This window comes from Pristiophorus japonicus, chromosome 1 (assembly GCF_044704955.1).
Source record: "Pristiophorus japonicus isolate sPriJap1 chromosome 1, sPriJap1.hap1, whole genome shotgun sequence".
Taxonomy (NCBI): domain Eukaryota; kingdom Metazoa; phylum Chordata; class Chondrichthyes; family Pristiophoridae; genus Pristiophorus; species Pristiophorus japonicus.
Window position 1 is genome coordinate 537,345,553 of NC_091977.1, and position 72,089 is coordinate 537,417,641.

Consider the following 72,089-nt stretch of genomic DNA (forward strand, 5'->3'; position numbering starts at 1 on the left):
TGACCTCAACTCCACTTTCCCTGCCGGATCCCCATATCCCTTGATTCCCCCCTAGAGTCCAAAAAATTGTCTCAGCCTTGAATATACTCAATGACTCAGCCTCCACAGCCCTCTGGGGCAGAGAATTCCAAAGATTCACCACCCTCCGAGTGAAGAAATTCCTTCTCATCTCAGCCCTAAATGGCCGACCCCTTAAAATAATGGCACAACTCCTTAACCGATAAGGGATTAAGGGGTTATGGGGAGCGGGCAGGGAAGTGGAGCTGAGTCCATGATCGTATTAAATGGCGGAGCAGGCTCGAGGGGCCGAATGGCCTACTCCTGCTCCTATTTCTTATGTTCTTATGTTCTCCTCACTTTTGTGTATCTCAGCGAGTTAATGCAGAAGTGTTCGGGTCCAGTCTGGAAAATATGTTATTTTGATGTCGGAGTGTGTGAATAATGCAAGAGTGTGGAAGTGATTGAAATCACAACTGATGTAGCAGACACTCTCTGCGAGGAACACTTGCACTGAAGTCATGTAAATTATTAAACCTTTCTGTGGTTCTGATGATTTTTTGTCGTGGTGCTGGCTTCTGCCTCTGCTATTTTTCTCTACTGTGGGCTCTGCTGTTGTTATTGGCACATGTCTCGCACAGTTCCACTACCCAGTGGTAATCTCTCCAGCAGTGATGTACTAGGCCTTTCCATGCCTCATCGGCGACCTGTGCAATATCTTCTCTCACACATCACCAAAGCACACACACTTCAGCCGCACTGGAGGCAGTTCAGAGAAGGCTCACCGGGCTGATCCCTGAGATGAAGGGGTTGTCTTATGAAGAAAGGTCGAGCAGATTGTTTGGCGGGATTGTCCCAGAGTTTCTCGAAGGCCGTCTGATTAATCAGCGATTGGCTCGCCCCTGTGTCGACCTCCATCGAGACTGGAACACCGTTGATTTCTACTTCCATTTTCCACGGAGAACTCTCAAATGGAGCAGGTACACTCTCCGTACACCTCTTCCTGGGGCTGAGCTGCCTCCTGGACTCTCTCTTCATCTTCATCAGCGCTGGAGCCCGGGTGATCGGCCAACTCTTCAGCGACTCGGTGAGTAAAATTTCTTCTACACATTCGCTGGAGATAACCTTTAGTGTGGCAGCCTTTGCAACTATAGTCTTTGTATCGGCACTGGAGGGCCCTGTGATTTCCTCCACAGTACCAGCATGGGGCTGGCCGGTTGGCCCCATGTGGCGGACTCAGGGTTGCGGGACTCGGGGCAGCAGCCTTGCCTCTGAAAGCCGCCATTCGGTTCACGGTGTTCGTCGGGTTAGAGTCCTGGGGGGTGAGTCGTCGTCCTTCTGGAATCGCAGGCCGAGGCCACGAACGCCTGGCTCACTTTAATTGCCTTCTGCAGGGTGACCGTGGTGTCTGCAGAGAGCAGTTTGTGGAGGAGGCCCTCATGGCCGATCCCAATAACAAAGATGTCCCTTAGTGCTTTGGTGAGGTGGTCGCCAAAATCACACGGTGCAGCCAATCGCCTCAGGTCTGCAGCGTATTTAGCAATTTCTTGGCCTTTCGGCCACCGGCGGGTGTAGAACCGGTGTGCAGCTGTGAGGATACTCTCTTTAGGTTTGAGCTGTTCCTGTATTATTGTTCCGAGCTCCGCGTACATTTTGGTTGTCGTCTTCGCTGGGGCTAGCAGGTTCCTGACGAGGCCATGGACGTTGGCCCTATGACCCCTGAGCAGGATAGCCCTGCGCTTTTCAGCCAGTGAGGTCGGGTCGTCTCCTGCTAGGTCATTTGCAATGAAGAAGTATTCGAGCTTTTCCACAAAGGCATCTCAATCTTCCCCATCAACGAATTGTTGAAAGTTGCTTAGGTTAGACATGTTGTGTGTGGAAATTCGGAACCTCGTCGTCAGTTGTAGTATATGCAAGCACTCTAATAACGACGCCACGAGGTAAGGGTATTGTACTTGAACTGTAGTGACCTTAGTCCGTTTATTGCAGCTCCTTGAGTGCGGACACAATGAGGTGAGCTCCCTTTTATACTTGGTTACCTGCAGTGTGCAGGTGACCCCTAGGTCTCCACCAGTAGCACCCTCTGGTGGTACAGGTATGGTGTATACAGTGTGAAGATACATTCAGTGGTCTAGTGTAACAGTACATGCATTATACATACATAACAGTACTCACTGGAGTTTAGAAGAATGAGAGGGGATCTGATTGAAATGTACAAGATACTGAGGGGGCTTGACAGGGTAGATGCAGAGAGGATGTTTCCACTCGTGGGGGAATCTAGAACGAGGGGGCACAGTTTCAGAATAAGGGGTCACCCATTTAGAACTTAGATGAGGAGGAATTTCTTTCAGAGGGTCATAAATCTTTGGAATTATCCGGATAGACAACTGTACAGGGTATTGGTGAGGCCACACCTGGAGTACTGTGTACAGTTTTGGTCTCCGTATTTAAGGAAGGATATATTTGCATTGGAGGCTGTTCAGAGAAGGTTCACTAGGTTGATTTATGAAGATAGGTTGAGTAGGTTGGGCCTATACTCAATGGAATTCAGAAGAAAGAGAGGTGATCTTATTGAAACTTATAACATAATGAGGGGACTCGACAAGGTGGATGCAGAGAGGATATTTCCACTCATAGAAGAAACTAAAACTAGGGGACATAATCTCAGAATTAAGGGCCGCCCATTTAAAACTGAGATAAGGAGGAATTTCTTCTCTCAAAGGGTCGTGACTCTTTAGAATTCTCTGCCCCAGAGAGCTGTGGAGGCTGGGTCATTGAATATATTTAAGGTGGAGATAGACAGATTTTTGAAAGATAAGGGAGTCAAGGGTTATGGGGAGCAGGCAGGGAAGTGGAGCTGAGTCCATGATCAGATCAGCCATGATCTTATTGAATGGCGGAGCAGGCTCGAGGGGCCAAATGGCCGACTTCTGCTCCTATTTCTTATGTCCTTATGTAAGATGGCTTCAAATTGGAATGTCCTTTTATTGTATAAACATCAGAGGTTGCATTACCATAGTGGTCCACGAGGGGGAACTCTATATAACACCCTGTACATTCGCAATTAGAGTCTGCATTTTCCCATCGGTATTGACGGTCAGGGAGCAGAAAGAGAATGTAATTTTCTGCTGGGTGAGGGCTGGTAAAAGCAGCCTGCCTCCAAGTCTCTGCTTTTCCTCTATCACTGACCTTCACTGGAAGGTCATCAATAGTTCAGTCTGGGTCCTCTGAACCATCTGGATTTATTATTTAGTCCTTATCCGGCTACTTAATGGAAGCCTTTTTGTGAATTCAAATTAAGAACATAAGAAATAGGAGCAGGAGTAGGCCATTCTGCCCCTCAAGCCTGCTCCACCATTCAATACGATCATGGCTGATCCGATCATGGACTCAGGTCCACTTCCCTGCCTGCTCCCCATAATCCCTTATTCCCTTTACGTTTAAGAAACTGTCTATCTCGGTCTTAAATTTATTCAATGAACCAGCTTCCACAGCTCTCTGAGGCAGCGAATTCCACAGAATTACAACCCTCTGGGAGAAGAAATTCCTCCTCATCTCAGTTTTAAATGGGTGGCCTCTTATTCAAAGATTATGCCCCCTAGTTCTAGTCTCCCCTATCAGTGGAAACATCCTCTCTGCATCCACCTTGTCAAGCCACCTCATAATCTTATACGTTTCGATAAGATCACCTCTCATTTCTCTGAATTCCAATGAGTAGAGGCCCAACCTCCTCAACCTCTCCTCATAAGTCAAGCCCCTCATCTCCGGAATCAACCTAGTGAACCTTCTCTGAACTGCCTCCAAAGCAAGTATATCCTTTCGTAAATATGGAAACCAAAACTGCACGCAGTATAACTATAGCAAGACTTTTATACTCCAACCCCTTTGCAATAAAGGCCAAGATTCCATTGGCCTTCCTGATCACTTGCTGTACCTGCATACTATCCTTTTGTGTTTCATGCACAAGTGCCCCCAGGTCCTGCTGTACTGCGGCATTTTGCAATCTTTCTCCATTTAAATAATAACTTGCTCTTTGATTTTTTTTCTGCCAAAGTGCATGACCTCACACTTTCCAACATTGTACTCCATCTGCCAAATTTTTGCCCACTCACTTTAGCCTGTCTATGTCCTTTTGCAGATTGTTTGTGTCCTCCTCACACATTGCTTTTCCTCCCTTCAGAAGCCCAGTGGCTCAAAGGTTAATTTCCCTCTCGCTGGAGTTGAACTAAACTGCTTCCCTTTTTTGCTTTTTTTCTTGTCGAAGGGAAACTTGGCCCAAAATGGCATTGTTGGTCCTTAATTGAGGTCATGCAGAAGTAGAATCAGGTTGTAGCTTCTCCCCGATACTATCTACATCACTATATCTATTCTTAAAAAAAAAAGGGAAATTCATAAATAACTTGTGATCTTGCAGAAGTCTCTGAACCCTGGTGATCAAGCACGAGGGTACGACTTAAAGCAAAATTAAGGCACCCGGCTTCAAGTGCTCTGCGAATCAGCCTATGTTAGGCCCAATTAGGTCGTAGGTCAGGTATCAAATAGCATTCGGCCCATCGCTCCTGTGCCGCCTCTTTAAAAGGCGATCCAATTAGTCCCACTCCCCCCGCTCTTTCCCCACAGCCCTGCAATTTTTTTCAATTTCGAGTATTCAGCCAATTCCCCCTTTGAAAGTTACTATTGAATCTGGTCCCACCGCCCTTTCAGGCAGCGCGTTCCCGATCACAACAACTCGCTGCGTAAAAACACATTCTCCTCATCTCCCCCTTTTTTTTGCCAATGACCTTCAATCTGTGCCCTCTGGTTACTGACGCTCTCGCCAGTGGAAACAGTTTCCCCCCTGACCCCTGTGCTCTCTGACCTACAGTGGCTCCTAATTACCTCGATTTCAAAATTCTCATTCATGTTTACAAAATCCCTCCATGGCCCTCGCCCCCTCCGTATCTCTGTAATCTCCCCCAGCCCCACAACCCCCCGAGATGTCTGCGCTCCTCTAATTCTGCCCTCTTGGGTGTTATGTATGCAATAAAGGTTCAAACTGACTACTGTTTAACTAAGCAAGGTACAACCTTGGCACTGATTTATTTAGATCCAAAGTGCCTGACTCTCAAAATGGCTGGCCTTTTATATCTGAGCAGCACCACGTGCTTGCTGCTTAGTGGGCTCTAACAATGATGCCATCTGGTGGCTACAAATAGAATGTACATACATGACATTGAGCATCCCTGATTATAATCGCTCAACCATTGGCGGCCGTGCCTTCAGCTGCCTGGGTCCCAAGCTCTGGAACTCCCTCCCTAAACCTCTCTACCTCTCTTTCCTCCTTTAAGACACTCCTTAAAATCTACCTCTTTGATCACCTGCCCTAATTTCTTCTTATGCGGCTCGGTGTCAAATTCATCTGTTTTATCTTGTAACACTTTTGTGAAGCGCCTTGGGATGTTTTACTACGTTAAAAGCGCTATAAAAATAAAAGTTGTTGTTGTTATCGACTCTATCTAAACCCCTCACGAATTTTGAGCGCCTCTATCAAATCGCCTCTTCACCTTCTTTGGGCGAACCATTTGGAGCTTTATGCCACCTGTCACCGGCAGAAAATGCCGGAAATGCGTCAGCCGGCGCTCTTTCACCGTCCCGGTCATCATCATCACCATAGGCAGTCCCTCGGAATCGAGGAAGACTTGCTTCCACTCTAAGAATGAATCCTTAGGTGACTGTACAGTCCAATACGAGAGCCACAGTCTCTGTCACAGGTGGGACAGACAGTGGTTGAGGGAAAGGGTGGGTGGGGAGCCTGGTTTGCCGCACGCTCCTTCCGCTGCCTGCGCTTGCTTTCTGCATGCTCTCGGCGACGAGACTCGAGGTGCTCAGCGCCCTCCCGGATGCTCTTCCTCCACTTAGGGCGGTCTTTGGGCCAGGGACTCCCAGGTGTCGGTGGGGATGTTGCAGTTTATCAGGGAGGCTTTGAGGGTGTCCCTTGTAACGTTTCCTCTGCCCACCTGGGGCTCGCTTGCCGTGAAGGAGTTCCGAGTCGAGCGCTTGCTTTGCGAGTCTTGTGTCGGGCATGCGAACAATGTGGCCCTGCCCAGCGGAGCTGGTCGAGTGTGGTCAGTGCTCCGATGCTGGGGATGTTGGCCTGGTCGAGGACGCTAACGTTGGTGTGTCTGTCATCCATGGGGATTTGCAGGATCTTGCAGAGACATCGTTGGTGATCCCAGTAGCGCTGCGTGTAAAAACAAAATGGTGGATTGTCAACGTGCAACGGGGATTTAATGTCCTCACGGCCAACTTCGGCACTAGTCCTGAGTTCAGTGTCGGGTCATAAGCAAGCCGGGGAATCCCAGCATGCAAAGAGACTGATGGAGGTGCTGCTAGCACCTCTTAAAGGGACACACACATCTTTCAGGTAAGTTTGCATTTCAAGTTTTGGACTGGGTTTTTTGTTGAGTTTATTGGCTTGCTGAAATTGATATTAAAAGTTTTGGGTTTTTTTGGAGGCAGTTCAGAGAAGGTTCACTGGATTGATTCCAGAGATGAAGGGGTTGACTTATGAGGAAAGGTTGAGTAGGTTGGGCCTCTACTTATTGGAATTCAGAAGAATGAGAGGTGATCTTATCAAAACGTATAAGATTATGATGAGGGGGCTTGACAAGGTGGATGCAGAGAGGATGTTTCCACTGATGGAGGAGACTAGAACTAGGGGGCATGATCTTAGAATAAGGGGCTGCCCATTTAAAACTGAGATGAAGAGGAATTTCTTCTCTCAGAGGGTTGTAAATTTGTGGAATTCGCTGCCCCAGAGAGCTGTGGAAGCCGGGACATTGAATAAATTTAAGACAGAGATCGACAGTTTCTTAACCCTAAGTGAATAAAGGGTTATGGGGAGCGGGCGGGGAAGTGGAGCTGAGTCCATGATCAGATCAGCCATGATCGTATTGAATGGCGGAACAAGCTCGAGGGGCCGCATGGCCGACTCCTGCTCCTATTTCTAATGTTCTTATGTAGTTAAGTGTGTAGCGAGTGCTGCTGGTCGCTTGCAAGGCCCCGGATGGTAAACGATGGCCGCTGAGGAAACAGAAAATGCTCAACAGTTCAGGCAACACCCGTGGAGAGCGAGACAGAGTTCACTTCTTGGGTCAAGATGCTGCCTGACCTCCTGAGTACTTGCAGCATTTTATTGCTGACGTTTCTGATTTACAGCATCTGCTCATAGAGGGAAGAGGAAGAAACAGAGAAGGGGGAAGCCGAATGAAGGATGCAGCCCAGACAGCCGCTTTCTGGCTGGGATAGCTAGATTGGATTTATCTGCCTGCGGTCCCAGTGACCACAACCCCAAGTCCTCTTTCATCATTAGTCCCACACCTTCCCTTCCCTCTGTTACTGACCATCGCAGCGTCCTCTTGGCCACAATGCTCAAATAAAAGCCACCACAAAGCAAACTTTCCCATCCAGCTTTAAACATCTATCCATCCAGTGTGAAATCAAATAATCACCCTTCTGCATTCTCTCAGTGACGGTCTTGTGTGTGCCTTTGTCCGATGTCACACAGTCATCGTCATCATCATCATCATCATAGGCAGTCCCTCGGAATCGAGGAAGACTTGCTTCCACTCTTAAAAATGAGTTCTTGGGTGACTGAACAGTCCAATACGAGAGCCACAGTCCCTGTCACAGGTGGGACAGACAGTGGTTGAGGGAAAGGGTGGGTGGGGAGTCTGGTTTGCCGCACGCTCCTTCCGCTGCCTGCGTCAAGACTCGAGGTGCTCAGCGCCCTCCCGGATGCACTTCCTCCACTTAGGGCGGTCTTTGGCCAGGGACTCCCAGGTGACGGTGGGGATGTTGTACTTTATCAGGGAGGCTTTGAGGGTGTCCTTGTAACGTTTCCTCTGTCCACCTTTGCCTTGTTTGCCGTGAGGGAGCTCTGAGTAGAGCGCTTGCTTTGGGAGTCTCGTGTCTGGCATGCGAACAATGTGGCCCTGCCCAGCAGAGCTGATCGAGTGTGGTCAGTGCTTCAATGCTGGGGATGTTGGCCTGGTCGAGGACGCTAACGTTGATGCGTCTGTCCTCCCAGGGGATTTGCAGGATCTTGCGGAGACATCATTGGTGATATTTCTCCAGCGACTTGAGGTGTCTACTGTACCTCAGTGGCTGCAGTATGGCTGGTGGAAGGTGTTTTATAGTGACTCAAAAGACTTGTTGCTGTAAACTCACTCAGGTATAAACCTGGTCCACTTTGTTCGCACCCAAAGTGACTACAAGACATGGCACCAGCACACACCAGGACCAGGACTCCCCACCCTCCCTTTCCTTCAACCACTGTCTGTCCCACCTATGACAGGGACTGTGGCTCTCGTATTGGACTGTTCAGCCACCGAAGAACTCATTTTTAAGAGTGGAAGCAAGTCTTCCTCGATTCCGAGGGGCTGCCTATGATGATGATGATGATGACGACTGTGTGTACCAGGACCCGCGCACACGTGCGTACAGCCCAATGACCTCCGACAGTGGCGCCCCCTGGTGTCTAGTGACCCCAAGCATCACTATATGACAGAAGGCTGCTGACTTTCAGTGGGGGGACTCAGCAAATGGCCTTGCTGGTCAACCTTGAGCAGCTGGGAATGTCAAATCAATTGTCGTCTTCTTCGCCCTCCTCTCCCTCTTCTTGGTCACCCATTGGCTGGGCAGGCTGCATTTCTTGGGTGTGTGAAATGCAGAAGGCACAAGGGTGGTGTTGTGATGAGTGGAGCGTGGGAAAGCAAGCGGTGCATGTGAGAAGGAGGATAATGTATGAGGATACCAGCATCTTGTATCTCCTCAGCCCCACCGCTGGCCAAGGGCCCAGCCATGCCCCTGCCCAGAACGGCCTGTACCGTCTCCTCTAAGGGGGTGAGGGGAGGCTAGGAATGGGAGCTGGGCCTCCTGATTGGTGTGGATTGTTGGTAGGTGAGTGATTGTTGGGGCTGTAGTCGCGAATTGAGAAGTGTGTGAGGCTAGTGAGTCAAGATCCTGCAAATCCCCTGGGAGGACAGACGCGCCAACGTTAGCGTCCTCGACCAGGCCCACATTCCCAGCATTGAAGCGCTGACCACACTCGATCAGCTCCGCTGGGCAGGGCCACATTGTCCGTATGCCAGACATGAGACTCTCAAAGAAAGCGCTCTACTCGGTTCCTTCTCGGCAAGCGAGCCAAAAGTGGGCAGAGGAAACATTACAAGGACACCCTCAAAGCCTCCCTTGATAAAGTGCAATATCCCCACCGACACCTGGGAGTCCCTGGCCAAAGACCTCCCTAAGTGGAGGAAGTGCATCCGGGAGGGCGCTGAGCACCTCGAGTCTCGTCGCCGAGAGCATGCAGAAATCAAGTGCAGGCAGCAGAAGGAGCGTGCGGCAAACCAGACTCCCCACCCACCCTTTCCCTCAACAACTATCTGTCCTACCTGTGATAGGGACTGTGGCACTCGTATTGGACTGTTCAGCCACCTAAGGACTCATTTTTAGAGTGGAAGCAAGTCTTCCTCTATTCCGAGAGACTGCCTGTAATGATTGGTCGGAGACAGCATTTGAAGATGCATTCGCTGACCTTGACCAGTGGTCGGAGGTCCTGAATTATCTTTGGGCACTGGAGGCTGGGAGGGGGTGGGGAGGGGAGTGCACACTACTGGCAGTGACCACCTTGGTGAGGTGGTCCCACATCCTATCTTCTGGAGGGCCCCTGTGGGCAGAGGACCTCTCTTGCAGTGTTGGCCCCCTGCACAAAGCTGGAGTGCTGTGTGCGAGACCCTGGATGCCCCTTCCCTGGCTGGCTGAGCCATTTGTGATAGTGCCGAGGCATTTATTGAGGCTCGGAAGGGAATTCATCTTTAAGTACTGAAGAATCCCATTTGGGACTTCTTTTCAAATGGAATTTTTCTTTATTGATAGGCACTGGCGGCTGTAAGCTACATTTTTTCACTGCCTCATAGAATCATAGAAATTTACGGCACAGAAGGAGGCCATTCAGCCCATTGTGTCCGCGCCGACCGACCAAGAGACTATCCAGCCTAATCCCACTTTCCAGTTCTTGGTCCGTAGCCCTGGCGGTTACGGCACTTCAGGTGCACATCCAAGTACTTTTTAAAGGCGATGAGGGTTTCTGCCTCTACCACCCTTTCAGGCAGTGAGTTCCAGACCCCCAACACCCTTTGGGTGAAGACATTTCCCCTCAAATCCCCTCCTACCAATTACTTCAAATCTAAATCTGCATTGTACATAAGAAATAGGAGCAGCAGTAGGCCATAGGGCCTCTCGAGCCTGCTCCGCCATTTAATACGATCGTAGCTGATCCGATCATGGACTCAGCTCCACTTCCCCGTCCGCTCCACATAATCCCTTATTCCCTTATCGGCTGTTAACTTGAGTTGCCGGTGACCATATACAGTGGACACCTCAAGTCGCTGGAGAAATACCACCAACGATGTCTCCGCAAGATCCTGCAAATCCCCTGGGAGGACAGACGCACCAACGTCAGTGTCCTCGATCAGGCTAACATCCCCAGCATCGAAGCACTGACCACACTCGACCAGCTCCGTTGGGCGGGCCACATTGTTCGCAAGCCAGATACAAGACTCCCAAAGCAAGCGCTCTACTCGGAACTCCTACACGGCAAGCGAGCCCCAGGTGGGTAGAGGAAACGTTTCAAGGACACCCTCAAAGCCTCCCTGATAAAGTGCAACATCCCCACCGACACCTGGGAGTCCCTGGCCAAAGACCACCCTAAGTGGAGGAAGAGCATCCGGGAGGGCGCTGAGCACCTCGAGTCTCGTCGCTGTGAGCATGCAGAAACCAAGTGCAGGCAGCGGAAGGAGCGTGCGGCAAACCAGACTCCCCACCCACCCTTTCCTCCAACCACTGTCTGTCCCACCTGTGACAGAGACTGTAATTCCCATATTGGACTGTTCAGTCACCTGAGAACTCACTTTTAGAGTGGAAGCAAGTCTTCCTCGATTTCGAGGGACTGCCTATGATGATGGTGGCATGTGAATGTCCCTACTATCTCTAAGGAGAACAACCCCAACTTCTCCAGTCTCTCCACGTAAATGAAGTCCCTCATTGCCCTGGTACAGGTTTGAACCTCCCTTATCCGGAACCCTCGGGACCTGGCCTGTTCCGGATAAGGGATTTTTCCAGACGAGGGGTGGTCACGTTAAATTAATGGTACAGGTACTGAGCAAGGGGATAGCGGGGCTGGCTGGCTTGGGGCTGGGTGTGCGGCAGACAGAACATGGGGTGGGGGGTGGGGCGGTGGATTGTGGGGTCAGGTCAGCCATTGCGGGAGTCGGCAGCAAGGAAGGACTTCAATTTGTTCATGTCGGAGTTCTGCGCATGCGCCACCTGGTGGCCGGGAGTAGTTCTGGATGAGGGGTGTTTCTGGATAAGGGAGTTCTGGATTAGGGAGGTTCAACCTGTACCATTCTAGTTAAACTCCTCTGCACCCTCTCCAAGGTCTTGTCATCCTTCCTAAAGTGTGTTGCCCAGAATTGACACCCTGACTATTTCAGTCAGCATGGTGTTTGGAATGGTATGGACTTCACTTGTGGTGTCCTGTCTGTATTATGGGTTCTTCAACAACAATGACTTAGACTTATATAGCACCTTTAACGCAGCAAAATGTCCCAAGGCGCTTCATGGGAGTGTTATCAAACACAATTTGAAACTGAGCCACCTAAGAGGATTTTAGGACAGGTTTGATAGGTTTTAAGGAGTGTCTTAATGGATGAGAGAGAGGTAGAGAGGCGGAGAGGTTTAGGGAGGGAGTTCCAGAGCTTGGGGCCCAGGCAGCTGAAGGCACGGCCACCGATGGTGGAGCGATTATAATCAGGGATGCTCAAGAGGACAGAATTAGAGGAGCGCAGACATCTCGGGGGGTTGTGAGGCTGGAGGAGATTACAGAGATAGGGAGGGATGAAGCCATGGAGGGATTTGGAAACAAGTATGAGAATTTTGAAATCGAGGCGTTGCTTAACCAGGAGCCAATGTCGGTCAGCGAGCACAGGGGGGTGATAGGTGATCGTGACTTGGTGCGAGTTAGGTCATGGGCTGCCGAGTTTTGGATCACCTCAAGTTTACGTAGTGTAGAATGTGGGAGGCCAGCCAGGAGTTCATTAGAATAGTCAAGTCTAGAGGTAACAAAGGCATGGATGAGGGTTTCAGCAGCAGAAGAGCTGAGGCAGGGACGGAGACGGGCGATGTTATGGAGGTGGAAAAAAGTGAAAAAAATATCTTCTTCGAAATAGTGACTGTGGGGTTACTTTACATCCAGCTGGGAGAGAGCAGGCGGGGCCTTGGGTTTAACGCCTCATCTGAAAGACGGCACCACAGACAGTCTCGACGTTCGATAAGTATAATTGAGTATAATGTTGGAAAGTGTGAGGTTATGCACTTTGGCAGAAAAAAATCAAAGAGCAAGTTATTATTTAAATGGAGAAAGATTGCAAAGTGCCGCAGTACAGCGGGACCTGGGGGTCCTGGTGCATGAAACACAAAAGGTTAGTATGCAGGTACAGCAGGTGATCAGGAAGGCCAATGGAATCTTGGCCTTTATTGCAAAGGGGATGGAGTATAAAAGCAGGGAAGTCTTGCTACAGTTATACAGGGTATTGGTGAGGCCACACCTGGAATACTGCGTGCAGTTTTGGTTTCCATATTTACGAAAGGATATACTTGCTTTGGAGGCAGTTCAGAGAAGGTGCACTCGGTTGATGCCAGGGATGAAGGGGTTGACTTATGAGGAAAGGTTGAGTAGGTTGAACCTCTACTCAATGGAATTCAGAAGAATGAGAGGTGATCTTATCGAAATGTATAAGATTATGAGGGGGCTGGGCAAGGTGGATGCAGAGAGGATGTTTCCACTGATGGGGGGAGACTAGAACTAGGGGGCATGATCTTAGAATAAGGCGCCGTCCATTTAAAACTGAGATGAGGAGAAATTTCTTCTCTCAGAGGGTTGTAAATCTGTGGATTTCGCTGCTTCAGAGAGCTGTGGAAGCCGGGACATTGAATATATTTAAGACAGAGATAGACAGTTTCTTAACCGATAAGGGAATAAAGGGTTATGGGGAGCGGGCAGGGAAGTGGAGCTGAGTCCATGATCGGATCAGCCATGATCGTATTGAATGGCGGAGCAGGCTCGAGGGGCCATATGGCCTACTCCTGCTCCTATTTCTTATGTTCTTATGTTCTTATAATGCAAACGCTGGAGCTGTTATCCATCCGCAGAGACAAACGTTTCTGGCCCGACTACTGTTGCTACAGCTGATGATGAATAATTCAGGCGAGCTTTTGGAGATATCTTTTAAAGAACTGATGGAGGCGCAATAAATCATGCTGCTACCTGGACAGCTATGCCATCCTTTAAGGATGCAAATGACAGTGGTGATCACAGCAGCTTATGCTCAGCGGAGCTTTAACTGAGAGGATGTTTCCCCTCGTGGGGGAATCTAGAACCAGGGGGCATAGTTTCAGAATAAGGATTCGCCAATTTAAGACGGAGATGAGGAGGAATTTCTTCTCTGAGTGTGGTGAATCTGTGGAATTCTCTGCCCCGGAGAGCTGTGGAGGCTGGGACATTGAGTATATTTAAGGCCATTGGGTCATTGAGTATATTAAGGGCGCTACCCAGCTCCGAGCCTGTGGCCAACAGCTCGCCGTAGGCAACTAGGCCCAAACAGCAGTGCCTGGTCTCCAGTCGTCTTGGACCCCCCTTGCCACTGGATCAAGACCTCGCTCAGCTCAGCCTGTGTGGTAGGCGGTGTGCAACAGCCACCCCGCGTTAAAATAACTCACGCACAGGCCTCTTCCACTCCTCTAACATGAAGTTCGGGACCTGGAACATCAGGACCCTCATGGACAACCCCAACAGCGACAGGCCGCACCGCCATTGTTATCCGGGAAATTGGACGCTAAAAAAAAATATTCAAGACAGATAGACAGATTCTTGAACTAAAGGGGAGTCAAGGGTTATGGGGAGCGGGCAGGGAAGTGGAGTTGAGGCCTAGATCAGATCAGCCATGATCTTATTAAATGGCGGAGCAGGCTCAAGGGGCCGAATGGCCGACTCCTGCTCCTATTTCTTATCTTCTTATGTTCTAGCTCTTCGATTGTTGTTGATTCTAATCCTCTGAGGACCAAGAGCTCTACTTGCCAAAACAAACAGACATGGCCGACTGAAGTGGCAAGGGTAAGCATAAAACTTACAAGACAAACCATACAAAAATGCAAAGAAGTAGCACAAAAACTGGCTAATGGGAAAGATACAAAGAGCAGCAAATGGGAACACCACCACCTCCAAGTTCCCCTCCCAGTCACACACCATCCTGACTTGGAAATATATCGGCCGTTCCTTCATCGTCGCTGGGTCACAATCCTGGAACTCCCTCCCTAACAGCACTGTGGGAGCACCTTCACCACATGGACTGCAGCGGTTCAAGAAGGCGGCTCATCACCACTTTCTCAAGGGGCAATTAGGGATGGGCAATAAATGCCGGCCTTGCCAGCGATGCCCACATCCCATGAATTAATAAAAAACACAGTAAAGGGTCACAAAACAGATAGTAAGAGAGGGAGTATGAACAGAAACTTGCAAGGGATATCAAAATCAATACAATGTTTAAAAAATAATTATATTAGGAGAAAGTGTATGGGCAGTAGCAATGTTGGTCCCTTAGAAACTGAAAGCGGTGATAATAAGGAAATGTCGGACATGTTGAATAATTACTCTGCATCAGTATTTACAGGATAGTATGCCGGAAATCCCAAGAAAACTGAATCAGTGACAGGGTCTCAACAAAAGTAATGTATGTTAGATAACAGTAATGAAGAAAATAATGGCAGTAAAGAGTGACAAATCCCCAGGACAAGATGGTTTCCATCCCAGGGTTTTAAAGGAAGTAGGTGGGAACATCGCAGAGGCCCCAACTACAATCTTCCAAACTTCTCTCGATTCAGGGACCGTTCCTTTAGATTGGAAAATTGCACATGTCAGTCCGCCATTTAAAAATGGTGAGAGGGGGAAAGCAGAGAATTGTAGACCAGTTTAGCCTAACATCAGTTGTCGGAAAATTGCTAGAGTCTATAATTGAGGATAGGGTGACTGAACACCTCGAAAATTTTCAGCTGATCAGAGAGAGCCAGCATGGATTTGTGAGTCGTGTCTGACAAACCTGATTGAATTTTTCGAAGTGGTGACTAAAGTGCTGGACAGGGGAATGTCGATGGATGTTATTTATATGGACTTCCAGAAGGCATTTGATAAAGTCCCTCATAAGAGACTGCTATGTAAGGTAGAAGCCCACGGAACTGAGGGCAAATTATTGACCTGGTTAGGAAATCGGCTGAGTGGCAGGAGACAGACAGTTGGAAAAAGGGGACGAAATATAGAAATTTACAGCGCAGAAGGAGGCCATTCCGGCCCATCGTGTCCGCACCGGCCGACAAAGAGCCGCACGGCCCTCGGTCAGCAGCCCTGAAGGTTACATATAAACCTATGAACAGTGTACAATGGCGGAAAGGCAAAGAGCACCCGGCCCAACCAGTCCGCCCCACACAACTGCGACACCCCTTACACTGAAACATTCTACACTCTGCCCCAACCGGAGTCATGTGATCTCCTGGGAGAGGGAAAAAAACAGATTAAAAACCCAGGCCAATTTAGGGAGAAAAAATCTGGGAAAATTCCTCTCCGACCCATCCAGGTGATCGAAACAAGTCCAGGAGATCACCCGGTATTATGTCTGTAAAGTACTTATGAATGACTCCACGAGGCAATGTGTTGTACACAAACTGTAGTGACCTTGGTCCTTTATTCATAACTCCAGAGTGAGGCACAAGCACGGTGGCTCCCCTTTTATACAGCCCCTGCCACCAGGGCACGAAACCCCAGTCTCCACCAGTTGCACCCTCTAGTGGTGCCAGCATAGTATATACACAATGTAAACCTTATTGATATTACATCAGGTAACAAGTCTCCATCTTATGCAACTATACAGTGACTGCACAGAGAGTATAACTATAGTCGGCATATATAACACCCAGAATGTATTCAAATTGGCAGGATGTGACTAGTGGTGCCCCGCAGGGATCTGTGTCGGGGCCTCAACTTTTAACAGTATTTATTAATGAATTAGATGATGGCATAGAAAGTCATATAATCCAACTTTGCCGATGACACAAAAATAGGCGGCAATGTAGGCAGTGTAGATGAAAGCATAAAATTACATGGATATTGACAGATTAGGTGAATGGGTAAAACTGTGGCAAATGGATTTCAGTGTAGGAAAATGTGAAGTCATCCAATTTACAGGGCCTTGGTGAGGCCTCACCTGGAATATTGTGTGCAGTTTTGGTCTCCTACTCTGAGGACGGACGTTCTTGCTATTGAGGGAGTGCAGCGAAGGTTCACCAGACTGATTCCCGGGATGGCAGGACTGACATATGAGGAGAGACAGGATCGACTGGGCCTGTATTCACTGGAGTTTAGAAGGATGAGAGGGGATCTCATAGAAACATATAAAATTCTAACGGCACTGGACAGGTTAGATGCAGGAAGAATGTTCCCGATGTTGGGGAAGTCCACAACCAGGGGTCACAGTCTAAGGATAAGGAGTAAACCATTTAGGACTGAGATTTGGAGAAACTTCTTCACTCAGAGAGTTGTTAACCTGTGGAATTCCCTGCCGCAGAGAGTTGTTGAGGCCAGTTCATTGGATATATTCAAGAGGGAGTTAGATGTGGCCCTTACGGCTAAAGGGATCAAGGGCTATGGAGAGAAAGCAGGAAAGGGGTACTGAGGTGAATGATCAGCCATGATCATATTGAATGGTGGTGCAGGCTCGAGGGGCCGAATGGCCTACTCCTGCACCTATTTTCTATGTTTCTATGTTTCTAGACCTAAAAGGATAGAACAAGGTGCTGTCTAAATGGTTAAAAGCTAAAAACAGTGGAAGTCCAAAGAGACTGGGGGGTCCAGGAACATAGATCATTAAAATGTCATGAACAGGTACAAGAAATAATCAAAAAGGCTAATGGAATGCAGGCCTTTATATCCAGAGGACTAGAATACTTAAGAACACAAGAACATAAGAATTAGGAACAGGAGTAGGCCATCTAGCCCCTCGAGCCTGCTCCGCCATTCAATACCATCAAGGCTGATCTGGTCGTGGACTCAGCTCCACTTACCCGCCCTCTCTCCGTAACCCTTAATTCCCTTATTGGTTAAAAATCTATCTATCTTTGACTTGAAAACATTCAATGAGCTAGCCTCAACTGCTTCCTTGGGCAGAGAATTCCACAGATTCACAACCCTCTGGGAGAAGAAATTCCTTCTCAACTCGGTTTTAAATTGGCTTCTCCGTATTTTGAGGCTGTGCCCCTAGTTCTAGTCTCCCCGACCAATGGAAACAACCTCTCTGCCTCTATCTTGTCTATCCCTTTCATGATTTTAAATGTTTCTATAAGATCACCCCTCATCCTTCTGAACTCCAACGAGTAAAGACCCAGTCTACTCAATCTATCATCATAAGGTAACCCCTCATTTCTGGAATCAGCCGAGTGAATCGTCTCTGTACCCCTTCCAAAGCTAGTATATCCTTCCTTAAGTAAGGTGACCAAAACTGCACACAGTACTCCAGGTGCAGCCTTACCAATACCTTATACGTTGCAGCAAGAACTCCCTGCTTTTGTACTCCATCCCTCTCGCAATGAAGGCCAACATTCCATTCGCCTTCCTGATTACCTGCTGCACCTGCAAACTAACCTTTTGGGATTCATGCACAAAGACCCCCAGGTCCCTCTGCACCGCAGCATGTTGTAATTTCTCCCCATTCAAATAATATTCCCTTTTACTGTTTTTTTTCCCAAGGTGGATGACCTCACACTTTCCGACATTGTATTCCATCTGCCAAACCTTAGCCCATTCTCTTAACCTATCCAAATCTCCTTGCAGCCTCTCTGAGTCCTCTACACAACCCGCTTTCCCACTAATCTTAGTCTCATCTGCAAATTTTGTTGCACTGCACTCTGTCCCCTCTTCTAGGTCATCCATGTATATTGTAAACAGTTGTGGTCCCAGCACTGATCTCTGTGGCACACCACTAACCACTGATTTCCAACCGGAAAAGGACCCATTTATCCCGACTCTCTGCTTTCTGTTCGCCAGCCAATTCTCTATCCATTTCCTCTGACTCCGCGTACCTTTATCTTCTGCAGTAACCTTTTGTGTGGCACCTTATCGAATGCCTTTTGGAAATCTAAATGCACCACATCCATCAGTACACCTCTATCCACCATGCTCGTTATATCCTCAAAGAATTCCAGTAAGTTAGTTAAACATGATTTCCCTTTCATGAATCCATGCTGCGTCTGCTTGATTTCACTATTCCCATCTAGATGTCCCGCTATTTCTTCCTTAATGATAGTTTCAAGCATTTTCCCCACTACAGATGTTAAACTAACCGGCCTATAGTTACCTGCCTTTTGCCTGCCCCCTTTTTTACGTTACATTAACTGCTTTCCAATCCGCTGGTACCTCCCCAGAGTCCAGAGAATTTTGGTAGATTATAACGAATGCATTTGCTATAACTTCCGCCATCTCTTTTAATACCCTGGGATGCATTTCATCAGGACCAGGGGACTTGTCTACATTCAGTCCCATTAGCCTGTCCAGCACTACCCCCCTAGTGATAGTGATTGTCTCAAGGTCCTCCCTTCCCACATCTTCCCTTTCTTTATTGCTTTTTTTAGTCATTCTTTGCTGTTGCTTAAAATTTTCCCAATCCTCTAGTTTCCCACTAACCTTGGCCACCTTATACGCATTGGTCTTTGATTTGATACTTTCCTTTATTTCCTTGGTTATCCACGGCTGGTTATCCCTTCTCTTACCGCCCTTCTTTTTCACTGGAATATATTTTTGTTGCACACTATGAAAGAGCTCCTTAAAAGTCCTCCACTGTTCCTCAATTGTGCCACCGTTTAGTCCTTGTTTCCAGTCTACTTGAGCCAACTCTGCCCTCATCCCACTGTCGTCCCCTTTGTTTAAGCATAGTACGCTCGTTTCTGACACAACTTCCTCATCCTCAATCTGTATTACAAATTCAACCATATTGTGATCACTCATTCCGAGAGGATCGTTTATTTTTCCTGTCTCATTACACAGGACCAGATCTAAGATGGCTTGCTCCCTTGTAGGCTCTGTTACATACTGTTCTAAGTAACAATCCCGTATGCATTCTATGAATTCCTCCTCCAGGCTACCCCGTGCGATTTGATTTGACCAATCGATATGTAGGTTAAAATCCCCCATGACTACTGCCATTCCTTTTTCACATGCCTCCATTATTCCCTTGATTATTGCCCGCCCCACCGTGAAGTTATTATTTGGGGGCCTATAAACTACGCCGACCAGTGACTTTTTCCCCTTACTATCTCTAATCTCCACCCACAATGATTCAACATTTTGTTCATTGGAGCCAATATCATCCCTCACAACTGCCCTGATATCATCCTTTATTAACAGAGCTACCCCACCTCCTTTCCCTTCTTGTCTATCTTTCTGAATCGTCAGATACCCCTGTATGTTTAATTCCCAGTCTTGGCCACCTTGCAACCATTATTTTATAATGGCCACCAAATCATACCCATTTGTAATAATTTGTGCCGTCAACTCATTTACTTTATTTCGAATGCTGCGTGCATTTAGGTACAGTGTTTTCATCCTAGTTTTTAAACCATGATTTTTAGTTTTGACCCCTCCTGCAGCCCCTTTATATTCAGTGGCCCTTTTTGTTTCTTGCCTTTGGTTTCTCTGCCCTCCACTTTTACTCATCTCTTTTCTGTCTTTTGTTTTTGTCTCCTTTTTGTTTCCCTCTGTCTCCCTGTATTGGTTCCCATCCCCCTGCCATATTAGTTTAACTCCTCCCCAACAGCACTAGCAAACACTTCCCCTAGGACATTGGTTGCGGTCCTGCCCAGGTGCAGACCGTCCAGTTTGTACTGGTCCCACCTCCCCCAGAACCTGTTCCAATGCCCCACAAATTTGAATCCCTCCCTGCTGCACCACTGCTCAAGCCACGTATTCATCTGTGCTATCCTGCGATTCCTACTCTGACTAGCACGTGGCACTGGTAGCAATCCCGAGATTACTACTTTTGAGGTCCTACTTTTTAATTTAGCTCCTAGCTCCTTAAATTCGTCTCGTAGGACCTCATCCCTTTTTTTACCTATGTCGTTGGTACCAATGTGCACCACGACAACTGGCTGTTCTCCCTCCCTTTTTAGAATGTCCTGCACTCGCTTGGAGACATCCTTGACCCTTACACCAGGGAGGCAACATACCATCCTGGAGTCTCGATTGCGGCCGCAGAAACGCCTATCCATTCCCCTTATGATTGAATCCCCTATCACTATCGCTCTCCCATTCTTTTTCATGCCCTCCTGTACAACAGAGCCAAGAGGGTAGAAGTTATACTGCAGCTGTACAAAGCCCTGGTTAGACCACACCTGGGGTACTGTGAGCAGTTCTGGGCACTCACCTTAGGGAGGATATATTGGTCTTGGTGGGAGTGCAGCGTAGGTTTACCAGAATGATACCCACACTCCAAGGGTTAAGTTACGAGGAGAGATTACACAAATTAGGGTTGTATTCCCTGGAATTTAGAAGGTTTCCGGGCGATTTGATCCAAGTTTTCAGGATATTAAGGGGAACGGATAGGGTAGATAGAGAGAGACTACTTTTGCCATGACTCTTGCCTCTGAGTCAGAAGGTTGTGGGATCAAGTCCAAGAGACTTGAGCAGAAAAATCTAGGCTGATGCTCCCAGTGCAACAACAACCACTTGTATTTATATAGCGCCTTTAATGTAGTGAAAAGTCCCAAGGCGCTTCACAGGAGTGTTATAAGACAAAAAATTTGACACCGAGCCGCATAAGTAGAAATTAGCGCAGGTGACCAAAACCTTGGTCAAAGAGGTCGGTTTTAAGGAGCGTCTTGAAGGAGGAAAGAGAGGTAGAGAGGCAGAGAGGTTTAGGCAGGGAGTTCCAGAGCTTGGGGCCCCAGGCAACTGAAGGAGTGCTGCACTGTCAGAATGGCCGTCTTTCGGGTTGGTTGTGGGATAAATATTGGCCAGGACACCGGGAAAAATCTTCTGCGAAATAGCAGCCATGGGATCTTTTACATCCAAATGAGAGCAGACGGGGCCTCGGTTTAACATCACATCCAAAAGACGGCACCTGTGACAGTGCAGCACTCCCTCAGCACTGCACTGGGAGAGTCAGCCTGGGTTATGTGCTCCAGTCTCTGGAGTGGGACTTGAACCCACAACCTTCTGACTCAGGGTGGAACGGTGCGTTGCTGGGGTGAGATGAAGAGGGGTGGGAAGAGGCTCGTGTGGAGCATAAACACCGGCACGGACCAATTGGACCGAATGGTCTGTTACTGTGCTCTAAATACTGTGTAATTCTATTCAAATATTCAGCTCGTCCTGCTGAAGCCCTTATCCATGCCTTTGTTACCTCGAGACTTGACTATTCCAACGCACTCTTAGCTGGGCTCCCACATTCTACCCTAAACTTGAGGTCATCCGAAACCCGGCAGCCCGTGTCCTAACTCGCACCAAGTCCCACTCACCCATCACCCCCAGTGCTCACTGACTTACATTGGCTCCTGGTTAAGCAACGCCTGATTTCAAAATTCTCATCCTTGTTTACAAATCCCTTAATGGCCCTCACCTCTCCCTATCTCTGTAATCTCCTCAAGCCCCATAACCCCCCCCCGAGATGTCTGCGCTCCTTAAATTCTGCCCTCTTGAGCATCCCTGATTATAATCGCTCCACCATTGGTGGCCGTGCCTTCAGTTGCCTGGACCCCAAGCTCTGGAACTCCCTCCCTAAACCTCTCCGCCTCTCTAGATCTCTCTCCTCCTTAAAACCGACCTCTTTGACCAAACTTTTGGTCACCTGCGCTAATTTCTTCTTGTGTGGTTCAGTGTCAAATTTATTGTTTTGTCTTGATAACATCATCGTCAGTCCCTCGGAGTCGAGGAAGACTTGCTTTCCACCCTTACGTGAGTTTTCAGGTGACTCTACAGTCCAATACGGGAATTACAGTCTCTGTCACAGGTGGGACAGACAGTGGTTGGAGGAAAGGGTGGGTGGGGAGTCTGGTTTGCCGCACGCTCCTTCCGCTGCCTGCGCTTGGTTTCTGCATGCTCTCGGCGACGAGACTCGAGGTGCTCAGCGCCCTCCCGGATGCTCTTCCTCCACTTAGGGCGGTCTTTGGCCCAGGGACTCCCAGGTGTCGGTGGGGGTGTTGCACTTTATCAGGGAGGCTTTGAGGGTGTCCTTGTAACGTTTCCTCTGCCCACCTGGGGCTCGCTTGCCGTGTAGGAGTTCCGAGTAGAGCGCTTGCTTTGGGAGTCTCGTGTCTGGGGCATGCGGACAATGTGGCCGGCCCAACGGAGCTGGTCGAGTGTGGTCAGTGCTTCGATGCTGGGGATGTTAGCCTGGTCGAGGACACTGACGTTGGTGTGCCTGTCCTCCCAGGGGATTTGCAGGACCTTGCGGAGACACTCCTGTGAAGTGGCTTGGAACGTATCACTACTTTAAAGGCACTATATAAATACAATTTGTTGTTGTTGTTGTTGTTAAAAGCTGCATTTGACCCTTGGGGCGACGTGATTGACGAAACAAGAGGGATCTATCTTGTCGCTCATTGTACAAGACACCCGAAGTTGATTCCTATTAAAGTCCCCGTGCCCGAGTGTAATGTCACCCTCTCCGTCTATTGAGTTTTGAGGAGAATGGATCCGGGACTCAAGACAAGGTGACTGGCCTCGGCCATACAGTGAACAGAAACTTCACATGAGAAATTAGTTTCCTCGGCTTTGGAGAGTCCCGGGTAAGATAGGTCTTTAAACTCCCGACGCACTACTCCCCTTACAGTAAGGCAACTTCGCTGGTTCAATGTCAGGTTGGGGACAGAAGCGGTTTCGGTTTCAATTCCCTCATCATTCATTAATGGAGAGAGAGAGCAAACCTGCTGGGGATAATGTTTTTTTTCAAACCTCTCGTTCAGCTTCTACTTCAATCACACGGAAGAAAATAGTATCATTTAAGACCGGGGTTTTATGGCTGCCATTTAAAACAAGCAGCGCTCAGGATGGGGCTTAAAGCAAACCAAGAACTAGGGTTTATTTCTAGAGGTACAAAATTGAAAAGTAGGGAAGTTATGCTAAACCTGTATTGAATCTTGGTTAGACCACACTGGGAGCACTGCGTACAGTTCTGGTCGCCATATTATAAAAAGGATATAGAGGCACTAGAAAGGGTGCAGATAAGATTTACAAGGATGATATCAGAAATGTGAGGGTATACATAACAGGAAAGAATGTACAGGCTGGGTCTCTTTTCTCTTGAACAAAGAAGGCCGAGCGGTGACCTAATAGAGGTCTTTAAAATTATGAAAGGTTTTGATCGAGTGGATACAGAGGGAATGTTTCCACTTGTGGGGAAGAGCATAACTAGAGGCCATCAATATAAGATAGTCACCCAGAAATCCAATGGGGAAATCAGGAGAAATTTCTTTACCCAGAGAGCGGTGAGAATGTGGAACTCGCTGCCACAGGGAGGGGTTGAGGCGAATAGTATCGATGCATTTAAGGGGAGGCTGGACCAGCATATGGGGGAGAAGGGAATGGAGGGTTCTTCATTATCATCATCATAGGCAGTCCCTCGGAATCGAGGAAGACTTGCTTCCACTCTTAACATGAGTTCTTAGGTGGCTGAACAGTCCAATACAAGAGCCACAGTCTCTGTCACAGGTGGGACATCTGAGTTCTCGGGCAATGCGGTGCGGCGTTATAGCCTGTCGCTGTTGGGGTTGTCCATGAGGGTCCTGACATTCCAGGTCCCGAACTTCATGTTAGAGGAGTGGAAGATACCTGTGCGTGAGTTCTTTTAACGTGGGGTGGCTGTTGCACACTGGCTACCACACGGGCATGACGGAGCAAGGTCTTGGTCCAGTGGCAAGGGGGTCCAAGATGACCGGAGACCAGGCACGGCTGTGTGGGCCAATAGAGGGTTATGCTGATAGAGTTAGATGAGGCAAGGCGGGAGGAGGCTCGAGCGGAGCATAAAACGCCGGCATGGACTGGTTGGGCTGAATGGCCTGTTTCTGGGCCGTATATCCGATGTGAAGTCTTCCTCACAACAGAAAGGGGAGGAGTATATTTGTGGTTGTGACCCATCCTGCTGCTCAGAGAGTTCTAGAGTCGTAGAAACACAGAGGGAGACCATTCGGCCCGTCGTGCCCGCGCCGGCTCTCTCTAAGTCCCGCTGCCCCGCTCGTTGTCCGTAACCCTGTAAGTTCCTCATCCGCCACTACCCGTCCAACTCTACTGATGGAACCAGCACCCAGCACCGTTTGAGGTGGAACATTGCAGAGTCACTCTCTGAGTGAGAACATTTCTCCTCGTCTACCCCTCTCGATCTTTTGCCAATGATTTTGAATCGCGGACCTCAGGTTATTGACACCCTCGCCAGAGGGAATCGTTTTTCCCCATCGACTCTGTCGAAAGCTTCTCGACATCTTGAAAACCTCTACTAGGTCACCGCTTGACCTTCTCTGCTGATGAGCATTTAAAAAAAAGAAAGGCTTGGATTTAATTAGCGCCTTTCACGACCACCGGACGTCTCAATGCGCTTTGCAGCCAACAAAGTACTTTTTGGAATGTACTTACTGTTGTAACGTGGGAAACACGGCAGCCAATTTATGCACAGCAAGCTCCCACAGACAGCAATGTGATAATCAGATAATCTGTATTTGTTATGATGATTGAGGGATAAATATTGGCCCCAGGACACAGGGAAATAACTCCCCTGCTCCTAGAAACATGGAAACATAGAAAATAGGTGCAGGAGCAGGCCTGTCGGCCCTTCGAGCCTGCACCACCATTCGATATGATCGTGGCTGATCATGCAACTTCAGTACCCCATTCCTGCTTTCTCTCCATACCCCCCTGATCCCTTTAGCTGTAAGGGCTATATCTAACTCCCTTATGAATATATCTAACAAACTGGCCCCAACAACTTTCTGTGGTAGAGAATTCCACAGGTTCACCACTCTCTAGGTGAAGAAGTTTCTCCTCATCTCGGTCCTAAATGGCTTACCCCTTATCCTTAGACTGTGACCCCTGGTTCTGGACTTCCCCAACATTGGGAACATTCTTCCTGCATCTAACCTGTCCAATTCTGTCAGAATTTTATACGTTTCTATGAGATTCCCTCTCATTTTTCTAAATTCCAGTGAGTATATTGCCATGGGATCGTTTACGCCCACTTGAGAGAGCAGACGGGGCCCTGTGTTTAACATCCCATCCGAAAGACGACATCTCTGACAGTGCAGCATGCCCTCAGCACTGCCCCTCCGACAGTGCGGCGCTCCCTCAGTACTGCCCCTCCGACAGTGCGGCGCTCCCTCAGTACTGCCCCTCCGACAGTGCGGCACTCCCTCAGTACTGCCCCTCCGACAGTGCGGCGCTCCCTCAGTACTGCCCCGCTGACAGTGCGGTGCTCCCTCAGCACTGCCCCTCCGACAGTGCGGCGCTCCCTCAGTACTGCCCCTCCGACAGTGCGGCGCTCCCTCAGCACTGCCCCGCTGACAGTGCAGCGCTCCCTCAGTACTGCCCCTCCGACAGTGCAGCACTCCCTCAGTACTGCCCCTCCGACAGTGCAGCACTCCCTCAGCACTGCCCCTCCGATAGTGCGGCGCTCCCTCAGTACGGCCCCTCCGACAGTGCAGCACTCCCTCAGCACTGCCCCTCTGACAGTGTGGTGCTCCCTCAGCACTACCCCTCCGACAGTGTGGTTCTCTCTCAGCACTGCCCCTCCGACAGTGTGGTGCTCCCTCAGCACTGCCCCTCCGACAGTGCAGCTCTCCCTCAGCATTCCACTGGGAGTGTCAGCCTAGATTTTTGTGCTCAAGTCCCTGGGGTGGAACTCGAACCCACAACCTTCTGACTCAGAGGCGAGAGTGCTGCCCACTAAGATACAGCTGTCACCTACAAGGAAGGATATGGTGATAGGGTGAGATGAAGAGGGGTGGGAGGGGGCTGGTGTGGAGCATAAACACCGGCATGGAGCGGTTGGGCTGAATGGCCTGTTTCTGTGCTGTACGCTCGATGTAATATTGATCTACAATAGACACAAACAAGGTGGCTGGACTACTGCAATGTGCTAGAATTCCACCAGAGGGCAGTCACTGATAATGATTCTCGATCGTGCCTGCAGACTGGAATGTCGCAAGTTTTTACACTTTCGAAACTTTGCAGGAAGGTGAGATTTTCGTATTTAATCAATTCAGTATCAAAGTTTTAAAGAGCAACTTCTGAATCCTGAAGGGTTTTGATAGAGTAAATAGAGAGACACTCTTCCCACTGGCAGAAGGGTCGGTAACCATAGGACTCGAATTTCGAACCAGTCTAACCATTCTCTGAGTAAAGAAGTTTCTCCTGAAACAGAGGACACAGACTTAAGGGAATTGGCAAAAGAACCAGAGGGGGGGAGATGAGCAGATCTTTGTTACGCAGCGAGTTGTCATCGGTGAAAGCTGTGGCTTAGTGGGTAGCTCTCTGGCCTCTGAGTCAGAAGGTTGTAGGTTCAAGTCCCACTCCAGGCACTTGAGTACAAAAAATCTGGACTGACACTCCAGTCATCATCATAGGCAGTCCCTCGAGTCGAGGGTGACTTGCTTCCACGCCAAAAAGTTCACAGGTGTTTCAATGAAGGACAGATGGAGTATAATGTTGGAAAGTGTGAGGTCATGAACTTTGGCAGAAAAAAATCAAAGAGCAAGTTATTATTTAAATGGAGAATAATTGCAAAGTACTGGAGCACAGCGGGACCGGGGGGGGTACTTGTGCATGAAACACAAAAAGGTTAGTATGCAGGTACAGCAAGTGATCAGGAAGGCCAATGGAATCTTGGACTTTATTGCAAAGGGGATGGAGTATAAAAGCAGGGAAGTCTTGCTACAGCTATACAGGATATTGGTGAGAACACACCTGGAGTACTATGTGTGTCATGTATAGAAACATAGAAAATAGGTGCAGGAGTAGGCCATTCGGCCCTTCTAGCCTGCATCGCCATTCAATGAGTTCATGGCTGAACATGAAACTTCAGTACCCACTTCCTGCTTTCTCGCCATACCCCTTGATCCCCTGAGTAGTAAGGACTTCCTCTAACTCCCTTTTGAATATATTTAGTGAATTGGCCTCAACTACTTTCTGTGGTAGAGAATTCCACAGGTTCACCACTCTCTGGGTGAAGAAGTTTCTCCTCATCTCGGTCCTAAATGGCTTACCCCTTATCCTTAGACTGTGACCCCTGGTTCTGGACTTCCCCAACATTGGGAACATTCTTCCTGCATCTAACCTGTCTAAACCCGTCAGAATTTTAAACGTTTCTATGAGGTCCCCTCTCATTCTTCTGAACTCCAGTGAATACAAGCCCAGTTGATCCAGTCTTTCTTCATATGTCAGTCCCACCATCCCGGGAATCAGTCTGGTGAATCTTCGCTGCACTCCCTCAATAGCAAGAATGTCCTTCCTCAAGTTAGGAGACCAAAACTGTACACAATACTCCAGGTGTGGCCTCACCAAGGCCCTGTACAACAGTAGCAACACCTCCCTGCCCCTGTACTCAAATCCCCTCGCTATGAAGGCCAACATGCCATTTGCTTTCTTAACCGCCTGCTGTACCTGCATGCCAACCTTCAATGACTGATGTACCATGACACCCAGGTCTCGTTGCACCTCCCCTTTTCCTAATCTGTCACCATTCAGATAATAGTCTGTCTCTCTGTTTTTACCACCAAAGTGGATAACCTCACATTTATCCACATTATACGTCATCTGCCATGCATTTGCCCACTCACCTAACCTATCCAAGTCACTCTGCAGCCTCACAGCATCCTCCTCGCAGCTCACACTGCCACCCAACTTAGTGTCATCCGCAAATTTGGAGATACTACATTTAATCCCCTCTTCTAAATCATTAATGTACAATATAAACAGCTGGGGCCCCAGCACAGAACCTTGCGGTACCCCACTAGTCACTGCCTGCCATTCTGAAAAGTACCCATTTACTCCTACTCTTTGCTTCCTGTCTGACAACCAGTTCTCAATCCATGTCAGCACACTACCCCCAATCCCATGTGCTTTAACTTTGCACATTAATCTCTTGTGTGGGACCTTGTCGAAAGCCTTCTGAAAGTCCAAATATACCACATCAACTGGTTCTCCCTTGTCCACTCTACTGGAAACATCCTCAAAAAATTCCAGAAGATTTGTCAAGCATGATTTCCCTTTCACAAATCCATGCTGACTTGGACCTATCATGTCACCATTTTCCAAATGCGCTGCTATGACATCCTTAATAATTGATTCCATCATTTTACCCACTACTGAGGTCAGGCTGACCGGTCTATAATTCCCTGTTTTCTCTCTCCCTCCTTTTTTAAAAAGTGGGGTTACATTGGCTACCCTCCATTCGCTAGGAACTGATCCAGAGTCAATGGAATGTATCTCACACTACTATATATAACTGTATCTTACCATGCTATACATGACTGTAACTAGATATGGCCTGTAACCACAAGCTTACCTTACCACCAGGGGTGCACTTGCAGCAGACACTGCATACCTGTTCCACACAGGTATATAAAGGCAGGTCTCAGGCAAGTGTGGCACTCGAGAGCTGTGAAATAAAGGTGCAGGTCCTGAGTGACCTTGACTTCAGCATGTGCCTCGTGTAAGTCTGTACTGCAGGGTCAGGACTTTACAGTGGCGAAGAGTTACGGGATTACAGAATCCACAGAATGGCTATCAACGGCTCAGATGAGAAATACAATGCTGGAGACAATTGGGAGGACTTTATAGAAAGGCTCCAGCAAAGCTTTGTAACCAAAGACTGGTTGGGCGACGATAAGGCAGACAAGAGAAGAGCCCATCTCTTGACCAGCTGTGGCTCGAAAACATGCGCTTTAATGAAGGACCTGCTGGCATCCGAGAAACCAGCAAACAAGTCGTTTGAGGAGTTGAGCACACTGGTAAGAGACCACCTGAAGCCAGCGAGCAGCCTACACATGGCCAGACACAGGTTCTACAACTACAGACGCTGTGTGGGCCAGAGCTTACCCGACTTTATGGGGGAACTTCGGAGGTTGGCTAGTTTATGTGAGTTCTCCGATGAACTAAGGAGAGAAATGCTGAGAGACTTTTTTATTGTAGGAATAGGCCACGCAGGCATATTCCGAAAGCTTATAGAGACCAAGAACTTGAACTAGAGGCAGCAGCACTGGTCGCCCAGACATTCTTGGCAGGAGAAGAAGAAACGAGTTGATCTACACTGCGGGTACGACAACTAATGAAACATCGGAACAAGGGGTTCACAGCGTGAAACAAGCTGCTACCCCCACACACACACAAAGGCAGGAGAGCAGGCCTTCAACAGCAGGCAGTGGTGCCAGAAGCCATCAAGGGCCACATGAACAGCCATTCACACCTCATCAACCCACAATGCGAGCAATCAACTACAGACTGAGAAAAGCTCAAGAGAGATCAGCCAGACGCAGCTCATCCTTCGGAAACAATGGAAGCGGTCTATGCTGGAGATGTGGGAGAAGGCACTCAACAAGGGGGTGTCGATTTCAGCATGCCGTTTGCAGAAACTGTGACTATACAGGGCATCTGGCTTGCATGTGCAGAAAAACAGCAGCTCGGCTGGTATATGAATCGGAAAGCAGACCAGAAGACGGTGGGGACAGTGCCCGGGACACCGAGGTACAGCGGGTCAACACGATCAATGGCCACTGTTCTTACAACAGGACGCCTCCAATAATGATGAGGGTTCTAATCAAGAGGATACCCGTCAACATGGAGCTGGACACGGGAGCTAGTCAATCTCTCATGAGCGTCCAACAATTTGAACAGCTGTGGCCACACAAAAGCAACAGACCAAAACTCACAAGGGTCGACACCAAACTAAGGACCTATACCAAAGAAATCGTCCCAGTCCTTGACAGCGTCATGCTCTCAGTCACACACAAAGGGACGGAGAACCGACTTCCCCTGTGGATTGTCCCCGGAGATCTCCCAGCACTGTTGGGGAGAAGCTGGCTAGCAAAACTAAATTGGAAATGGGATGATGTTCACACCATGTTGTCAGAGGAACGGACCTCCTGCTCAACAGTTCGAAGTTGTTTTGAACATCTCTTTCAGCCAGGTGTGGGCACCTTCAAAGGGGCTAAAGTTAAAATCTACATCACACAGGATGACAGACAGGTCCATCACAAGGCTAGAGCTGTGCCTTATGTGATGAGGGAAAAGATTGAACACGAACTGGACCGGCTTCTGCGGGAAGGCATTATCTCACCCGTGGAATTTAGCAACTGGGCAAGTCCCCTCGCCCCCGTCATGAAGCCTGATGGATCCGTACAAATCTGTTGGGATTACAAATCTACCATAAACAGAGTCTCCCTACAGGACCAATACCCGCTGCCCAGAGCAAAGTACTATTTGCTACGTTAGCTGGAGGAAAACGTTTCTTGAAACTAGACCTCACATCTGCGTATATGACGCAAGAACTGACCGAAGAGTCCAAGCTACTCACCACCATCAACACACATCGAGGCCTTTTTATGTACAATCGATGCCCATTCGGCATCAGGTCGGCAGCTGCTATATTCCAGCGCAACATGGAGAGTCTGCTCAAGTCCATCCCTGGGACGGTTGTATTTCAAGATGACATACTTATCACGGGCAGGGACACCGACTCCCATCTCCGCAATCTGGAGGAAGTACTAAGTCGATTGAATCGGGTAGGCCTACGAGTCAAGAAATCCAAGTGCCTGTTTCTCACACCCGAGGTTGAATTTTTGGGCAGAAGGATTGCCGCTGATGGAATCCGCCCAACAGAGTCCAAAACAGAAGCAATTCGCCTGGCACCCAGCCCTCGGAATGTCTCAGAACTGCACGCCTTTCTCGGGCTACTCAATTACTTTGGGAACTTTATGCAGAACTTAAGCATGCTGCTGGAGCCTCTCCACGTGCTACTCAGAAAGGGGTGCGATTGGTTTTGGGGGGACGCCCAAGAACGTGCCTTCAATAAGGCACGCAACCTCTGTGTTCCAACAGTGTTTTAGTCTTTTCTGACCCAGGTAAAAAGCTAGTTCTTATGCGATGCGTTAGCGTATGGGGTCGGGTGCGTTTTACAGCATGTCAATGATGCGGGTAAATTACAACCCATAGCTTATGCCGCCAGGTCACTTTCACGGGCGGAGCGCAGGTACGGAATGGTTGAGAAGGAGGCGCTCGCGTGCGTGTACGGTGTCAAAAAGATGCATCAATACTTTTTCGGGGCCAAATTCACGTTAGAAACCAACCACAAGCCCCTCACGTCCCTACTATCCGAAAGCAAGGCAATAAACGCCAATGCCTCGGTGCGCATTCAGCGATGGGCACTCATGCTGGCGTCTTACGGTTACACCATAAGGCACAGACCAGGCACAGACAACTGTGCCGACGCGCTTAGCAGGCTACCCCTGGTGACCACGGAAGGGTCCGACGAACAGGACTGTGAGATAGTCATGGCAATCAATGCCCTTGAGTCCACAGGTTCGCCCATGACGGCTCACCAAATCAGAGCCTGGACGACCAGCGACCCCACGTTATCCTTAGTAAAAAGATGGTGACTGGGCAGGGGCCCGCGATGCCTGCCCCGAGGAGATCAAACCTTTCCACAGGCGCATGCATGAACTATCACTACAGGCAGACTGCCTGATGTGGGGCAGCTGAGTAGTTATGCCTCTGCGAGGCAGAGAGGCATTTGTCCGGGAGCTCCACCGCGAGCACCAGGGGATCGTTGTCATGAAGGCCATAGCCAGATCCCACGTCTGGTGGCCTGGTATTGACGCGGACTTGGAGCTCTGCGTCCGACGGTGCACCATTTGTGCCCAACTCAGCAATGCCCCCAGGGAGGCCCCCCTGAGCCCCTGGCCCTGGCCCACCAAACCGTGGTCGCGGGTGTACGTAGACTATGCGGGCCCATTCATGGGCAAAATGTTCCTCGTAGTCGTCGATGCATTTTTGAAGTGGATTGAGTGCACCATTTTAAACTCGAGCACCACCTCCACCACTGTGGAGAACCTTAGAACCATGTTTGCAACGCACGGAATTCCTGACATATTGGTCCGTGATAATGGTCCTTGCTTTACCAGCGCAGAATTTCAAGATTTTATAGTTGACCACGGCATAAATCACGTTAAGACGGCACCGTTCAAGGCGGCCTCCAATGGCCAGGCAGAGCGAGCAGTGCAAATCGTTAAACAAGGCATGCTTAAAATCCAAGATCCCACGCTGCAGGGCCGCCTGTCGCGACTGCTGCTGGCATACAGATCTCGTCCGCATTCGTTGACTGGGGTTCCCCCCATGTAACTATTGATGAAACGGACCTTAAAGACTAGGCTCTCGTTAATCCTCCCAGACATGCATGAAATTGTTGAGGCAGAGTGCCGGAAGGTAACTGAGTACCATGACTGAAATTCGAGGGGGAGGTGGAATGAGATAGGGGACAAAGTGTTTGTGCTAAACTATGGCAGAGGTCCCAAATGGCTTGCAGGGACAGTAACAGGCAAGGAAGGAAACAGACTACTGGTGGTACAAATGGACAATGGCCAAACCTGCCAGAGGCATGTAGACCAAGTCAAAAGTAGATTCACCAACAACACTGCGGAACCAGAGGCAGACTACAATGTGGAACTCACACCACACCTGGTGGACAGACAGAGGGAACAACCTGAGGAAAGGGCAATCCCAACAGACAGCCCAGGCGAGATACCAGCAATCATACTGAAAGAAAAACAGGCTCCAAGACAAACAACTGAACCACAACTAAGACGCTCCACGCGAGAGTGTAGACCACCTGAGAGACTGAATCTATAAAGACAATAAGACCTTGGGGGAGGGTGATGTTATGTATCTCACACTACTGTACATAACTATCTTACCATGCTATACATGACTGTAACTAGATATGACCTGTAACCACAAGCATACTTTACCACCAGGGGTGCCCTTGCAGGAGACACTGGATACCTGTCCCACACAGGTATATAAAGGCAGGTCTCAGGCAACTGTGGCACTCGAGAGCTGTGAAATAAAGGTGCAGGTCCAGAGTGACCTTGACTTCAGCATGTGCCTCGTGTGAGTCTGTACTGCAGGGTCAGGACTTTACAGCGTGCAGTTTTGGTTTCCATATTTACGAAAGTATATACTTGCTGTGGAGGCAATTTAGAGAAGGTTCACTCGGTTGATCCTGGAGATGAAGGGGTTGACTTATGAGGAAAGGTTCAGTAGGTTGGGCCTCTACTCATTGGAATTCAGAAGAATGAGAGGTGATCTTATCGAAACGTATAAGATTATGAGGGGGCTTGACAGGGTGGATGCAGAGAGGATGTTTCCACTGATGGGAGAGACTAGAACTAGAGGGCATGATCTTAGAATAAGGGGCCGCCCATTTAGAACTCAGATGAGGAGAAATTTCTTCTCAGAGGGTTGTGAATCTGTGGAATTCGCTGCCTCAGAGAGCTGTGGAAGCTGGGACATTAACATAGAAACATAGAAAATAGGTGCAGGGGTAGGCCATTTGGCCCTTCGAGCCTGCACCACCATTCAATATGATCATGGCTGATCATGCAACTTCAGTACCCCATTCCTGCTTTCTCACCATATCCCTTGATTCCTTTTGAATATATCTAATGAACTGGCCTCAACAACTTTCTGTGATAGAGAATTCCACAGGTTCACAATTCTCTGAGTGAAGAAGTTTCTCCTCATCTCAGTCCTAAATGGCTTAACCGTTATCCTTAGACTGTGACCCCTGGTTCTGGACTTCCCCAGCATCGGGAACATTCTTCCTGCATCTAACCTGTCCAATCCCATCAGAATGTTATATGTTTCTATGAGATCCCCTTTCATTCTTCTACATTCCAGTGAATATAAGCCTAGTCGATCCAATCTTTCTTCATATGTCAGTCCTGCCATCCCGGGAAACAGTCTGGTGAACCTGCGCTGCACTCACTCAATAGCAAGAATGTCCTTCCTCAGATTAGGAGGCCAAAACTGCACACAATATTCAAGGTGTGGTCTCACCAAGGCCCTGTACAACTGCAGTAACATCTCCCTGCTCCTATACTCAATTCCTCTCACGATGAAGGCCAACATGCCATTTGCCGCCTTCACTGCCTGCTGTACCTACATGCCAACTTTCAATCACTGATGTATCATGACACCCAGGTCTCGTTGCACCTCCCCTTTTCCTAATCTGTCACCATTCAGAAAATATTCTGCCTTCCTGCCTTTGTCACCAAAGTGGATAACCTCACATTTATCCACATTATACTGCATCTGCCATGCATTTGCCCACTCACCTAACCTGTCCAAGTCACCCTGCAGCCTCTTAGCATCCTCCTCACAGCTCACCCCGCCATCCAGTTTAGTGTCATCTGCAAACTTGGAGATATTACATTCAATTCCTTCGTCCAAATCATTAATGTATATTGTAAATAGCTGGAGTCCCAGCACTGAGCCCTGCGGTACCCCACTAGTCACTGCCTGTCATTCAGAAAAGGACCTGTTTATCCCGACTCTCTACTTCCTGTCTGCCAACCAGTTCTCTATCCATGTCCATACTGTTGTGTATCTGTAAAGCATGCACTCCCATGTTGCACCACCAGGGAGCGCATCCCCTGAAGTCCCAAGGGATCCCAGTGTCCCTTGGGAGCACTGTATATAAGCCGGCCCCTGGGGCCTGTTACTCATTCTGGAGTGTCTTAATAAAGACTGAGGTCACTGTTACTTTAACCTCCCTGTGTGCAGTCTCATCTGTGTTAGGAACACAACAAATACATTACCCCCAATACTATGTGCTTTAATTTTGCACACTAATCTCTTGTGTGGGACCTTGTTAAAAGCCTTTTGAAAGTCAAAATACACCACATCGACTGGTTCCCCCTTGTCCACTCTACTAGTTATATCTTCAAAAACTTCTAGAAAATTTGTCAAGCATGATTTCCCTTTCATAAATCCATGCTGACTTGGACCGATCCTGTTACTGCTTTCCAAATGCACTGCTATTTCATCCTTAATAATTGATTTCAACATTTTCCCCACTACTGATGTCAGGCTAACCGGTCTATAATTCTCTGTTTTCTCGCTCCCTCCTTTTTTAAATAGTGGGGTTACATTAGCTACCCTCCAGTCCATAGGAACTGATCCAGAGTCTATAGAATGTTCAAATTTAAGACAGAAGTAGACAGTTTCTTAAACGATAAGGGGATAAAGGGTTATGGGGAGTGGGCAGGGAAGTGGAGCTGAATCCATGATCAGATCAGACACGATCGTATTAAATGGCGGAGAAGCCTCGAGGGGCCTATGGCCTACTCCTGCTCCTATTTCTTATGTTCTTATATGTTCTAATATTCCGGATCCCAAACTACATGTTGAAGGGTGGAAGATGCCTGTGTGTGGATTCTTTTAACGTGGGGTGACCGTTGCACACCAGCCACCACACGGACTTGACAGAGCTAGGTCTTGGTCCAGTGGCAAAGGGTTAACCAGGACGACTGGAGACTAGAACTAGAGTGCATAATCTGAGAAAAAGCAGCAAACCTGTGGACTGGGAGAATTTTATAATACAGCAGGGGAGGACAAAGGGTTTAATTAGGAGGGGAAAAATAGAGTATGAGAGTAAGCTTGCTGAGAACATAAAAACTGACTGCCAAAGCTTCTATGGATATGTGAAGAGAAAAAGATTAGTGAAAACAAATGTAGGTCCCTTGCAGTCAGATTCAGGTGAATTTATAATGGGGAACAAAGAAATGGCGGACCAGTTAAAACAATACTTTGGTGCTGTCTTCACGAAGGAAGACACAAATAACCTTCCGGAAATACTAGGGGACCGAGGGTCTAGTGAGAAGGAGGAACTGAAGGAAATCCTTATTAGGTGGGAAATTATGTTATGGAAATTGATGGGATTGAAGGCCGATAAATCCCCGGGGCCTGATGGTCTGCATCCCAGAGTACTTAAGAAAGTAGCCCTAGAAAAAGTAGATGCATTGGTGATCATTTTCCAACAGTCTATTGACTCTGGATCAGTTCCTATGGACTGGAGGGTAGCTAATGTAACACCACTTTTTAAAAAAGGAGGGAGAGAAAAAACGGGTAATTATAGACCGGTTAGCCTGACATCGGTAGTGGGAATCAATTATTAAAGATGAAATAGCAGCACATTTCGAAAGCAGTGACGGGATCAGTCCAAGTCAGCATGGATTGATGAAAGGGAAATCAGGCTTGACAAATCTGGAATTTTTTGAGGATGTAACTAGTAGAGTAGACAAGGAAGAACCAGTGGCTATGGTGTATTTGGACTTTCAAAGGCTTTTGATAAGGTCCCACACAAGAGATTGGTGTGCAAAATTAAAGCACATGGTATTGGGGGTAATGTACTGATGTGGATAGAGAACTGGTTAGCAGACAGGAAGCAGAGAGTCGGGATAAACGGGTCCTTTTCAGAATGGCAAGCAGTGACTAGTGGGGTGCCGCAGGGCTCAGTGCTGGGACCCCAGCTATTTACAATATACATTAATGATTTAGATGAAGGAATTGAGTGTAAATAATATCTCCAAGTTTGCAGATGACACTAAGCTGGGTGGCGGTGTGAGCTGTGAGGAGGACGCTAAGAGGCTGCAGGGTGACTTGGACAGGTTAGGTGAGTGGGCAAATGCATGGCAGATGCAGTATAATGTGGATAAATGTGAGGTTATCCACTTTGGGGGCAAAGACACGAAGGCAGAATATTATCTGAATGGCGGCAGATTAGGAAAAGGGGGAGGTGCAACAAGACCTGGGTGTCATGGTACATCATTCATTGAAAGTTGGCATGCAGGTACAGCAGGCGGTGAAGAAAGCAAATGGCATGTTGGCCTTCATCGCGAGAGGAATTGAGTATAGGAGCAGGGAGATGTTACTGCAGTTGTACAGGGCCTTGGTGAGACCACACCTTGAATATTGTGTACAGTTTTGGCCTCCTAATCTGAGGAAGGACATTCTTGCTATTGAGGGAGTACAGCAAAGGTTCATTAGACTGATTCCTGGGTTGGCAGGTCTGACATATGAGGAGAGACTGGATCGACTGGGCCTGTATTCAATGGAGCTTCGAAGGATGAGAGGGGATCTCATAGAAACATATAAAATTCTGACGGGACTGGACAGGTTAGATGCAGGAAGAATGTTCCCGATGTTGGGGAAGTCCAGACCAGGGGACACTGTCTAAGGATAAGGGGTAAGCCATTTAGGACTGAGATGAGGAGAAACTTCTTCACTCAGAGAATTGTTAACCTGTGGAATTCTCGACCACAGAGAGTTGTTGATGCTAGATCATTGGATATTTTCAAGAGGGAGTTAGATGTGGCCCTTATGGCTAAAGGGATCAAGGGGTATGGAGAGAAAGCAGGAAAGGGGTACTGAGGTGAATGATCAGCCATGATCTTATTGAATGGTGGTGCAGGCTCGAAGGGTCGAATGGCCTACTCCTGCACATATTTTCTATGTTACCCAAACTAGCAGCCATGGAGATCGGACATCGTCAATTTCACCACCTCGCACACATATTCCCACAATATCGCTCGCCCAAAAATACGGCCACAAAAAGTGGAACTAACCGGAACGAATCACAGCGTTATGGACGCCATGTTCCACATCACACGTCGCATCCTTTAAAAGGCTGCTGTGCTTTAACCTCGGCGGAGTTCGGATATACTCTGCAGGTCGTTGGAGTTGATGTGAACATCTCTAAAAACATCTTGACCAAACTGTGACCGATTGGAATTGAAGAGGTGTGTTCGTCGGGACATGCCTTGTTTGGGACCAATCGGTGGAAAATAGAGAGCTACTGCAATGGGGCCTGTCCTTTCTCACCCTCTCTTGGTGACCAAATACATGCAGCAGACTCAACATCGCTGAAGGAATGCTCCACTACATTATGTGCCCAGTGTAAGAAGTGACAGACAGATGAGGAGGACCAGACGTTACACCCCCCGCAAGTACAAGGAGAAGCATTCTTACCTCAACTCGCCCGACACCACCTGCCTTCGGAGACTGTGCTTCCACAAAGAGGTTATCACTGAGGTATGCCAGCTGATAAGAGCAGATCTGCAGCCTGCCAGCACCATCAGTACTGCACTGTCAGTCGAGGTCAAAGTCACCACGGCACTGTCGTTCTATGCCTCGGGTTCTTTTCAGGCCACAGCTGGCGACATTTGCGGACTTTCTCAGCTTGCCACACATCGCTGCATTAGACAGGTCACTGAAGCCGTGTACACACGCAGGAGGGACATGATCAGCTTCCCTATGATCAGGGAGGCACAGAGCGAAAGGGCTCTACGATTCTCCAGAAAGCAAACTTCCCCAAGGTGCAGGGAACAATAGACTACACACATCACGATGCAGGCACCTTTTCAGGATGCTGAAGTTTTCAGAAACCGCAAGGTATTCCACTCCCTGAATGTCCAGCTGGTTGTCGAACACAAGCAAATTATACTGGCAGTGAATGCTCAATTTCTGGGCAGCATCCATGATGCTCACATCCTGCGTGAGAGCACTGTATCTGTCTTGTTTAACAATGAACCACAAGGTCAATGCTGGATGCTTGGGGACAAAGGATATGGCCTCGCCACCTGGCTGATGACCCCCCTGCGTGACACCCACACTGAAGCCGAGAGGCGATACAACGAGAGCTACAGCGCAACTCGCAATATCGTGGAGAAAACCACTGGAGTGCTGAAGCAGCGCTTTAGATAACTGGACCACTCAGGAGGCGAGCTCCAATACCACCCTGAGCAGTTAGCTCAATTCGTGGTGGTATGCTCCATACTACACAACTTGGCTATCAGGAGGGGACAAGAATTGCCTGATGGGTCTGACAGCCCACCTCACCAGAGAGAGGACGAGGAGGCGGACGCTGACATCGGGCCAGACAATCAGGCTGACGCTGAAGCCATGCCCCCGCCCCACTGTAGACCGCATGAAAGGGCCCATGGTGGCATGATAGCTGCAAGAGCCTTACGTCAGGAGCTCATCAATGATCGCTTTGCCTGAAAGAACGTTGGTGTTATTTACAAGGCTGACACACTGCTGGGTGTGCAGGTCATACATCAATGGTGGGCATCACTTTGGTGACAGTTAAAGTTTAAGTTGATTGAAGTTAAGTGTGATAAAGGAATCACCAGCGTGTAATGATGCAGCTATCTGAGCCAATGGGCTGCCAGATTTTGTTAAATAAAAAATATTTAAGCTCTGCCACCAGTGTTCCTGGCTAGCAGCTCCATCCCTTCCATGTTATATCTTATTTGTTGGACAAAAACTCGGTGCCAACTATGTTCTTGGTGCTTAGTGGGCTTTTTGCTGCTGGTGAATCTCTGTCGTGCCTCCCACAACAGCCAAACAAGCACACGCCACAGCCACACACGCTTTCAGTGCCTCTGAACTCCCTCTCTCTCTGTCTCCTCTTCTGCGCATGTCATGATGACCCTTGACCTCCCGAATCGCGGGAATCGAGCGTTGCCATGTCGTTGCTAAGGATGGCCACACTTTACGGCGGAAAGTCAAAAAAATTTTACGCTATCGTCCATTTGATATCGCTCGCGGTAACACCCATTTTAAAAAAATGTAAACTAAGTGTTTTGAGAATGGACGAGAAGCCGGCAATCTGAAAATCCCTTTTTTACCACCCACGCCAGAAATAACGCCCATTTTTGGGCGATAAGCACAAAAGTGGAGGTTCTAGCCCAGAGTCTTAGAATAAGGGGCCGCCCATTTAAAACTGAGATGAGGAGAAATTTCTTCTCTCAGAGGATTGTAAATCTGTGGAATTCGCTGCCATTTATGGGGAAGTGCGATAAACACATGAGGGAGAAAGGAATAGAGGGGTATGTTGATGGGGTGAGATGGAGAGAGATGGGAGGGGACTGGTATGGAGCATAAACACCGGCATGGACCTGTCGGGCCCAATGGCCTGTTTCTGTGCCGTAACATTTTATGTAATTGTAATATAGAGCTCCACCTAGTGGACTACTGTGGTAATGCAACTACTGACGTAAATATAATAAAGGGTCATAAGAAATAGGAGTAGGAGTCGGCCATACGGCCCCTCGAGCCTGCTCCACCATTTAATACGATCATGGCTGATCCGATCTTGGACTCGGCTCCACTTCCCTGCCCGTTCCCCATAATCCTTTATTCCCTTATCGCTCAAAAATCTGTCTATCTCCGCCTTAAATATATTCAATGACCCAGCCTCCACAACTCTCGGGGGCAGAGAATTCCACAGATTTACAACCCTCTGAGAGAAAAAATTTCTCCTCATCTCAGTTTTAAATGGGTGGCCCCTTATTCTGAAACTTTGGGCTCAATTTTCCCCGGTGATTTGCACTGTTTTTTTTGGAGCAGGCTGCTCTTTTTGGCCTAAGTTGAAAAAACACAGTTTTCCCAATCAATTTGCACCAGTGTAACTCAGTTACGATTTTTTTCCGGTCAGTTCCCTTTTCAGCCAAAGGGGGCGTAACCAGCTACCCGCGCCAATTCTGGCCATTTAGGGAAGTTTCGCCAGCTGAGAGTTACTCCAGTTCTGATTAGGCCAGCGTATGTGGCCTCTCCGGAAAAACCTTCTGGAGAGTTAAGGAAATCGGCGCAGCAAATGCCCGGACACACTAAAACAATTGAAAAACACATAGCAGCAACTTACCTCCATCCCAGCCCGAAGGCTGTCTGGTCCTATTCTCAGTCCCTGGATCACAGAGAGAGAGGGAGAGGGAGAGAGAAAACCGGGGACTGAGAATGGGACATAGAAACATAGAAAATGGAAGCAGTAGTAGGCTATTCGGCCCTTCAAGTCTGCACCGCCATTCAATATGATCATGGCTGATCCTCTATCTCAACACCATATTTCCACTTTTTCCCCATACCCCTTGATGCCTTTTGTTTCTAGAAATCTATCTATCTCCCTCTTAAATATATTCAGTGACTTGGCCTCCACAGCCTTCTGTGGCAAAGAATTCTACAGGTTCGCCACCCTCTGAGCGAAGAAATTTCTCACTCTGAGGTGAGAGTGCTGCCCACTGAGCCACTGCTGACACTGTGCTGGTCTTTGGACATGGTGTGTCTGTGTGTGTGTCTGTGTGTGTGTAATTGTGTATCTGTGTGTGTGAGTGTGTGTGATTGTGTATCTGTGTGTGTGTGTGTGTGTGTCTGTGTGTGTGTCTGTGTGTGTGTAATTGTGTATCTGTGTGTGTGAGTGTGTGTGATTGTGTATCTGTGTGTGTGTGTCTGTGTGAGTGTCTGTATGTGTGTGTGTGTGTGTGTGTGTGTGTGAGAGAGTGTGTGTGTGTGTGTGTGTATCTGTGTGTGTGTGTGTGTGTGTGTGTGTATCTGTGTGTGTGTGTGTGTGTGTGTATCTGTGTGTGTGAGTGAGTGTGTGTATCTGTGTGTGTGTGTGTGTGTGTGTATCTGTGTGTGTGTGTGTGTGTGTGTGTATCTGTGTGTGTGTGTGAGTGTGTGTATCTGAGTGTGTGTATCTGTGTGTGTGTGTGAGTGTGAGTGTGGATATCTGTGTGTGTGTGTGAGTGTGGATATCTGTGTGTGTGTGTGTGTGTGTGTCTGTGGGTGTGTGATTGTGTATCTGTGTGTGTGTGTCTGTGTGAGTGTCTGTATCTGTGTGTATGTGTGTCTGTGTGAGTGTGTGTGTGTGTGTGTGGGGGTGAGTGTGTCTGTGTGTATGAGAGTATATATGTGTGTGATTGTGTGCCTGTATGTGTATGTGTGTGATTGTGCGTGTGTGTATGTTTGTCTGTGTGTGTGTGTGTGTGATTATGTCTATGTGTGATTGTGTGTGTGTCTATCTTGAGAGTGGTGCTCCTGCTGTTATTAATTCCAGTATCCTTTCCCCTGCTGCACATCGGTTTTAAAAAAAATCAATAGAAACCAAATGAAAACTAAAGTCCGAGGTAGCAATAGCAGATGGAAAATATTAGACCAGGGATCGATTTTTAAAGTTGGATGGTCATAAGTATTAAAAATACACATTTGGCACAGAGCTAGTGAAAATGTGTAATGGAGAAATAGTTTAAAACGTTCAGTGGGTCGAGATTGAAAAACCTTTGGCCGCGGTGACTGAAATAAAGTACGAAAATCAGAGCCAGTGAAAAGAGATCAATAGAACATAAAATAGGTAGCAAGGATAGATGTTGAAAACACAGAGGGAATTAACGTTAGATTAGATTAAAAAAATAAGGCAGGGCAAAAATACTTTGAAAATTATTCTCAGTCAATAAAACAAAAGACGAAGGAATGTGCTGCCAGCAATGATGTGTGGATACGTGGAGCTGGTCGCAGACAGCCCTCAGCTTCAGGATAAACGAGCGAGAGGGTTTTCATTAATGAAGAAAAGATAAATAAAATAAACTCCCCGAGGTTGATCCAGACGAACTCAAACTGGAAACAGACTGGCAGATTCTCCCTTACACAATCCAGCTCCATCCATCGCCCACACATGCGATGGTCAAAATCACAGGAACAGCCTTTGTACCTGCAGAGGTTACTCAACGCAGACACAAATAACATCATCCTCATAGGCAGTCCCTCGGAATCGAGGAAGACTTTCTTCCACTCCTGACGTAAGTCCTTAGGTGGTTGAACAGTCCAATACGAGAGCCACAGTCTCTGTCACAGGTGGGACAGACAGTGGTTGAGGGAAAGGGTGGGTGGGGAGTCTGGTTTGCCGCACGCTCCTTCCGCTGCCTGCGCTTGGTTTCTGCACGCTCTCGGCGACGAGACTCGAGGTGCTCAGCGCCCTCCCGGATGCACTTCCTCCACTTAGGGCGGTCTTTGGCCAGGGATTCCCAGGTGTCGGTGGGGATGTTGCACTTTATCAGGGAGGCTTTGAGGGTGTCCTTGTAACGTTTCCTCTGCCCACCTGGGGCTCACTTGCCGTGAAGGAGTTCCGAGTAGAGCGCTTGCTTTGGGAGTCTCGTGTCGGGCATGCGGACAATGTGGCCCGCCCAGCGGAGCTGGTCGAGTGTGGTCAGTGCTTCAATGCTGGGGATGTTGGCCTGAATGAGGACGCTGATGTTGGTGCGTCTGTCCTCCCAGGGGATTTGTAGGATCTTGCGGAGACATCGTTGGTGATATTTCTCCAGCGACTTGAGGTGTCTACTGTACATGGTCCATGTCTCTGAGCCATACAGGAGGGCGGGTATTACTACAGCCCTATAGACCATGAGCTTGGTGGCAGTTTTAAGGGCCTGGTCTTCAAACATTCTTTTCCTCAGGCGGCCGAAGGCTGCACTGGCGCACTGGAGGCGGTGTTGGATCTCGTCGTCGATGCCTGCTCTTGTTGATAGGAGGCTCCCGAGATATGGGAAATGGTCCACATTGTCCAGGGCCACGCCGTGGATCTTGATGACTGGGGGGCAGTGCTGTGCGGTGAGGACAGGCTGGTGGAGGACCTTTGTCAAATAAAATGCCTACTGTCTATGAAAGTGAATTATTTCGGTCACTTTTATACTTGTGACACCTTGCCCGACTGACTAAAAGCTCGTGCAAATTTAACACCAGCAACTTGAATTGAGGCAGCACTGTTGATGTAGAAAAACATCCCAAGGTGTTCACAGGAGCGATTATCGGACACCGATCCAAATATATTTAAATTCATTGGGGGGAGGTTTAGAGGGGATTTGAGGGGAAGTTTCTTCACCCAGAGGGTGGTGGGGGGTCTAGAACTCACGGCCTGAAAGGGTGGTAGAGGCAGAAACCCTCACCACATTTAAAAAGTACTTGATGTGCACCTGAAGTGCCGTAACCTACAGGGCTACGGACCCAGAGCTGGAAAGTGGGATTAGGCTGGATAGCTCTTTGTCAGCCAGCATGGACACGATGGGCCGAAATGGCCTCCTTCCGTGCTGTAAATTTCTATGATTTTATGATAATGAGATATTCGAACAGTGGCCAAATTCTTGGTCAAAGAGGCAGGTTTCAAGGAGCGTGTTCAACAGGGAGAAGGAGATGCAGAGGTAGTCCAGAGTTTGGGGCCCAGGCAGCTGAAGGCACGGCCGCTAATGGTGGAGCGATTCAAATCGGCCAGCGGCCAGAATCGGAGGAGCGCAGACATCTCGGGGTGTTGTGGGGCTGGAGGAGGTTACACAGATAGGGAGGTGGTGAGGCCATAGAGGAGTTTGAAAACAAGGATAAGAGTTTTAAAATTGAGGGGTTGCCAGACCAGGAGCCAATGTAGGTCAGTGAGCACAGGGAGTGAAGGCTCAGCGGGACTTGGTATGACAATTCTGCAATAGGTAAATAACCACACAGACCATCAATTAATTCCAAAAAAACAATTGTGAAGATAAAAAGAAAAAAAAAGCAAATACTCGAAATTTAAAATAAGACCAGAAAATGCAGGAATTTAGCGTAAGTTCATTAAACCGAGGCTCCGTCTGCTCTCTCAGGTGGATGTAAAAGATCCCATGGCCACTATTTCGAAGAAGAGCAGGGGCATTCTCCCTGGGGCTAATATTTATCCCTCAATCAACATCACTAAAAAACAGATTATCTGGTCACTATCACATTGCTGTTTGTGGGAGCTTGCTGTGCGCAAATTGGCTGCCGCGTTTCCCACATTACAACAGTGACTACACTCTGAAAAGCTATTGTTGGTTGTGAAACACTTTGGAACGTTCTGAGGTCGTGAAAGGTAAGTTCCTTCCCTCCCTCCTTCCCTTCCTTCCCTCCTTCCCTCCTCCTGTCCTCCCTCCTTTCCCAGTGCCAGCTGTGGCTCAGGGGGTGGTACTTGTGCCTCTGAGTCAGTCGGTTGTGGGGTCAAGTCCCACTCCGCAAAGAATTATTTTCTGTTCTTCCTGTTTATGCGCAGTACCTAAAGGCTCCACACGATGGTGACGTGCTTTGTTTCCCTCAGCTGCTGTGCCCAGCCACATTGCACCTGCTCTTATCACAAAAGCAATCGTTGTCCGACTAAAGTGCTGAATGTTTGGTGTGAATGTTTTCCTTTACATTGTTACACGGAGCCGCAGTAACTTTAGGCCGCGTCTTAAACGTTGTCCCAGCTGCGGAAAATCATGTGCCCGTGCACATTCCCTCCAGTGCCTTCCTCCTGATCGTAACATCGTCACATAAGAACTCTGCTGGGGTTCCAGTGGCTGTCAATCTTCCTCCCACTGGAGATGGATAGAACAAAGAAGTCCCTGTGATCATCACGTCAGTTGTAGCACAGATACACAACCATACATCCGGAAACTGACACAGAGGGCGCATTCTTTGAAGTTCCAGGAACACAAGAAATAGGAGCAGGAGTTAGGCCATTCGGCCCCTCGAGCCTGCTCTGCCATTTAATACGATCATGGCTGATCTTCGACCTCAAGTCCACTTTCCCGCCCGATCCCCATATCCCTCGATTCGCTTAGTGCCCAAAAATCTATTGATCTCAGCCTTGAATATAATCAACGCCTGAGCCTCCACAGCCCTCTGGGATAGAGAATTTCACAGATTCACCACCCACTGAGTAAAGAAATTTCTCCTCATCTCAGTCCTAAATGGCCGACCCCTTATCTTGAGACTGTGACCCCTGGTTCTAGACTCCCCAGCCCGGGGGGAAACATCCTCTCAGCAGCTACCCTGTCAATCCCCCTCAGTATCTTATATGTTTCAATGAGATCACCTCTCATTCTTCTAAGCTCCAGAGAGTAGAGGCCCACTCTACTCAATCTCTGCTCATAGGACAACCCCCTCATCCCAGAAATCAATCTCGTGAATCTTCGTTGCACTAACTCAAAGGCAGCTATGTCCTTCCTGAGATAAGACGACCACAACTGTGGCAAGCCCCCAAATCTAGTGCCCCAAAAGTAGGGTACACGCTTAGCAACGGCAAGGCTCTACTTGCATTGGAGGCTGTTCAGAGAAGGTTCACTAGGTTGATTCCGGAGATGAGGGGATTGACTTATGAGGGTAAGTTGAGTAGGTTGGGCCTATACACATTGGAGTTCAGAAGAATGAGAGGTGATCTTATCGAAACTTATAAGATAATGAGGGGGCTCCACAAGGTGGATGCAGAGAGGATGTTTCCACTCATAGGGGAAACTAAAACTAGGGGACATAGTCTCAGAATAAGAGGCCGCCCATTTAAACTGAGATGAGGAGAATGTCTTCTCTCAGAGGGTTGTAAATCTGTGGAATTCTCTGCCCCAGAGAGCTGTAGAGGCTGGGTCATTGAATATATTTAAGGCGTAGATAGACAGATTTTTGAATGACAAGGGAGTAAAGGGTTATGGGGAGCGGGCAGGGAAGTGGAGCTGAGTCCATGATCGGATCAGCCATGATCTTATTGAATGGTGGAGCAGGCTCAAGGGGCCTGATGGCCTACTCCTGTTCCTATTTCTTATGTTCTTGTGTTCCCACATACCCAACAGGTACCCATCCACTGGTTTTATACCAGGACCGCCTTTCAATAGTTCATTAACCAGGTGAGTGAATAACTTGTGTGAGTTAAGTACTTTAGAATCACACAGCACAGAAGGAGGCCATTCGGCCCATCGTGTCTGTGCCGGCTCTGTGAAAGAGCGATCCAATTAGTCTCACTCCCACTGTTCTTTCCCCACAGCCCGGCAACTTTCTCCCCTTCAAGTATTTATCCAATTCCCGTTTGAAAGTTACTGTAGAATCTACTCCCACCGCCCTTTCAGGCAGCACGTTCCCGATCACAACACCTCGCTGCGTAAAAACATTCTCCTCCTCTCCCCCTCGGGTTCTTTTGCCAATTACCTTCAATCTGTGTCCCTCTGGTTACCGACCCTCCTGCCCCTCCTGTCTCCTTATTTACTCCATCGAAACGCTTCATGATTTCGAACAACTCTGTTAAATCTCCTCTTAACCTTCTCTGCTCCAAGGAGAACAACCCCAGCTTCTCCAGTCTATCCACCTAACTGAAGTCCCTCATCCCTGGAACCATTCTGGCAAATTTCTTCTTTTTTTAATCCATTCTCAGGATGTGGGCATCGCTGGCAAGGCCGGCATTTATTGCCCATCCGCTAACCGCCCCTTGAGAAGGTGGTGGTGAGCCGCCTTCTTGAACCGCTGCAGTCCGTGTGGTGAAGGTGCTCCCACAGTGCTGTTAGGGAGGGGGTTCCAGGATTGTGACCCAGCGACTAGGAAGGAACGGCCGATATATTTCCAAGTCAGGATGGATCGAAACCATTCATGAATTTGAGCACGTCGATCAAATCTCCCCTCAACCTTCTCTGCTCTACCCCAGCACCTGCAGTCTCTCCATACACCTTTGAATATTGTGTTTCTGTATTTAATGAAATGAATTTGTGACATGTTGCATCATGTAGTTCATGGCATAGAAAAATGTCGTGTATTTACGTAGTTGTCAGCAAGATTTCCGTCGGCTTTGAACACCTGTCAAAAGACTTCAGAATAGTTTGCGTGGCATTAAATTATGTTTGTGTAACAAATTAATGACAGAGGTTTATACTAGCTCAAATGTTTTGAAACTATGCCCCATAGTTATTAAGTTTCAATAATGTAGGTACATTAAATATATATTTGCGCCTTAAATGCCAAACGTAATTAAATTCTTGCTCCTCCTTTACTGTGTTAGGAGCATTAGGCCAGAGGTCGTAGAACGATACAGCACAGGAGGATCCCATTCGGTCCATCGTTCCTGTGCCGGCGCTGTGAAAGAACGATCCAATTAGTCCCACTCCCCACTGCTCTTTCCCTCACTTCAACTGTTTACCCAATTCCCCATTTGAAAGTTACTATTGAATCTGCTCCCACCGCCCTTTCAGGCAACGCGTTCTCAATCACAACAACTCGCTGCGTAAAACCCATGCTCCTCATCTCCGCTGCCAGATTATGGGAGGGTGTATCTCCTGGCAGAGAAACCAATGTGTCACCAGTGGGACCTGGTTTCTAATCTTAGAATAAGGGGCCGCCCATTTAAAACTGAGATGAGGAGAAATTTCTTCTCTCAGAGGGTTGTAAATCTGTGGAATTCGCTGCCTCAGAGAGCTATGAGGGCTGGGTCATTGAATAAATTTAAGACAGAGATAGACAGTTTCCTAACCGATAAGGGAATAAAGGGTTATGGGGAGCGGGCAGGGAAGTGGAGCTGAGTCCTTGATCGGATCAGCCATGATCGTATTAAATGGCGGAGCAGGCTCGAGGGGCCGTATGGCCTACTCCTGCTCCTATTTCTTATGCTCTTATGTTTTTATTAAGATGATTTGATTAAGAGTATATAGAGAGAAACTATTTATGGCTCAGAGATACAGACCACGTACAGTAGACACCTCAAATCGCTGGAGAAATACCACCAACGATGTCTCTGCAAGATCCTGCAAATCCCCTGGGGGGATAGGTGCACCAACGTTAGCGTCCTCAATCAGGCCAACATCCCCAGCATCAAAGCACTGACCACACTTGACCAGCTCCATTTGGTGGGCCACATTGTCCGCATGCCCGACACAAGACTCCCAAAGCAAGCGCTCTACTCGGAACTCCTACACGGCAAGCGAGCCCCAGGTTGGGCAGAGGAAATGTTTCAAGGACACCCTCAAAGTCTCCTTGATATAGTGCAACATCCTCACCAACACCTGGGAACGCTGATGGGAAAAGGCCTGGACGCTGATGGGAAGAGGCCTGGATGCCGCTAGGGGCCCGAACGCCTGGTTGGATGCTCACCTAGCTCGCTGGCCATTGTCGAGGGTCGGGGATTGGGTGGAGCATCTGGAACGACGTCGGAGGAGGAAGACGCTCCAGGAGGCTCGGACGTCGTTTGTGGTCTGATAGTCTTCACCGATTGGTGCACAGGCCTTGAAGCCGGCATCCAGACCTCATCCCAGTGGTGGCCGGATACCCCTCCAGCCTCTCCTCCACGATGGTGTCTGGGCCTTTCCTCCTCCTTCATAGACGACTGGGCCTCTGCTTCCCCGCTGGTGACCCGGCCTCCGCTGACTGGTGAGCATCATGGCTGTGACTCTTCCACTCTTTACTGACCTTCCTCTCAGAACTCCAGTGGGCCACGGACCCTCCCAATACCTGCCCCCAACCAGGCCTCGGACCACCGACCATCGCACCGAAGGGCCACTCGGCACGGAGCCTGCGGCAAACATCTCGCCGTAGGCAACTAGACCCATACAGCAGTGTCTGGTCTCCAATCGTCTCAGACCCCCTTGCCTCTGGACCAAGCCTCTGGCTTAAAAATAAAACGGGGAAGGTGGCTCAACTGTGGCTAAGAAGGGAAATTAGGGATAGTGTTAAATCCAAGGAAGAGGCATATAAATTGGCCAGAAAATGCAGCAAATCTGAGGACTGGGAGAAACTTAGAATTCAGCAGAGGAGGACAAAGGGTTTAATTAGGAGGGGGGAAATAGAGTATGAGAGTAAGCTTGCCGGGGATATTAAAACTGACTGCAAAAGCTTCAAGAGATATGGGAAGAGAAAAAGATGAGTGAAGACAAATGTAGGTACCTTGCAGTCAGATTCAGGTGAATTTATAATGGGGAACAAAGAAATGACAGACCAATTAAACAAAAACTTTGGTTCTGTCTTCACTAAGGAAGACACAAATAACCTTCCGGAAATACTAGGGGATCGAGGGTCTAGTGAGAAGGAGGAACTGAAGGATATCCTTATTAGTCAGGAAATTGTGTTATGGAAATTGATGGGATTGAAGGCCGATAAATCCCCAGGGCCTGATAGTCTGCATCCCAGAGTACTTAAGAAATAGTGGATGCATTGGTGGTCATTTTCCAACATTCTATAGACTCTGGATCAGTTCCTATGGATTGGAGGGTAGCTAATGTAACACCACTTTTTAAAAAGGAGGGAGAGAGAAAACAGGAAATGATAGACCGGTCAGTCTGACATCGGTGGTGGGGAAAATGTTGGAATCAAATATTAATAGCAGCGCATTTGGAAAGCAGTGACGGGATCGGTCCAAATCAGCGTGGATTAATGGAAGGGCAAATCTTCGAGAATTTTTTGAGGATGTAACTAGCAGAGTGGACAGGGGAGAACCATTGGATGTGGTGTATTTGGACTTTCAAAAGGCTTTTGACAAGGTCCCACACAAGAGATTAGTGTGCAAAATTAAAGTGCATGGTATTGGGGGTAATGTACTGACGTGGATAGAGAACTGGTTGGCAGACAGGAAGCAGAGAGTAGGAATAAACGGATCCTTTTCAGAATAGCAGGCAGTGACCAGTGGGGTACCGCAATTCACTAAATATATTCAAAAAGGAGTTAGATGTAGTCCTTACTACTAGGGGGATCAAGAGGTATGATTAGAAAGCAGGAATGGGGTACTGAAGTTGCATGTTCAGCCATGAACTCATTGAACTCATTGAATGGTGGTGCAGGCTCGAAGGTCCGAATGGCCTACTCCTGCATCTATTTTCTATGTTTCTATGTTTCAGTGCTGGGACCCCAGCTATTTACAATATACATCAATGATTTAGATGAAGGAATTGAGTGTAATATTTCCAAGTTTGTAGATGACACTAAACTGGGTGGCGGTGTGAGCTGTGAGGAGGATGCTAAGAGGCTGATGGGTGACTTGGACAGGTTAGGTGAGTGGGCAAATACATGGCAGATGCAGTATAATGTGGATAAATGTGAGGTTATCCACTTTGATGACAAAAACAGGAAGGCCGAATATTATCTGAATGGTGACAGATTAGGAAAAGGGCAGGTGCAACGAGACCTGGGTGTCATGGTACATCAGTCATTGAAAGTTGGCATGCAGGTACAGCAGGTGGTTAAGAAGGCAAATGGCATGTTGGCCTTCATAGCGAGGGGATTTGAGTATAGGAGCAGGGAGGTCTTACTGCAGTTGTACAGGGCCTTGGTGAGGCCTCACCTGGAATATTGTGTTCAGTTTTGGTCTCCTAATCTGAGGAAGGACGTTCTTGCTATTGAGGGAGTGCAGCGAAGGTTCACCAGACTGATTCCTGGGATGGCAGGACTGACATATGAAGAAAGACTGGATCAACTAGGCTTATATTCACTGGAATTTAGAAGAATGAAAGGGGATCTCATAGAAACATATAAAATTCTGATGGGATTGCACAGGTTAGATGCAGGAAGAATGTTCCCGATGATGGGGAAGTCCAGAACCAGGGGTCACAGTCAAAGGATAAGATTTAAGCCATTTCGGACCGAGATGAGGAGAAACTTCTTCACCCAGAGAATTGTGAACCTGTGGAATTCTCTACCACAGAAAGTTGTTGAGGCCAGTTCGTTAGATATATTCAAAAGGGAGTTAGATGTGACCCTTACGGCTAAAGGGATCAAGGGGTATGGAGAGAAAGCAGGAATGGGCTACTGAAGTTGCAAGATCAGCCATGATGATGTTGAATGGTGGTGCAGGCTCGAAGGGCCAAATGGCCTACCCCTGCAGCTATTTTCTATGTTTCTATATTTCTAAGACCTTGCTCAGCCAAGCCCATGTGTGTGTTAGTCAGTGTGCAACGGCCGCCCCACGTTAAAAGAACTCACGCACAGGCACCTTCCACTCCGGTGACATGAAGTGCGGGACCTGGAACATCAGGACCCTGGCTGTTATCGGCTGACATGGTGCGGAGCAGGACTCAAACCTGGGACCTCCCTGGCTTGTCTCAGCTAGCCACTGGGAAAACGTACTCAATCGTTGGTGCTCGTGCCGGCACTGCAAGGGTTAATGGCTTGAGGTACACTGCTGAATAGATTCTCTCTTTCCCCACCCTCAACCCCCCACCTCGGCTCCCCCTGAAGGCAAACTGAAAAATACCTGCCTAACTTTATAGCCGACTGTCAATGACAAAGGAAACCGGGAGAGGTGTGTAAGGAGGCGGCCGAATAGATATTGCTCAAGTCAAAATAACTCCCACTGATTCCCAACAAGCTGACAGATAAAGCAGAATGATTTATGCTGCGCTGAGAGGAGGCCATCAAACCATCTGTTCTGTACATTTTTGCCAGCCTTTCTCAGTAGCTTGAAGTGCCTGCTGGATTCTTTCTCTCGTTGGTTGATATATTTTAGAAGCTGGAAAACGTTAACAAGCTGAAAAGCCTATTTCAGAGTTTCCAACTAGCACCTTTTTAAAAATTCATTCGCGGATGTGGGCATCGCTGGCAAGGCCAGCATTTATTGCCCGTCCCTAATCGCCCTGGAGAAGGTGGTGGTGAGCCGCCTTCTTGAACTCGCCAAGGCTTCTTCGGCAGCACCTCCCAAACCCACAGCCTCCACCACCTGGAAGGACAAGGGCAGCAGGTGCATGGGAACACCACCCACCTCCACGTTCCCCTCCCAGTCACACACACACCATCCTGACTTGGAAATATATCGGCCGTTCCTTCATCGTCACTGCGTCAAAACCCTGGAACTCTCTCCCTAACAGCACTGTGGGAGCACCTTCACCACACGGACTGCAGCGGTTCAAGAAGGCGGCTCACCACGATAAGGGGATAAGGGGCTATGGAGAGTGGGCAGGGAAGTGGAGCTGAGTCCATGATCGGATCAGCCATGATCTTATTAAATGGCGGAGCAGGCTCGAGGGGCCGTATGGCCTACTCCTGCTCCTATTTCTTGTGTTCTCAAGGGGCAATTAGGGATGGGCAATAAATGCTGGTCTTGCCAGCGACGCCCACATCGCAGGAATGAATTTTAAAATGTCCTTGTGATGAAGGCAATTCCACAGTGTTGTTGGGTAGGGAGTTCCAGGATTTTCAGGGAGTTCCTTACCCTTGGATAATGTTCCTGCTCCTCTTTGAACTAGTGGCCATGCGACCTTTTACATCCACCGAGAGAGGGCAGACGGGGTCCTCAGTTTAACGTCCCATCTGAAAGATGACACTTCCGACAGTGCATCATCATCATAGACAGTCCCTCGGAATCGAGGAAGGATTGCTTTCACTCTCAAAATGTGTTCTTAGGTGGCTGAACAGTCCAACGCAGGAACCACAGTCCCTGTTACAGGTGGGACAGACAGTGGTTGAGGGAAAGGGTGGGTGGGGAGTCTGGTTTGCCGCACGCTCCTTCCGCTGCCTGCGCTTGGTTTCTGCATGCTCTCGGCGACGAGACTCGAGGTGCTCAGCGCCCTCCCGGATGCACTTCCTCCACTTAGGGCGGTATTTGGCCAGGGACTCCCGGGTGTCAGTGGGGATGTTGCACTTTATCAGGGAGGCTTTGAGGGTGTCCTTGAAACGTTTCCTCTGCCCACCTTTAGCTCATTTTGCTGTGAAGGAGTTCCGAGTAGAGCGCTTGCTTTGGGAGTCTCGTGTCTGGATGGGAACAATGTGGCCTGCCCAGCGGAGCTGGTCGAGCGTGGTCAGTGCTTCGATGCTGGGGATGTTGGCCTGGTCGAGGACGCTGACGTTGGTGCGTCTGTCCTCCCGGGGGATTTGTAGGGTCTTGCGGAGGCATCCTTCAGTACTGGCACTGATGTATCGGCCTGAATTATGTGCTCGAGTCTCTGGAGTGGTGCTTAAAACCCACAACCTTCTGTTGCAGAGGCGAGAGTGCTGTCCACTGAGCTATGGCTGACAATAAGGACATAGCGTACCAGGGGGAAATGATAAATCTGTACAAAGCTGTGGTTAAACGACAATTCGAATAATGGCGCGGATTCTGTGGTGAGCGGCGGGAGGAACGGCTCTCGCCGTTTGTCACGCGTAAAGCTGCCCACAGACTTTCCACGGGCTTTGGAGCGGGTGTCTGATCCAGAACAATGCCCCCGACAGAGGATCTTTGCGGGAGGTGAGCATGTCAAGCAGCAGTGTGTCTCTTCAACCAACCAGATTGAAGAATCCTCACTGAGACGCACAGGGAAAGAAATTCAGGCTCCGGGTGAGGCCCGTTTCCGTCGTTTTGCGGCAGAATCACGTAGCCGCCGTGTTGCAGTCGATTTGCCGCCACGATCCAGATGCAGCTCGGGGATTTTTCGGCCTGTCCCCACTTCCGCCCCGCTGCTGATGATCGCTGCAAGCGCGTTATCAAAACACGCACCACCACTCTCCCTCACCTCGAGAATACTCCGCCCGAAATTTAGGTAAACTAAATCAGTGGCCCGCCGCGTGGTGCCCCCAACAGCTTTCTCTCTCTCTGCCTTGGCAGTGCGGCGGCCATTAAAGGCGAGGGCCGAATGCCACAGCCGCCATCTTGGGTTTTTTTGCCAGCCGACTTCCCTGTCGGCTGGACTATTGCTCCCCCGCCCCCCCCCCCCCCCTCACCGAGTTCGGCCGGGCCACCAACAGGCACCCCCGTCGATCCGGGCCAAAATTCTCCCTTACCCTCAAAAAATTCCTGATTCTCTCCCCTTTAACGGATGGGAGAGAGCGGTGTGACATCACCACGCGCTGTGATGTCACCACCGCTCTGCCGCTGAGGGACAGCAGCGGAGACGCGATCCCGCCACAACTCCCGCCCCTCAGCCTGACTTACCGCCGAATTTCCGCCCCCACTATGACCGACTTCCGGTCCGAGGTCAAAAAAAGTATTAATTTCCAAAAACCGATTGAAAGATCGCCTCAGCACTCCCGGTGGGAATATCTTTGTAAAAAAAGGTAGGTACGCCAGCTTTCTGTCGGCCCTGAATTTCAGCCCCGCAGAATGTAAACCAGGAAGTGTAAAGCAGGAATTATAAATTAGATTTAAATCATGTTCAGAAAGCGAAGTAAATAGAGGGAAAGAAAGATGGGATTAAGGGAGAGTGATAAAACAGACAGAAAAAAAAGTAAAAACAAATGTTATTTATATATTTTTTTTAAATCTCCAAATCTAATTTAATTCTGATTCATTTCTGTTTCTATGCTGAATATCCTTTGTGTTCCTCCTCCTCTGTCCTGAAGGAATGAGACTCCACATGTGTAAAATTAATTTTTCAGGGCCAGAGAGGTTGTTGGCTGTAATTATAACTTATTGGGGAGGGAGGGACCAGGGAGGAGGGGAGGGAAGGATGGGTGAGGAGCGGAGGTCGGGAGCGGCGAGGTCAGAAGGTCGGGATGGACAAGGAGCGGACGTCGGGACCAGCGAGGAACGGAGGTCGGGAGCGGCAAGGTCAGCAGGTCGGGAGCGGCGAGGAGCGGAGTTCGGGGCGGGCGAGGTCAGAAAGTCGGGGTGAGCGAGGTCAGAAGGTCGGGGTGAGCGAGGTCAGAAGGTCGGGGTGAGCGAGGTCAGAAGGTCGGGGCGGCGAGGAGCGGAGGTCGGGGCGAGCGAGGTCAGGAGGGCGGGACCAGCGGTGTGCGAAGGTCGGGGCGGGCGAGGAACCGAGGTCGGGAGCGGCGAGGTCGGGAGGTCAGGACCGGCGAAGTCGGGAGGTCGGGGTGGGCGAGGTCGGGAGGTCGGGGTGGGCGAGGTCAGAAGGTCGGGGCGGCGAGGAGCGGAGGTCAGGAGCGGCGAGGTCGGGAGGTCGGGGTGGGCGAGGTCGGGAGGTCGGGGTGAGCGAGGTCAGAAGGTCGGGGTGGTGAGGAGCGGAGGTCGGGAGCGGCGAGGTCGGGAGGTCGGGGTGGGCGAGGTCGGGAGGTCGGAACTGGTGAGGAACGGAGGTCGGGATCGGCGAGGTCGGGAGGTCGGGGTGGGCGAGGTCAGAAGGTCGGGGTGGGTGAGGTCAGAAGGTCGGGGTGGGCGAGGAGAGGACGGACGAGGCACAGAGGAGCGGAGAGGACGGAGCCGTGTGGACAAGACCAAGGGAAGGCGCAGCACGGGCCGATAGCGAGGCTGTGGGGGTGTGAGGCTCACATTGCGGACTATGAATTCCACGTAGAGAGAGAGGTCCTGTGGGAGGGAGGAAGGAAGGAGGACTGTAGGAGTATGTTTGAGTGTGTGTGTGTGTGTGTATTGGCACATGCGGCAGATCTGGTCTCCAGTCATTTTGGATCCCCCTCACCCCCTGGACCAGGATTGAGCTCCGTCACGCCCGTGTGGTGGCTGGTGTGCAACGGTGTGATAAATGAATTCACGCACAGGCATCTTCCACTGTTTAACATGAGTTCATCAGTCACCCGGGTGCTCATTTTTAGCGTGGAAGCAAGTCATCCTCGACCCCGAGGGACTGCCTGTGATGATGATGATGATGATGGTAACTTATCTCGCGTGGAAAACATCACTTACACCTGAATGCACCAGCCCTAACTTTATCTGCTGTGTTTGGTAGCTATCCAGTGCCTAAGTACCATAACATCACGGCCTTATGTAGATTTCAATGCCGTCTATTGGTGATGTTCTGTTATAGCTCAGACTGTGGGGGAGCAGGGTAACTTAGTCAGCAACTTCCCGATTTCCGCTTTTAACTGAGTGTGTGCGATCCCGAAAGCTGCTGTCCGATTTACTCCATCATGACGGTGTGCATTGATACCCGAACCGGTATTCGCCATGCAAAAACCGGGCTATTATGTGCAGTTTTAAACTCCCTGTTATAGAAAGGACCTAGAATCATAGAACGGTTACAGCACAGAAGGAGGCCATTCAGTCCATCGAGCCCGTGCCGGCTCTCTGCAAGAGCACTTCAGCCAGTCCCACTCCCCCGCCCTTTCCCCATAGCCCTGCAAATAAAAATATTTCAAGTTCACTAGGTTGATTCCGGAGATGAGGGAGTTGACTTATGAGGAAAGGTTGAGTAGGTTGGGCCTCTACTCATTGGATTTCAGAAGAATGAGAGGTGATCTTATCGAAACGTATAAGATTATGAGAGGGCTTGACAAGGTGGATGCAGAGAGGATGTTTCCACTAATGGGGGAGACTAGAACTAGGGGGTATAATCTTAGAATAAGGGGCTGCCCATTTAAAACTGAGATGAGGAGGAATTTCTTCTCTCAGAGGGTTGTAAATCTGTGGAATTCGCTGCCTCAGAGAGCTGTGGAAGCTGGGACATTGAATAAATTTAAGACAGAGATAGACAGTTTCTTAACCGATAAGCAAATAAGGGGTTATGGGGAGCAGGCAGGGAAGTGGACCTGAGTCCATGATTGGATCAGCCATGATCCTATTAAATGGCGGAGCAGGCTTGAGGGGCCGTATGGCCTTCTCCTGCTCCTATTTCTTATGTTCTTATGTATTTATCCAACTCCCTTTTGAAAGCCACGATTGAGTCTACCTCCATCCCCCTCTCAGGCAGCACATTCCAGATCCTAACCACTCGCTGCGCAAACAAGTTTTTCCTCAAGTCGCCTTTGGTTCTTCTGCCAATCGCCTTAACTCTTTGTCTGCTGGTTCTCGACCCTTCCACCAATGGGAACAGTTTCTCTCTCTCTACTCTGTCCAGACTCCTCATGATTTTGAACACCTCCATCAAATCTCCTCTCAACCTTCTCTGCTCCAAGGAGAACAAACCCAGCTTCTCCAGTCTCTCCGCGTAACTGAAGTCCCTCATCCTTGGAACCATTCTCGTAAATCTTTTCTGCACCCTCTCTAAGGCCTTCACATCCGCCCTAAAGTGCGGTGCCCAGAATTGGACACAATACTCCAGTTGAGGCCGAACCAGTGTTTTATACAGGTTCATCATAACTTCCTTGCTTTTGTACTCTATGCCTCTATTTATGAAACCCATGATCCCGTAAGCTTTTTTAACCTGCCCTGCCACCTTCAACGATTTGTGCCCATATACCCCCCAGGTCTCTCTGTTCATGCTCCCGCTTTAGGATTAACACCTGGAATTTCCATGGGGGCACTCCCAACTGTTGTAACTTAGCCAGAAGACGGGCAGAAACTTGGTTCTTCCAAAGGCTGCTCAAAAAATGAGCTTTTTATCTGCTGCTATCAGCCACCGTCTCGTCTTGTCTCATCTCGTCTCGTCGCCGAGAGCATGCAGAAAACAAGCACAGGCAGCGGAAGGAGCGTGCAGCAAACCAGACTCCCCACCCACCCTTTCCCTCAACCACTGTCTGTCCCACCTGTGACAGAGACTGTAATTCCCATTTTGGACTGTTCAGTCACCTGAGAACTCACTTTTCGAGTGGAAGCAAGTCTTCCTTGGTTTCGAGGGACTGCCTATGATGATGATGATGATTGGCCACCTACTCCGACTTCATTCCTGAACCCAGCTGTGAAGTGCACAGAGCGATGGTGTAATGCTGAAGGTTAATGGTGCCATGACGGGGCCCAGGAGAGGCGAGGGCCCAGGGGCAGCACGGGCCCAGCCCACACTGTGCGATATGTGCGCGCACTGGGTCCGTGCAGCAGAGCTGGTCTCCAGTCGTCCTGGTTAACCCTTGCCACTGGACCAAGACCTCGCTCTGTCAAGCCCGTGTGGTGGCTGGTGTGCAACGGTCACCCCACGTTAAAAAAATCCACGCACAGGCATCTTCCACCCCCTCAATTGGAGTTCAGGACTGGAACATCGGGTCCTTTATTGAAACATCTGTGAACTCATGTGGAAGCAAGTCATCCTCGTTCGAGGGACCGCTATGATGATGATTGCTGAAGGCAGTATAAGCATCGGAAGCTGTTTAACGGGGTGGAACGTTGTCACGTGCGGTAGGACTGAACGCGGAGATATCGCACCGAGCGCTCGTTACACACCCCACCGATAATTCAGCACTATTGAAATCACTGGAGCTTCATATCGGGCGGGGCATATAACAGCCGGCAGATATGGCCCAGAAATCCCGGTTTCTTCTTCCCGTGGGCATTCCACTAACAATAGGAGACAAGATGCACATTTACCTTTTGGTCGAACGCTCTCCAGAGATCCCGGACTCGAGGCCTCCTCTTCTTGTGCAACGGAGCGTGTTCACGTCGGGACGTCCTTGGGAGTCACATGGGCCTGGACACCCAATCACGGTTAAGTATCTTCTCATTCATAGTAATAGGAGTTTTGTAAGTCCGAAACTCCTGTTACTATGAATGAGGAACACCCCCAAACACCCAAACACTACATAAAACATTAAAAAAAACCTCACTTAAATACATTATAGAAATTAAAGTGGATAGAAATGTTTCTGATAAAAAAAATTGCAGATTTTTAAAAAACATTTTCATTATGGTTCAGAATAAAATCACCTGAGTGAGCAGGGTTGTTAACATAAATATGTATTTTAAAATGTTATTTTTATATGTTTTTGATATGTTTTTAAATTCTTATGCTGGTAAAAGTAGGCTATGCAAGAGTTTTAAGGACATTTGCAGGGCAAGAGCTGGGCAAATAGCCCAATCTGTGCCGTGGGGATGTCCTTCTCCCGAGATGTGGAGGATCTGTCAGCCAGAAACTTGACCGATCAGAAAAGTCGGTTTTTGGCACATGCACATTGCGCACCGAAAACTGGCTTTTCCGATGCCTTCCCGGGTCCGTACACGCCCCGTACACACCCCGTACGCACTCCGTACGCACCCCGTACACACCTCGTACGCACCCCGTACACACTCCGTACACACCCCGTACACACCCAGTACACACCCCGTACATACCCCGTACACACTCCGTACACACTCCGTACACACCCCGTACATACCCCGTACACACCCCGTACACACTCCGTACACACTCCGTACACACTCCGTACACACCCCGTACGCACTCCGTACGCACCCCGTACACACCTCGTACACACCCCGTACACACCCCGTACACACCCCGTACACACCCCGTACACATCCCGTACACACCCCGTACACACCCCATATCGACCCAGGGAGGTTGGGATTTCAGGGCATTTATACAGCGTCTTTCACCAACCTCAGGACATCCCAAAGCGCTTCACAGGCAAAGAAGTATTTTTTGAAGTGGTCGTGTAGTCACTGTTGTAATGTTGGAAACGCGGCAGCCAATTTGCGCACAGCAAGCTCCCACAAACAGTGATGTGATAATTGTGATGTACGCACCTGTGAGTATGCTCACAGGTTTGTAGAGCTGTTGGATTGTGAGTGGCTTAGCCAGTCACATGATGTTCACGAGACTCAATAAAACCCCAGTCAGTTGGGACTAGGCCATCCACGATGAGGTATGCAGTTGTGAGCTGAGTGGATGAACTGGTAATGAGTAGTGTGATTGTTAAACCTTTTGTTAATAAACCAACTAGTTCTGAATAGCAATGTGTTGCTGTGAATTCTTAAGCAAAGAACCCATACGAATATAAGAACATAAGTACTAGGAGCAGAAGTAGGACATTTGGCCCCTCGAGCCTGCTCCACCATTTAATACGATCATGGCTGATCTGATCTTGGACTCAACTCCACTTCCCTGCCCGCTCCCCATAACCCTATACTCCCTTATCGCTCAAAAATCTGTCTATCTCTGCCTTAAATATATTCAATGACCCAGCCTCCACAGCTCTCTGGGGCAGAGAATTCCACAGATTTACAAGCCCCAGAAGAAACCCATGAAGCAAATACATTACAATCATAGAATCATAGAAGTTTACAACATGGATGGAGGCCATTCCGACACATTGTGTCCGTGCCGGCCGACCAAGAACTTCCCAGCCCAATCCCACGTTCCAACTCTTGGTCCATAGCCCTGTAGGTTACAGCACTTCAGGTGCACATCCAAGTACTTTTAAAATGTGGTGAGGGTTTCTGCCTCTACCACCCGTTCAGGCAGTGAGTTCCAGATCCCCACCACCTGCGAGAAGAAGATTCCCCTCAAATCCCCTCTAAACCTCCTACCAATGACTTTAAATTTATGCCCCCTGGTTGTTGACGCCTCTGCTAAGGGAAACAGATCCTTCCTATCCACTATATCCAGGCCCCTCATAATTTTATACACCTCAATGAGGTCTCCCCTCATTTTCCTCTGTTCCAATGAAAACAAACCCAGCATCTCCAATCTTTCCTCATAACTTAGATCCTCCAGTCCTGGCAACATCCTCGTAAATCTCCTCTGTACCCTCTCCAGTGCAATCGCATCTTTCCTGTAACGCGATGACCAGAACTGCACGCAGTACTCCAGCTGCGGCCTAACCAGAAACAATAATGAACAGATGATCTGTTTTTTAGTGATGTTGACTGAGGGATAAATATAACTCCCCTGTTCCTCTTTGAAATAATGCCATGGGATCTTTAACATTCACCTCCGAGAGCAGACGGGGCCTCGGTTTAACGTATCATTTGAAAGACAGTGCAGCTCTCCATCAGTACTGCACTGGGGTGTCAGCCTTTTATTTGTTACCCTTCATTTCAAATAGTTCTGCCGAAATTCCCTATTTAGTATTCTGAAACCACACTTGGAGTGCTGTACACAGTTCAGGTCTCCCCATTACAAAAGCAATATAGATGCACTGGAGAAGTTGCAAAAAGGTATTACAAGATTTCAGAACTGGACGGTTATACTGCTCTTGAACGATTGAACAGGCTGGGGCTCTCCTCTCTAGAAAAGAAAAGGCTAAGGGATGACCTGATAGAGGTCTTTACAATTATGACAGGGTTTGATAGAATAGAAACAGAGAAGATGTTTCCCTTTCTGCAGCGTCCAAGTCAGCAAGTGATCAGGAAGGCAAATGGAATCTTGGCCTTTATTGCAAGGGCGATAGAGTATAAAAGCAGAGAAGTCCTGCTACAACTGTACAGGGTATTGGTGAGGCCACACCTGGAGTACTGCGTGCAGTTTTGGTCTCCGTATTTAAGGAAGGATATACTTGCATTGGAGGCAGTGCAGAGAAGGTTCACTAAGTTGATTCTGGAGATGAGAGGGTTGACTTATGAGGAAAGCTGGAGAAGGTTGGGCCGATACACATTGGAGTTCAGAAGAATGAGAGGTGATCTTAGCGAAAAATATAAGAAAATAAGGGGGATCGACAAGGTGAATGCAGAGAGGGTATTTCCATTCATAGGGAAACTAAACTAGGGGACATCGTCTCAGAATAAGGGGCCGACCATTTAAAACTGAGACTGGGTGATGTATAACGAGAAAGGACTAATTAGCAATCTTGTTGTGCGAGGCCCCTTGGGGAAGAGTGACCATAATATGGTAGAATTCTTTATTAGGATGGAAAGTGACACATTAATTCAGAGACTAGGGTCCTGAACTTAAGGAAAGGTAACTTCGATGGTATGAGACGTGAATTGGCTAGAATAGATTGGCGAATGATACTTAAAGGGTTGACGGTGGATAAGCAATGGCAAACATTTAAAGATCACATGGATGAACTTCAACAATTGTACATCCCTGTCTGGAGTAAAAATAAAATGGGGAAGGTGGCTCAACCGTGGCTAACAACGGAAATTAAGGATAGTGTTAAATCCAAGGAAGAGGCATATAAATTGGCCAGAAAAAGCAGCAAACCTGAGGACTGGAAGAAATTTAGAATTCAGCAGAGGAGGACAAAGGGTTTAATTAGGAGGGGAAAATAGAGTATGAAAGGAAGCTTGCTGGGAATATAAAAACTGACTGCAAAAGCTTCTATAGATATGTGAAGACAACAAGATTAGTGAAGACAAACGTAAGTCCCTTGCAGTCAGAATCAGGTGAATTTATAATGGGGAACAAAGAAATGGCAGACCAATTGAACAAATACTTTGGTTCTGTCTTCACGAAGGAAGACACAAATAACGTTACGGAAATTCTAAGGGACCGAGGTTCTAGCGAGAAGGAGGAACTGAAGGAAATCCTTATTAGGCGGGAAATTGTGTTGGGGAAATTGATGGGATTGAAGGCCGATAAATCCCCGGGGCCTGATAGTCTGCATCCAGAGTAATTAAGGAAGTGGCCCTAGAAATAGTGGATGCATTGGTGATCATTTTCCAACAGTCTATCGACTCTGGATCAGTTCCTATGGACTGGAGGGTAGCGAATGTAACACCACTTTTGAAGAAAGGAGGGAGAGAGAAAATGGGGAATGATAGACCGGTTAGCCTGACATCAGTTGTGGGAAAATTTTGGAATCAATTATTAAAGATGAAATAGCAGCGCATTTGGAAAGCAGTGATAGGATCGGTCCAAGTCAGCATGGATTTATGAAAGGGAAATCATGCTTGACAAATTTTCTAGAATTTTTTGAGGATGTAACGAGTAGAGTGGACAAGGGAGAACCAGTAGATGTGGTGTATTTGGACTTTCAAAAGGCTTTTGACAAGGTCCCGCACAAGAGATTGGTGTGCAAAATTAAAACACATGGTATTGGGGGTAATGTATTTACGTGGGTAGAGAACTGGTTGGCAGACAGGAAGCAGAGAGTCGGGATAAACGGGTCCTTTTCAGAATGGTAGGCAGTGACTAGTGGCGTGCCGCAGGGCTCAGTGCTGGGACGCCAGCTATTTACAATATACATCAATGATTTAGCTGAAGGAATTGAGAGTAATATCTCCAAGTTTGCAGATGACACTAAGCTGGGTGCGGTGTGAGCTGTGAGGAGGACGCTAAGAGGCTGCAGGGTGACTTGGACAGGTTAGGTGAGTGATGCAGTATAATGTGGATAAATCTGAGGTTACCCAGTTTGGTGGCAAAAACATGAAGGCAGAATATTATCTGAATGGCGGCAGATTAGGAAAAGGGGAGGTGCAATGAGACCTGGGTGTCATGGTACATCAGTCATTGAAGGTTGGCATGCAGGTACAACAGGCGGTGAAGAAGGCAAATGGTATGTTGGCCTTCATAGCTAGAGGATTTGAGTTTAGGAGCAGGGAGGTCTTACTGCAATTGTACAGGGCCTTAGTGAGGCCTCACCTGGAATATTGTGTTCAGTTTTGGTCTCCTAATCTGATGAGGGACGTTTTTGCTATTGAGGGAGTGCAGCGAAGGTTCACCAGACTGATTCCCGGGATGGCAGGACTGACAAATGAGGAGAGACTGGATCGACTGGGCCTGTACTCACTGGAGTTTAGAACGATGAGAGGGGATCTCATAGAAACATATAAAATTCTGACGGCACTGGTCAGGTTAGATGCAGGAAGAATGTTCCCGATGTTGGGGAAGTCCAGAACCAGGGGACACAGTCTAAGGATAAGGGGTAAGCCAATTAGGACCGAGATGAGGAGAAACTTCTTCACTCGGAGAGTTGTTAATCTGTGGAATTCTCTACCACAGAGAGTAATTGATGCCAGTTCGTTAGATATATTCAAGAGGGAGTTGGATATGGCCCTTACGGCTAAAGGGATCAAGGGGTATGGAGAGAAAGCAGGAAAGGGGTACTGAGGTGAATGAACAGCCGTGATCTTGTAGAATGGTGGTGCAGGCTCGAATCACCTATTTTCTATGTTTCTATGTTTCTGAGAGAAGAAATTTCTTCTCTCTGAGGGTCGTAAATCTGTGGAATTCTCTGCCCCAGAGAGCTGTGGAGGCTGGGTCATTGAATATATTTAAGACGGAGATGGACAGATTTTTGAGCGATAAGGGAGTAAAGGGTTATGGGGAGCGGGCAGGGAAGTGGAGCTGAGTCCATGATCAGATCAGCCATGATCGTATTAAATGGCGGAGCAGGCTAGATAGGGCCAGGTGGCCTACTCCTGCTCCTATTTCTGATGTTCTCGTGTTCTTATAAATGTAAGCTAGTCACAAATAAACCCAATGGGGAATTCAGGAGAAGCTTCTTTACCCAGAGAGTGGTGAGAATGTGGAACTCGCTGCCACAGGGAGAGGTGGAGGCGAATAGTGTTGATGCATTTAAGGGGAGGCTGGATAAACACACGAGGTAGAAAGGAATAGAAGGATATGGTGATGGGGTGAGATGAAGAGGCTTGTGCGGAGCATAAACACCGGGAAGGACCTGTTGGGGTCTAAATACTAAGCAATATTGTGTACTATCAGCAATGAACGTTAGTGGGAGTTGTGTACAAACCTCCAAACAGTAGTAGTGATGTTGGGGAGGGCATAAAACAGGAAATTAGAGGTGCATGCAATAAAGGTGCAGCAGTTATAATGGGTGACTTTAATATGCATATAGATTGGGCTAACCAAACTGGAAGCAATACGGTGGAGGAGGATTTCCTGGAGTGCATAAGGGATGATTTTCGAGACTGTCGAGGAACCAACTGGGAGTAGGCCATCTTAGACTGGGTGTTGTGCAATGAGAGAGGATTAATTAGCAATCTCGTTGTGCGAGACCCCTTGGGGAAGAATGACCATAATATGGTGGAATTCTACATTAGGATGGAGAATGAAACAGTTAATTCAGAGACCATGGTCCAGAACTTAAAGAAGGGTAACTTTGAAGGTATGAGGCGTGAATTGGCTCGGATAGATTGGCGAATGATACTTAAGGGGTTGACAGTGGATGGGCAATGGCAGACATTTAGAGACAGCATGGATGAACTACAACAATTGTACATCCCTGTCTGGCGTAAAAATAAAAAAGAGAAGGTGGCTCAACCGTGGCTATCAAGGGAAATCAGGGATAGTATTAAAGCCAAGGAAGTGGCATACAAATTGGCCAGAAATAGCAATGAACCCGGTGACTGGGAGAAATTTAGAACTCAGCAGTGGAGGACAAAGGGTTTGATTAGGGCAGGGAAAATAGAGTAAGAGAGGAAGCTTGCAGGGAACATTAAAACGGACTTAAAAAAGCTTCTATAGATATGTAAAGAGAAAAAGGTTAGTAAAGACAAACGTAGGTCCCCTGCAGTCAGAACCAGGGGAAGTCATAACGGGGAACAAAGAAATGGCAGACCAATTGAACAAGTACTTTGCTTCACTAAGGAGGACACAAAAGGGGTCAGAGGGTCTAGTAAGAAGGAGGAACTGAGGGAAATCCTTATTAGTTGGGAAATTGTGTTGGGGAACTTGATGGGATTGAAGGACGATAAATCCCCAGGGCCTGATGGTCTGCATTCCAGAGTACTTAAGGAGGTGGCCTTGGAAATAGCGGATGCATTGACAGTCATTTTCCAACATTCCATAGACTCTTGATTAGTTCCTATGGAGTGGAGGGTAGCCAATGTAACCCCACTTTTTAAAAAAGGAGGAAGAGAGAAAACAGGGAATTATAGACCGGTCAGCCTGACCTCAGTAGTGGGTAAAATGATGGAATCAATTATTAAGGATGTCATAGCAGCGCATTTGGAAAGAGGTGACATGATAGGTCCAAGTCAGCATGGATTTGTGAAAAGGAAATCATGCTTGACAAATCTTCTGGAATTTTTTGAGGATGTTTCCATTAGAGCGGACAAGGGAGAACCAGTTGATGTGGTGTATTTGGACTTTCAGAAGGCTTTCGACAAGGTCCCACACAAGAGATTAATGTGCAAAGTTAAAGCACATGGGATTGGGGGTAGTGTGCTGACGTGGATTGAGAACTGGTTGTCAGACAGGAAGCAAAGAGTAGGAGTAAATGGGTACTTTTCAGAATGGCAGGCAGTGACTAGTGGGGTACCGCAAGGTTCTGTGCTGGGGCCTCAGCTGTTTACATTGTACATTAATGATTTAGACAAGGGGATTAAATGTAGTATCTCCAAATTTGCGGATGACACTAAGTTGGGTGGCAGTGTGAGCTGCGAGGAGGATGCTATGAGGCTGCAGAGTGACTTGGATAGATTAGGTGAGTGAGCAAATGCATGGCAGATGAAGTATAATGTGGATAAATGTGAGGTTATCCACTTTGGTGGTAAAAACAGAGAGACAGATTATTATCTGAATGGTGACAGATTAGGAAAAGGGGAGTTGCAACGAGACCTGGGTGTCATGGTACATCAGTCATTTAAGGTTGGCATGCAGGTGCAGCAGGCGGTTAAGAAAGAAAATGGCATGTTGACTTTCATACCGAGGGGATTTCAGTACAGGGGCAGCGAGGTGTTCCTACAGTTGTACAGGGCCTTGGTGAGGCCACACCTGGAGTATTGTGTACAGTTTTGGTCTCCTATCTTGAGGAAGGACATTCTTGCTATTGAGGGAGTGCAGCGAAGGTTCACCAGACTGATTCCCGGGATGGCGGGACTGACATATCAAGAAAGACTGGATCAACTGGGCTTGTATTCACTGGAGTTCAGAAGAATGAGAGGGGATCTCATAGAAACGTTTAAAATTCTGATGGGTTTAGACAGGTTAGATGCAGGAAGAATGTTCCCAATGTTGGGAAGTCCAGAACCAGGGGTCACAGTCTAAGGATAAGGGGGAAGCCATTTAGGTCCGAGATGAGGAGAAACTTCTTCACCCAGAGAGTGGTGAACCTGTGGAATTCTCTACCACAGAAAGTTGTTGAGGCCAATTCACTAAATATATTCAAAAAGGAGTTAGATGTAGTCCTTACTACTCGGGGGATCAAGGGGTATGGCGAGAAAGCAGGAATGGGGTACTGAAGTTGCATGTTCAGCCATGAACTTATTGAATGGTGGTGCAGGCTCGAAGGGCCGAATGGCCTACTCCTGCACCTATTTTCTATGTTTCTATGTTTCTAAGTTTCTCGGGTGGTCTACGCTCCCTTGTGGAGCCCATCAGTTGGGGCTCTGGTTGTTGAGCCTTGGCCTACGTGTCTGCCCCCTGTGGTGATTCCGGCCTGTCCGGGCTGACCGCAGGGACTGTGCATGCTGCTGAATGTTCTTGTTGCTCGTTCACTGACGGTGGTGTAAGCACCACCTCATGTTCTTCCTTAGGTTCCTCAGAGTCCATGCTGAACCTATTTTTTACTTGGTCCAGATGCTTGCGGCATATCTGCCCATTGTTAAGTTTAACCACGATGACCCTATTCCCCTCTTTGTCTATTACAGTACCCTCAAGCCATTTGGGCCCCAAAGCGTGATTGAGAACAAATACGGGGTCACCAATTTCAATACATCTCCCCCTTGAATTTCGGTCATGGTACTCATTTGGGACTGGCGCTTGCCCTCAACAATATCGGACAAGACAGGATGAATGAAGGACAGCCGATTTTGAGTGTACATTTCATAAGGGGCTCCGCGGGCGGGATCCCAGCGAGCGAGTGCGGTCGGGACCTATAGGCCAGCAGAAGGCGCGATAGGTGGAATTGAAGGGAGGGACCTTGAATCCTGAGCATGCCTTGTTTTATGATTTGGTCCGTACGTTTCACCTGGCCATTGGAAGCAGCTCGAACGGTGTCCTGCAATGGTTGATGCCATTCCCCGACATGAACTCCCGGAATTCGTAGCTGGTGAAACATGGGCCATTATTGCTAACCAGGATGTCCGGCAAGCCGCGGGTCGCAAAGACAGCGCACAGACTCTCCACGGTGGTGGATGTCGTGCACGAATTCAAAATGATGCACCCGATTCATTTCGAGTATGCATCAACCACAATGAGAAACATTTTCCCCATGAACGGGCCGCGTAGTCTACGTGAATGCGTGACCATAGCCTGGTGGGCCAGGGCCACGGGCTGAGCGGGGTCTCCCTGGGGGCATTACCCAGCTGAGCACAGGTCGTGCACCTGCGAACACAGTGTTCCAGGTCTGAATCAATTCCCGGCCACCAAACGTGTGACCGGGCAATGGCCTTCATCAGCACATGCCTAGGTGCTCGCTGTGGAGTTCCCTGATGAAAGCTTCCCTGCCCTTCTGGGGCATGACTACCCGGCTGCCCCATAGTAGGCAGTCGGCTTGGATGGAGAGCTCATCCATCCGTCTGTGAAACGGTCTGACCTCCTCAGGGCATGCTCCATGTGCGGGCGCCCAATCCCCAGTCAGGACACATTTCTTAATCAGGGATAGGAGGGAATCTCTGTTGGTCCAGTTTTTGATCTGGCGGGCTGTGATGGGGGAGCCTGCGCTGTCAAAGGCATCGACAGCCATGACCATCTCAGCGCTTTGCTCCGCTGCCCCCTCGGTGGTGGCAAGTGGAAGTCTGCTGAGCGCGTCAGCGCAATTTTCAGTGCCGGGCCGGTGCCGGATGGAGTAGTCATAAGCAGCCAGCGTGAGAGCCCATCGCTGTATGCGGGCTGACACATTGGCATTGACAGCCTTGCTGTCTGACAACAGGGATGTTAAAGGCTTGTGGTCTGTTTCTAATTCGAACCTCCTGCCAAAAAGGTACTGGTGCATCTTTTTCACCCCGTAGACACATGCGAGTGCTTCCTTCTCAACCATCCCATATCCCCGTTCCGCTTGAGAAAGCGACCTGGAGGCATAAGCCACAGGTTGTAGTTGCCCCTCAGCATTGCACTGCTGCAACACGCACCCAACCCCATAGGACGATGCATCACATGTCAGAAACAATTTCTTACGGGGGTTGTACAGGGTCAACAACTTATTTGAACAGAGTAGATTACGCACCCGATTGAAAGCCCATTCTTGACAGTCCCCCCAAAACCAATCGCAACCCATACGCAGGAGCACGTGTAACGGCTCCAACAATGTGCTTAAGTTCGGCAGAAAGTTCCCGAAATAGTTCAAGAGTCCCAGAAATGAACGCAACTCCGATGTGTTGCAGGGTCTGGGCGCTCGTCGAATCGCCTCTGTTTTGGATTCGGTGGGCCGAATCTCATCTGCGGCAACCCTCCTGCCCAGAAACTCTACCTCAGGAGCCAAAAACACACAGTTAGGCTTCTTGAGTCACAGGCCTACCCGGTCCAGTCGGCATAGCACTTCCTCCAGGTTGTGGAGGTGTTCCTCGGTGTCCCAACCCGTGATGAGGATGTCGTCCTGGAATACAATCGTTCCGGGAATGGAGTTAATCAGGCTTTCCATGTTTCTTTGAAAGATCGCGGCCGCTGATTGAATGCCGAACGGACACCTGTTGTAGACAAACAGCCCGTTGTGCGTGGTGATGGTGGTCAGTAGTTTAGATTCGTCGGCCAGTTCTTGGGTCATGTAGGCTGAAGTGAGGTCCAACTTGGTGAACAGCTTGCCGCCTGCCAGCGTGGCAAAAAGGTCCTCCGCTCTCGGGAGCGGGTATTGGTCTTGTAGTGACACCCGGTTGATAGTGGCCTTGTAGTCGCCACAGATCCCGACCGAGCCATCCGCTTTTAGGACGGGAACAATGGGGCTCGCCCAGTTGTTGAATTCAACGGGTGAGATGATGCCCTCTCTCAGCAAACGGTCCAATTTGCTTTCAATTTTCTCCCGCATCACATGCTGAACAGCTCTGGCTTTGTGGTGCACTGGTCTGGTGTCTGGGTGTTGCGAATCACTACTTTGGTACCTTTTGAACGTCCCGACACCAGGTTGGAATAGTGAATTGAATTGCTGTAGGACCTGTGAACATGAACTTCGCTCCACAGATGACACTGCGTGCACGCCCCCCCATTTCCAGTTCATCTCAGCTAACCAGCTCCTCCCCAACAGCGCGGGATCATTGCCCGGGACAATCCAGAGCAGCAGCAGGTTCACTGATCCATTGTGTGTGACAACCAATGTTGCACTGCCTAGCAGTGGAATGATTTCTTTGGTGTACGTCCGTAATTGAGTCTCAATGCGTTCTAGTTTGGGTCTGCTGGCTTTGAGTGGCCATAGCTTTTCAAATTGTTGAACGCTCATGAGTGACTGGCTGGCCCCCGTGTCCAGCTCCATGTGTACAGGGATGCCGTTTAATAGGTTCATCATCATAGGTGGCGTTTTGGTATATGAGCTGTGAATGTTTGCCACATGAACCCGCTGAACTTCAGCGTCCATTGATTTTCCCCACGCGTCATCCTGCCTCGCAGACCCCTCTTCTGGTCCATCCACCTCGTAAATTAGTCTGGTCGCAGGCTTCCTGCACATTCTGGCTAAATGGCCACTGAGGTTACAATTTCTGCAGACGAACTGTTGAAACCTGCAAGTCCTGACAGTATGTCTGCCCCCACACCTCCAGCATGAACTGAGATTCCCATTGTTGTGAACAAAAGAGCTGTTACAAGGCATTCCTCGCTGATTGTCCCTTTGACTGCTCTTGAGCACCCTGTTAGTGGGTGTCAATGGCCCCATCCCAGAACGGATTGTCCACTGGGATGGCGTAAATGTCCATTCAGCCTGCCATTGTGTGTGTTGAAAACCTGTTCTGGGGTCTATTGCTGCCTGGGGTGTGTCGAACTGCCCTTGCCTGCCTGCTGGGCTCTGAGTCGCGTTTATGATATTGACCCCCTGATCCGAGTTGCGCGTATATTATTTTGGTTTCCTCCTCCCTCGCCATAAAAGTCTGAGCCAGCAACACCGCCGCTTCCAAGGTCAAGTCCTTGGTCTCGATTAACTTTCTGAAAATCCCGGCATGACTGATGCCCTCAATAAAGAAATCCTTTAGATTCTCCCCCCTGCGGGCGTCTGTGAACTTACAGAGGCTGGCCAAGCGCCGGAGGTCCGCAACGAAGTCCTGTATGTTCTGTCCTTCCCGATGTCGGTGGATATAGCATCTGTGTCGGGCCATGTGTACGCTGCTCGCCGGTTTGAGCTGCTCACTGATTAGTTTGCTGAGCTCTTCAAAGGTTTTGTCCGCTAGCTTCTCGGGTGCTAGCAGGTCTTTCATGAGCACGTAATTCTTAGGTCCACAGCTGGTCAGCAGATGAGCCCTTCGCTTGTCGGCCACTGCGTCTCCCAGCCAGTCCTTCGTGACAAAGCTCTGCTGAAGCCTCTCAATGAAATCGTCCCAGTCCTCACCAACACAGTACCGTTCATCTGTGCTGCCGGTGGCCATTCTTGTGGGTCGTTGATTCCCGTTTCTCATCGCCACTGTAAAGTCCTTACACAATACCACAAATCCACAAGAGGCACATTCTATGGACAAGGTCACTCTGTGACCTGCACCTTTATTCCCAGGACCAAGAAGTGATGACCCTGCGTGGGACCTCCCTTTATATACCTGGATGACCAGGTGAGGAGTGTCTCCCACAAGTTCACCCCCTGTGGTCAAGGTGTGCATTTCTGAAGTATGTACAGTATTGCAGCATTGTTACATGAAGGTTACATACATGACAACCCCCCCCATCTACTGCTCCTCCTCAATGGGGTCTCAGTCATCATCATCATAGGCAGTCCCTCGGAATCTGTCATGTATGTAACACCACTGTATTACTGTACACACTTGACCTTGATGCACACCTTGACCACAAGAGGTGCACTTGCGGGAGACTGCCCCATACCTGGGAGGTCCCATGCAGGGTTAAGTTGTCTTAGTGCTGTAAATAAAGAG